The following is a 72089-nucleotide window of genomic DNA, read 5'->3' as shown; positions in this document are numbered from 1 at the left end:
ATCAAACGAGCACGTCTACAATGCCGATACTCATGTGTAATCGATGTGGCATAGATCATTTGATTGCCCAATGTCCAAATAATCCAAATGCACTGAAGATCACACCATTAAACTTGATTGAGGTTACTGAGGAGCCATCACAAAGTACACTTGTGGTACCAATAACGTAATCACACGATCGATGCTCCAAAAACAAAATTATATTCTTGAGGAAAGAGACATGGCATCAATTTCCCAATCTCAAGAAAAGAAGAAAACACAAAGGAAGAGATCACAAAAGCAACGAAGTCAGACCCTAGTTCAAAGACCAACATAGGGATTGGTGATGACCCCGTATATATGAACGATGCTGAAGAGGATTCTGATTCAGGTGAAACCATGGAGACCAAAACGACCACTAAGATAGAAACCAACAAGGAAGATCTTCATGAGCCACAATGGTTAGAATCCAAGAAGAAGATAGGAACTTATCCAAACCCTACAGAGGAGATCAAGCGAGTCAAGCAATTAAGGAGTTTGGTAGAAGATACCCAATGGGATCTAGAACCAGCACCTAGGTAGATCGAGGTTACAAACACAGTGTTCCCTACGCAACAAAAACCTCACCAAGTCCATAGAGCCTTAGCCATACCTAGTGTCATCCAAGAAGAAAGTGACTTAAAGTCATGGGAAAGTGGGCGTACTCACTTCTTGATGGAAAGAATGTTTACAGACAGACTACCTGATCCGATCGAAGAAATGGAGATCCCATCCTCCCCACATCAAGGGACTGAAGCCCAAAAGGTGCCGTTAAACATTGCCAAATTGATGGATTTCATGTCTTCAGAAGTTATAACCACCATCATGTCCAAACTATATATAGACCCTGAGGCCCATGTGAGCTCAATCCTGTTGCTCCAAAACAAATTAAAGATCGTGGAAAGGAAAAAATCACGGAATGCTACACACCTGCTCCAGAGCTAGTTTGGGTACCAAAGAAAGAACGATTTGTTCCACCTAGCTCAGAGGAAATCAAATGAAGCTTCTTGCTCTTCGTATAGTTCCTATACAAAAATAGAAGCTTTGACACAACCTCCACCTACAATAGTGGACCTCCATAAATCTTCAGAGGAATCCACACCTCCCAGTGTTCAAGAATCACCTGCTGAATCACTTCAAGTTCGATCCTGGGAGAGTACCTTACCACCCTTGCAACTCGATGAGGCACCTAAGGTAATAGAAAATTAGTGGCAAAAATCCTCACCTATTACCAACTGGAACAATTGGTTTCAAAGGGTGACTAGCATATTTCAAACGGTATGATCTACCCAAGGAAGGGGGGAGTGTTTTCTGATAGTCATCATTCACTCACTTCCCTCTCAACTTCCTCCCTGAACTCTCAATCTCGCAATCTTAGGGAATGTATATATAAAGCCTTATATTCACAAAAAACAAAAATAATAAAGAGCAAGAGCAATTAGCAAACGAGTATGCACAATAAAAGTGAAAACATTGACCTGGACCTACACATTCACATTCGGTACACTGAAACAGAAACCTGTGTCATCAAACACCTTTGATCCTCATCACCCGAGTGATGGAGGGTAGATAGGATGAGTACAATAGGAGTGTTTTTATTTTAGATTTTAGTGATTAGCAAAGTTCTTTCTTCCCACTGATGTGCCTCCTAGAGGTATTCTTTGTGTTTCCGAGTGTGTACAGGAACGTGTTGATGTTGTTAGGATTTGGACCTTCATGGAATCTTTCTCTCGTTTAGACTTCAAATCAAGCGCGACCATCAACACAAACATGTGTTTCTTGTCCATTAACATTGCCCCTTATCTTTTTGCATCCATGTTTGTAAGATTTAATTGTGATTGGTAGCATAATATCCAGCACATTTGGTTAGTATCAAACATTAAATTCAATTTAATTTATTGTCATAATCACTTGTCTAGGTTTAAAAATCAAGCAGTCCGACTAAGCTAGTTTGACCAAGCTAGGCGTTTGAGATTTTCTCTTAATACCATGGGGAATGCCTTCCTAATAATCAATGGTTACTTAGGTTCTTAATCCGATTTAGGAAGCATTGTGTGAAATGTACTAAGGCTTTCTAGTGGGCTTAGTCCCTATTGACCTTTAGCTTAAGTATTATAAAGGGAGTTTACTAGTGTGATGAGCCTAGGGAGGGTAACAATGTTATATGACTACCCAAATTTACAAAATTAAAATGCTGAAAACAAACAAACAAAAAAATCAAAGTGCCACAATGTAAAATCTTAAGCTGGAAGAGAAATCTCAGCTTAATTTGGTATTTCACTCACATGTATCACCTATGGTACTAGAGTCCTAGAGGTTCCCAGTGTGGGTGCTTTTCCTTGAAAAGCAAAAAACCCAAGGCATACAAAATAAGCACACACATCAAAATTGAATCACTGTGAAAAGACTTTGGGGGTTCAAAGAAAAGGTAATCAGTTAGGCGATGATTTCATGGAAAATTCCTTTTATCGTAGCTTAACTACAATGTCTTCGGGGTATAGCCTCTAGTCAGTCCTCGGACATGAAATACTTGGATCTCACGATTAAACAACTTAATTGACTAGAGAAAATTGAGAAGCTTGTTGTTAACCCTCACGGCTCACGGACACCCTATCACCTACGACGGACATTGTAACCTACGGCGGACGTTGTATTATTTACTTGTAGAGTCAGGTACCAGGCTTGTCGGTCCAATAGGAAAAGGGTAAGAGTGATCGCCGATGAGAGGCGCACTCTAACTGGAACATTTAAGGGATTAGTTGGCTAAGCATGGGCACCCAAGTGTGAATGGGGTGAGCTCATATAAAAGTCAACTAAACCTAAAATTCACTCATTCTCTCATTTGTGCAATAGAAGAGTGCTCTTGCTCCATCTCCATCTCCATCTTCTTCTTCTTCACCTCCTTGTGTGTGTGTGTATGTGTGTGTGTGTGTGTGTGTGTGTGTGTGTGTATGTGTGAGAGAGAGAGAGAGAGAGAGAGAGAGAGAGAGAGAGAGTGTGTGGGCAATCGAGCATTACGAAGGCAGGACGGCGGTGAAGCGGTTGAGCGCAGCGTAGCGGCGTCTCCTTCTTCTTCGCGACGAGGAATCCTCCACAGCAGGAGCATAGAGCGGTGAGTGACACACCATTGCCCTCTTTTGAGATTACTAGTTAAGCTAGTTGTGTGCTTGGAGCCGTCTGTGGCTTGCACACAGTGTTAGGCAAGTCCCTTGCTTCGACAGTGTGGCAAGGAGCGCACATTTTTGGCGCCGCTGCCCGGGAATTGCCCTGCACTAAGCCCAAGAGGCACTTTGTGCTTCTTCTATGAGTTGTTTGTAGTAGGAAAGAAGAGGAAGAGGAAGAGGAAGAGGAAGAGGAATGAGTTATTTTTCTGCAAGTTGTTAATTTCTGTATTGTCTGCAAGTTCTGTGATTTCTGCATAATCTTGTGTTTTCTGTTTGCACACAATCTTTGCACAATTAGTAGTCGTTAGCTTGTTCACAGTGAATGAGTAAGTAGGTAGACAGTTAGCAATTTCTGTTTGCACACAGTCTGTACACAGTTTTCTGTTAAGGTTTGCCTGCACACAGTCTTTGCACAGTAAGGTAGTGAGAGAGGAAGTAGGTGGACAATTAGCTCACTGTCAGTAAGCAGTTAGCAGAGTGGTTAACAGATTAGTGAGTGGTTAGCAGCACTGTTAGTAAGTAGATAAGGTAGTGAGCTGTGAGCTGTTGATAGAGAGGTTAGGTAGGTGTTGACAGTGTGTGTGGCCAAGAAAGGGTCACCTAAACCGCGCGCGGTCGTCGCCTTTAAAAAAAATAAAAAAAAATAATAAAATAAATAAAATAAAATAAATATTTAAGCGTGAGTGACTGGGGGGCTACACTAAAATTTTGATCAGGATCGGGATCATTTGCCCAAGCCCAAGCCCAAGCCCAAGCCCAGGCCCAGGCCCAGGCCTCAGTCCTATGATATATACTAGACTCACTCTTATATATATACCCTACCCCCTCAAGAGGGAATGAGAGCATGTGGGGCAAGTCCTCCACTCTCCTCCCTTCTCTTCCCACTTGCACCCTTATTTTCTAATTTGAGCCTAGTTCCCTACTAGAAATTGACGGTTTTAGGGATTCCGAGGGCATAAAGTGACCAAATGGAGGGCTGTAAAGCACGGCACGTCCCTCTGATCAAGACGCTCGTTTTGAGCTATCATACGTTCTATTCTATAGTTGGGTCAAAAAAAAAGGACCAAAATTTTTTTTAAAAAAATTAAGAAAAGACTTGGGTTGCAAAACACCCAAAAATACTAGGTGAGCAGCCTTCACGGGCACTCACTGACACTTCTAGGGGATCAAAGTCATATGAACCTATGCTCTGGACGAGTGTTAGAGCACGAGCATATTGGTAGTGCCTCCATTTACGCGGGCACCCATTATTCCTCCACCGTAGGTTCTGGACCTTCGGCCGGGACTCAAGGTAGCGCGACCCAAGATCCTCATATCGCGTCTAGTGATTCTTCCTCTGACTACGAAGTCATGGAGGGGTATCCTGCACCAAACCCTGATAGTTCAAGTCAAGACATGCATGCCATGGGCCCACGGCCTGGGTCCAGCGTGTTTAGCCGCTTAAAAGAGACCCTTAGTAGAGCTACTCGCTCCGAACATGTGGTTAATGAAATAAATGAAGGGAGTGGGGAAGTAAATTCGTCATTCATGCCTAAAATAGACCCTATGCTTCTTGAGAGTGTGCATGTGAATGTTCCATCCACTGCACCTCCTGATCCTTTAGGACTATCTCCCTCTGAGGTTCTACTACCCGATGGTAGGAGTCTTGCCGAAGTACAAGAGATCGAACGCTATATGCAAGCAACAAGGGAGAGGGAAATTGAGAACCTACGAAGGCTAGAACAAAGTTGATCCCTGAAAGCAAAGGCTCCTATGACAACAATCATGCCAGCCGAGCAATCGAGTGCTCCCAAGGTAGCAGTCACGGAGGGGCAAGCGATGGGGAGCAATAATGCTTCCACTTCGAGGGAAACCTCTAGCACACAAGACCTAGATGGGATATTCCTAAACAAAAATTGGGAGTATGACCTACAAGCAGAAGCTTTAACTGATCGGTACACAGAACACACCTATCATGTGGGTTGGTTAGATGTTCTACAATCCACATTGGGTGCTACTAGCATAGATGAGCAACAAAAGAAAGTCTGTGATGTCCTCCATAGGATTGTCGAGTTCTACACCTCCGATTATTCCAAGAGCTTACAATCCACAATGGCATTATCCAAGCTCTTATACAAGTGGAGCCATGCCATTTAATAATAACATGCCATATCAGACACCCCCTATGCCTAGGGCCACGCCTGTAAACTTTGGACCACCGTCTGGTACACTACCATACGAAATATGGGACCCAAGAGCCGCGCGTATGCCAAGGCCAAGGCCAACTCCCATCTCACATGTGGTTCCAGGAGCACATACACCCATTATACCTGCTCAAATAGGAGATTTGGCAGCATTTGCTCAAACTATCGGTCCCTCTATTGCGGAAAACATGCGTAGTGCACCTGATAGAGAGCCTAGGAGCAAGGCAGTTCAAGTAGCTAAGCTCACACAGAAATTTAGTGGAGACGGAGATGCTAGAAAGCATATGGAAGTCTTTGAACATGTGTGCGATTCCTTGGAAGAGCACAATGAGCTACATAAGTGTAAGGCTTTGAGTTTGACCCTAAGCGGAAAGGCTGGAGATTGGTATAGAACCTTAAGAGTAGAGGAGAAAATGATCTACTCTACTCTTAGGAGATTGTTCTTGAAAGAGCACATACGAGAGGGAGTACTTTGGGGTGTAGCCTCTTAGCTCCAGAAAGACCAACGAGAAGAAGGTGAATCCGTGAGAGAATTCATTAGTCGCCTAAAGAATTTGAATTCTCGATGCAATCTAAACGAGCGAATTAACAACAACCAATTGCTCGATAGATTCATTAGGGGACTACGACATGAAAGTATCTATAATGGCCTAGTCATTAGAGGTATCACTACTTGGAAAGCAGTCACCATGAATGCAATCCAATTGGAGGATAATTTAATGATTGCAGGAGAAAGAGTGTCTGCCGAGCCGAAGTCTAGTAGCTCGCAAGCGTCAGGGCATGAGCCAATGAAAATAAAGCCAATCGTGAAAGAGCAAACGATATCTGAGATGACTTTGGAAGATCTCACCAAGGCCATCCAAGAAAGCCTTAGGGGTAATCGTGCTCCACAAAACACTCATATGTATCCAAGAAGGGAGCAACAATGGTGCTCAATTTGCTTGGGCCCACATACTACGAGTGAATGCCCTACTTTCAGAGTAAAGTTTAACGGGACTTGTAACGCGTGTGGTAGGTATGGCCATCAAGCGAAGGATTGCCTAATGCTTAAACGCATCATGGAAAATAGACCGCCTATACCTTGGGCAGACTCACCTCGAGTTCCTGCATTGATGCCTACCCCACCCATGGAGCAACAGTTGCCATTACAGCACATGGTCCCTAGAACCCAAAATGTGGTCCAAACCACACCGTTTCCACCTCCAGTGCTAGGACCGCAACCCCCTCATCCAAGAGTTACACCTATGAACCAAATAGGTTGCGAGTCATCTAGTATTTATGTAGATTGCGAAGAGGACATAGACTCTAGTATCACCTATGGAGTCGACATGCTTGAGGAGTGTCCCATGTACTATATGGAAGACCATTGGGGACAAATCAAACCGGTATATCAAGCTACTGTGCTAGCAGCAAGAGGCCAAAACATTAATAGTTTTGCCAGGAGACCACCTCTTCAGTGCTACGAATGTGGTGGACCACATCGAGTAGCTGAGTGCCCCATTAGAATGCAAAAGAATGTTGCACTAATGTAAACAAGTCAAGGGAGTGCATTGGCAATGCCAATACTCACTTGTAATCGTTGTGGCATAGATCATTTGATCGCACAGTGTCCTAACAATCCAAACGCACCGAAAATCACACCATTGAACTTAATAGAGATTGTTGATGGGACACCACCAACTATAAACATAGTACCAGTAAACGCACTCACACGATCGATGCTCCAAAAACAAAATTATATTCTTGAGGAAAGAGACACGGCATCAATTGCCCAATCTCAGAAAAAGAAGAAAACACAAAGAAAGAGATCGCAAAAAGCAGCGAAGTCAGACCCCAGTTCAAAGACCAACATAGGGACTTGTGATGACCCCGTATATATGAACGATGCTGAAGAAGATTCTGATTCAGGTGAAACCATGGAGACCAAAACGACCACTAACATAGAAACCAACAAGGAAGATCTTCATGAGCCACAATGGACAAGATCCAAAAAGAAGATAGGAACTTACCCAAACCCTACAGAGGAGATTGAGCGAGTCAAGAAATTAAGGAGTTTGGTAGAAGATACCCAAAGGGATCTAGAACAAGCACCTAGGAAGATCCAGATTATAGACACCGTGTTCCCTACGCAACAAAAACCTCACCAAGTCCATAGACCCTTGGACATACCTAGTGTCATCCAAGAAGAAAGTGATTTAAAGTCATGGGAAAGTAGGCGTACTCACTTCTTGATGGAAAGAATGTTTACAGAGGGACTACCTGATCCTATCGAAGAAATGGAGATCCCATCTTCCCCACGTCAATGGACTCAAGACCAAAAGGTGCCGTTAAACATTTCCAAATTGATGGATTTCATGTCTTCAGAAGTTAGAACCACCATCATGTCCAAACTATATAAAGACCCCGAGCTAGTCTCAGCTCTTCGAGCCTTCCTCAATGGAGAACTGATGTTTGGGCTACCACAATTTGGACAGATGGATGGAGCTAGGGAGATGCCAATAGAGGAGGAATACATAGATCCACAACAGAACCTAGATGAGAACCTTGTTATAGAAATACCTGTTAACAAGTTGGGACAATACTTTGAGGGTGATGAATCCAATGCGACTATTGTTAAGTATGGAGCCTGATTTACCCTTGTAATTTTATGTGGTAAAAGCACACATTTGTAAGGCCCCCATTATGAGGAGAAGCCATCGTGTGTGAAGGAAAATCACTCACCGGAAACCAAAATTTTCACGGACAAGAATCAGGGGCAACTTTAAAGGCCTCGGGGACGAAGGCCCCCGAGACTTTTTTTCGCCGGAATATTATGGCTGGACGGCGGCCGGAAAGTGGTCGGAAAACAACCGATCGGTTGGCCGGTGGCCGATAGTCAATGGCCGATGGTCGGAAGTCAATGGCCGGTGGCCGGTGGCCGAATTCAAAAGCGGACTTGTCTTCTCACGGACGGCCACACATGGGCGGATTGGAGGGTCCGATTTGGACTGATTCACACAAGGGCGGCTACACATGGCTGTCTCTCATAAGAGAGGGCAGCCCTTTTGGCCTATAAAACGAGGCCATTTCTACACACATTTCATAGTGTGAAGTTGATGCAACAAGGTGAGTGTGAGGTGGTGAGAGTGAAGCAAGGCGGGAGCTCCATTAAGGGTATAATCCCTTTGTAAACTACTTCTTGTTTTGAAGTACTAAATCCATTGAGTGGCTGCTTTCCCGTGGACGTAGCCCACATTGGGTGAACCATGTATATCATGTGTACTCTCTCTCTCTCTCTCTCTCTCTCTCTCTCTCTCTCTCTACTCTATAATCTCGTGTATATAAATCTATCTCGCTCCATTAAGTAATCTACTCAATTATCTATTTAGCTACGTCTTATTTCCTAATAGCTCACACATATCGGCACCACACATCCTGGAGACAAGCAAAGAAGAAAGGGGGAAGGGAATATTCTTTTTTGCCGGAATATTATGGCCGGACGGCGGCCGGAAAGTGGTCGGAAAACAACCGGTGGGTTGGCCGGTGGCCGGTAGTCAATGGCCGATGGCCGGTGATCGGAAGTCAATGGCCGGTGGCCGGTGCCCGGTGGCCGAATTCAAAAACGGACTTGTCTTCTCAAGGGCGGCCACACATGGGCGGATTGGAGGGTCCGATTTGGACTGATTCGCACAAGGGCCGCTACACATGGCTGTCTCTCATAAGAGAGGGCAGCCCTTTTGGCCTATAAAAGGAGGCCATTTCTACACACATTTCATAGTGTGAAGTTGATGCAACAAGGTGAGTGTGAGGTGGTGAGAGTGAAGCAAGGCGGGAGCTCCATTAAGGGTATAATCCCTTTGTAAACTACTTCTTGTTTTGAAGTACTAAAGCCATTGAGTGGCTGCTTTCCTGTGGATGTAGCCCACATTGGGTGAACCACGTATATCGTGTGTACTCTCTCTCTCTCTCTCTACTCTATAATCTCATATATATAAATCTGTCTCTCTCCATTAAGTAATCTACTCAATTATCTATTTAGCTACGTCTTATTTCCTAACAACTGGTATCAGAGCAAGGTTTGCTCGTAGCTAAATTATCTCAAGGAAAGGAGTTCAACGGCAAAAACTACCAACATTGGAAGATGCAGGTTGAAGACTATCTCTACCAGAAGGACCTCTATTTGCCACTAGGCGGTCTTGCGAAGAAGCCCGCAACAATGGCAGATGAAGCATGGATTGTCCTTGATCGAAAGGCACTGGGAACAATCCGGTTAAGCTTGGCGTCAACAGTGGCCTTCAATGTTTCGGAGATGAAGACCACGGAGGACTTGATGAAGTCACTTGACGACTTCTACGAGAAACCATCGGCATCCAATAAGGTATTTCTTATGAAGCGCTTGTTCAATCTAAAGATGGCAGAGAATGGTTCAGTTGCAGAACACCTAAATGACTTTAACACAAATATAAGTCAACTTCGATCAGTGCAAATCAATTTCGATGACGAAGTGCGAGCTCTCTTTATACTATCATCTCTACCGGATAGTTGGGACAGCCTTGTGATGGCTGTAAGTAATTCTATCTCTGGCACAAATACTCTTAAGTTTGATGATGTTGTGGGTGTTCTCCTAAGCAAGGAAATGCGAAGGAGAAGCACAGGAGAATCATCAAGTGCTGCACTATCAGTGGAAACAAGAGGAAGGCTTAAGGAGAGGTTCAAAAACCAAAAGGGTCGTGATCGCTCAAGGCGGAGCAAGTCACGCACAAAGTCAGTTCTTGAATGTTGGAACTGCGGCAAGAAGGGCCACGTCAAGAAGGATTGCTGATCCAAGAAGAAGAAGGAGACAGAGTCTCAAGACAACAAGCCAACATCGGAGGCCAATGTGGCAGGTAAAGTAGATCAAGATGCTCTAATTCTCTCATTAGACAATGTGTCTAATTCCTGGATAGTAGATTCTGGGGCTTCATTCCATGCGACACCACACAAGCAACATTTCCAAGACTACACCAAAGGTAATTTTGGGTATGTATACTTGGGAGATGATGAATCTTGGGAGATTGTCGGCAAAGGTACAGTTTCTGTCAAAACTGCTAACGAAAATGAATGGAAGCTTAAAGATGTTAGGCATGTTCCTTCTCTTCGCAAAAATTTGATCTCTACAGGACAATTGGACGATGAAGGTCACAACATTGCATTCGGAAACAAACGGTGGAAGATCTCAAAGGGATCTTTGGTGGTTGCCAAGGGTGAAAAAGTCGGTACACTTTATTTGTGTACTGTTAGCACGTAACCTTCAGCTTGTGCAGCAACTACAGAAGTTGACAGTGCGGTGTGGCACTACCGACTTGGGCATATGAGTGCCAAAGGAATGCAAATCCTTCAAACAAAGAAGCTTCTACCAGGTTTGAAAGAAGTGGACTTAGAGTTCTGTGAAGATTGTGTTTATGGTAAACAAAAGAGGGTAAAAGTTCAAAAATCAGGAAATGAAAGAAAAAATAAAAAACTTGAGTTGGTTCATTCTGATGTTTGGGGTCCTGCAAGTACACCATCACTTGGTGGCTCATTGTACTATGTAACATTCATAGACGATGCGACTAGAAAAACATGGGTTTATGTCATGAAGAATAAATCCGATGTATTTTCCATATTTCAAAGGTGGAAAGCCTTTGTGGAGAATGAAACAGGTACCAAGGTTAAATGCCTCAGATCCGACAATGGAGGCGAATATTGCAGCCAAGCTTTTGAAAGCTTTTGTGCTAGCAATGGCATTCGGAGGCAAAGGACAACCCCAAGGACACCTCAACAAAATGGTATTTCGGAAAGGATAAACAGGACAATCATGGAACGAGCACGAAGCATGCGGCTACATGCAGGCCTACCGCTTGAGCTTTGAGCGGAAGCTGTAAGTACGTCTGTGTACTTAATCAATCGTTCACCCTCAACGACATTGGATGGGGGAGTTGCAGAAGAGGCATGGACAGGTAAACCGGTGAATTATGCATTTCTCAAAGTGTTTGGGTGTGAGGCTTTCATGCACATAGATAGAAGCCTAAGATCAAAGTTAGATGCAAAGTCCAAAAAGTGTTTCTTCATTGGCTATGGAGAAGGAGACTTTGGGTATCGCCTATGGAATCCTGAAGATGGTAAAATCTTAAGGAGTAGGGATGTAATTTTTAACGAACAAAATATGTACAAAGATTACTTGGAAAGAAAACAAACAAAAGAAACAGGTGATGAGTACATGGAGCTTGAGGACGGTGAAGACTCAAGGAGTGCAAACGGTGACAATGTGCAACAACGTCAACCAAATGAGGAGCCTCAACCTATTCCTCGAAGATCTACAAGAGCAAGTAGACCTCCACAAAGGTTTGTTCCTTCCTTCAACCATCTCTTGATCTCAGATTCTGGAGAGCCGGAATCATATGAAGAAGCTATGCAACATGAATCCAAAGAAGAATGGACGAAGAGCATGCAAGTGGAGATGGACTCACTACATCGCAACCAAACATGGGAGTTGGTTGAGTTGCCTAAAGGTAGGCGGGCACTTCAAAACAAGTGGGTGTACAAGCTAAAGGAAGAAGAAGGTGGGAAGAAAAGGTACAAGTCTAGGCTTGTGGTAAAAGGTTTTTCTCAAAAGAAAGGTATTGACTTCAATAAAATATTTTCTCCTGTTGTAAAAATGAACTCAATTAGGCTTTTCTTAAGCCTTGTGGCTGCTCATGATCTAAATCTCGAGCAAATGGATGTAAATACGGCATTCCCTCACGGTGACTTAGAGGAGGAAATCTACATGCTTCAACCAAAGGGGTATGAAGTAAAAGGTAAGGAGAAAATGGTTTGCAGATTAAAGAAGAGCTTGTATGGTTTAAAGAAAGCATCAAGACAATGGTACTTGAAGTTTGATCAATGGATGTTGGATCATGGATTCACAAGATGCAACTCGGATCACTGCGTCTACACAGAGAATTTGGGAGATGGGAAATTCATCATCCTAATGTTGTATGTTGATGACATGTTGATTGCAAGTGCTAACATGCAGGACATCAAAGACCTAAAAGAGGAGCTGTCCAAATCTTTTTCAATGAAATATTTAGGTGCTGCAAAGAGGATACTTGGTATGAAAATATCAAGGGAAAGGACGAAGAAGACAATAAAGCTATCTCAAGAAGATTACATCAAGAAGGTACTAGAAAGGTTTGCAATGCAAAATGCAAAACCAGTTTCTACACCTTTGGCTGGTCGTTTTAAACTAACGAAGGATATGTGTCCAAAGACACAAGAGGAGATAGCCTATATGTCTAAAGTTCCATATGCTGCGGTTCTCTAATGTATGCTATGGTCTGGACAAGGCCATACATTGCACATGCAGTGGGAGTTGTGAGTAGGTTCATGGACAACCTAGGTAAAGAGCATTGGCAAGCTGTGAAGTGGATACTTAGGTATCTAAAAGGGACAACAACAAATGCTTTGTATTTTGGAGGAACTGATATTTTTCTAGAAGGGTATGCTGATGCAGATATGGCAGGTGACAAAGATACTTGAAGGAGCACTACTGGCTATGCGTTCACGGTTGGAGGCACAGCAGTAAGCTGGGCTTCAAAGCTGCAGAAAGTGGTTTCACTTTCTACCACGGAAGCAGAGTATGTAGCAATGACGGAGGCAAGCAAAGAAATTATGTGGCTTCACAGATTCTTAGAAGAGCTTGGATTCAAACAAGACAATTGTGTCTTGTACAGTGATAGCCAAAGCGCTATCCATCTTGCGAAGAACTCAGCCTTTCATTCAAGGACAAAGCACATTGAGGTGAGATATCACTTCATACGCACTCTTTTGGAAGAGGGACAACTAAAGCTAGGAAAGGTGCATACAAGTGAAAATCCTGCAGACATGTTTACAAAGGTAGTCAACAAGGAGAAGTTGAGCTTTTGCTCATCTTCAATCGGCATTCAAGGATAAGAAGCCAGAATGGAAAGCAGTCACATGCTTGGTTTGGAGATCAGTCTCCAAGTGGGAGATTGTTAAGTATGGAGCCTGATTTACCCTTGTAATTTTATGTGGTAAAAGCGCACATTTGTAAGGCCCCCATTATGAGGAGAAGCCATCGTGCGTGAAGGAAAATCACTCACCGGAAACCAAAATTTTCACGGACAAGAATCAGGGGCAACTTTAAAGGAATATTATGGCCGGACAGCGGCCGGAAAGTGGTCGGAAAAAAACAGGTGGGTTGGCCGGTGGCCGGTAGTCAATGGCCGATGGCCGGTGATCGGAAGTCAATGGCCGGTGGCCGGTGGTCGAATTCAAAAGCGGACTTGTCTTCTCAAGGGCGGCCACACATGGGCGGATTGGAGGGTCCGATTTGGACTTATTCGCACAAGGACGGCTATGTTGAGATGTCGAGCTCTACACCTTGAGCTGGCATCCACTACGGGTCTTGGCCGCTTACGGCATTTACTCACTGGCGCGTTAGGTGACCGACACGGAGGATCTCTGCCAGTGATTCTACAGCTGGACTACACTTATAGTGCCAGCCTAGTACGCTTCTAGCGAGTTCACACTTAGTGACCGCATGTACATATGTGCTACTTTTCAGCTTTAGCACTTAGTCATTTTTGTACTCTCTTTTCTGTGAAGAAGAAGAAGAAGCTTTCCATCTCTGTGTGCTTTGTGCTTGTCTTGTGTAGCTCTCTTGCATCCTCATTCTTTACATGGTATCAGATCTTGGTGCAGGCAAGAGAGGCTAAGAGAGCAAGAGCATCACAATCCCTTCGTTCGTTCGCACAAGTTTCTGAATAGGTCTCCAAAGTGCAGTATACAGAGATTTACTGTACAAGTATAGTGGTTGTATGTACGCTTGATTGTGGACACTCGTTGAGTGTAGAAAGCGTTACAAGAACCACGATAGCAGGTTCAGCAGATTTGCAGGTTTTTGTAGATTGCAGCTATTTTGTCTTGGTGCTTCAAGATGTCTGACGGTTTAAGTCAGATTGTTACTGAGAAGCTTGAGAAAAATAACTACCCTGCATGGAAGTTCAGAATAACAAATTTCCTAAAAGGAAAAGGTTATTGGGACTATGTAGAAGGAGACAATGAAAAGGAACCAGAGATTCCCGAGGCAAATGCTACAGTAGAACAAAGGAAAGCTTTGAGGGACTGGCAACAAGGCCAGAGCAAAGTGATGTATTGGCTTTCTATGAGCATCACAGATGGCATGATGGGCTATCTACAGGATGCTGAAACCCCCGCCATTGCATGGAAAAACTTAGGCAGAGTGTTCGAGGTGAACACCAAGGCCAGGAAGCTTCAACTAAAGTCGGAGCTAAATCAGGTTAAGAGGAACAACCTCTCAATCAATGATTATGCCTTGAAGATCAAGAGTATCATTGAGGCTCTTGGATCTATTAAAGTGTCAGTGGAAGACGATGACATTGTCCGTGCATGCTTGGATGGTCTAGGAGATGAGTATGTACATTTTAGGTCTTCCATGAATACAAGAGACGACATCCCCGTGTTCCAAGATTTGATTTCTATGCTTATTCTTGAGGAGAAGAACCTTGACACATCTTCTTCTCATGGCAGAAATAATTCTGAACAGGCCTTCTATTCTAACTCCAACAGAGGTAGAGGTAGAGGTCGTGGTCGAGGCCCAAGGGGTTGCAGGGGCCAATTTCTGGAAGGTCAATCAAATCAAAACAATACAGGTGGCAGGGGAAACCAGTCTCAAGGCAGGGGGAGTCAAAGAGGTCGTGGTGCAGGATCAAGCAGGCAGCAACATACTCCAGATAGTAGAGAATGTTGGACTTGTGGTGAAAGAGGTCACATGTCACGTGACTGTCCAAAGGGAAAAGCAAGTAGAAAGAGAGAACAGGGCAACTATGCATCTACTAGCAGAGATGCAGATGACAGCAAAAACGAGCGCATGTTTGTTATGCAGCATGTAATGAATACAATGACTGCAGAGAATTCCACCCAAGATGATGTTTGGTATGTGGATTCAGGTGCCTCTAATCACATGACGTCTCGTGGAGAGTGGTTTAGAGATATGCGCAAACCAGATGTGTCAGGCTATGTGCAGACAGGAGATGATACAGCTCACCCCATTGCTCATGTAGGGGACATACCTCTAAATACGAAGAGTGGGAAATCAAAGTACTTAGCAGATGTACTTCATGTCCCAAACATTACAAAGAATCTTGTTTCTGTTGGACAAATGGTTGAGCAGGGTTTGCAGGTTCGCTTCAATCCAAATGGCTGTTATGTAGAAGATTTCCAGAATGGCTGTAAGCTGATCACAGAGGGCAAATGTGTGGGCAGAATGTTTACGCTGAATGTAGACATGCCTGAGGTAAAAGCTGCATTATTTGCACAGGGCACAGGTGTTGTGGCTGATGTTGACATTTGGCACAAACGCATTGGCCATGTCAATGAGCAGAGATTGCGCAGCATGCAATCAAAACAGATTGTAAAAGGTTTGCCCAAATTCAAGGTGGATGGTATGCATAAAGTGTGTGCAGCATGCCAGTTTGGAAAACAGTCAAAGGGCTCATTTCCACATGAGCGCAATGTATGTAAAAGGCCACTTGAGGTGGTGCACACAGATGTTTGGGGTCCAACCGATACTGCAAGTATACATGGTTGCAGGTATTATGTCTCTTTCATTGATGACCATACAAGGAAAGTATGGGTCTACTTCATGCGTAACAAAAGTGAAGTGTTTGGTCACTTTCAAGACTTCAAAGTCATGATTGAGAAGGAGACAAATATGCAAATCAAGACATTGAGGTCAGATGGAGGGGGAGAGTACTTCTCCAATGATTTTTTAGATTTTCTGCGAATGCATGGTATACACAGGCAGTTTACATGCAGATATACTCCACAACAGAATGGGGTCGCAGAAAGGAAAAGCAGGCACATTGCAGAGGTTGCACGTGCATTGATGAATGAGAAGAACATGCCTCATCATTTCTGGGCTGAAGCTGTAAATACACCTGTGTACATTATGAACAGGACACCTACAGCTGCGGTGCATGATGTAACACCTGAGGAAAAGTTTATAGGTACAAAGCCTGATTTGGCACACTTGAAAGTGTTTGGCTGCATAGCTTACGTGCATGTACCAGATGAGTTGCGTAGGAAATTGGATCCTAAAGCAGAGAAATGTATTCTTGTGGGATATTCCCTTGAACAAAAGGGGTACAGGTGCTACAATCCTACTACACGAGAATTATGAGTGAGCAGAGATGTAGTCTTTGATGAGATGAGAAGCTGGTACAGTAATGCACATGGCACTATTGGGGCTGATGTAAAAGATGATGTGGTTGTACAAAATGTGAGGCCACAGTCACAGGTTTTGAGTGGACCACAAGAGTCCTCTTCTCGTGGCTCTGTTGAGAAACCATGGAATGGTAGACTACGTACGCAGGTTACTCCACCAACAGGTACAGGGAATGTATCACGAAAAGGAAAGGAAAAGGTTGATGAACCTCCCTTTATGGTTGATGCATCATCAGGTTTTTCACATGTAGACATGGATTCAGATGGTTCTGAACAAAGTCTTGATGAGGAATTTGGAATTCCGGCTGTCAGGACACCTGGTGTAAGGAAAGTACAAGAAGATGCTAGAGGGCAAAGGAGTGACCAAGGACCGCGCAGATCTAATAGAGTCAGAAATCTAGTTCAGAAATTGACTTATGATGGGTATCTAGCGCATCACCAAGCCTACATGGCTAAGGTGATACAGGATGTGGAGCCCACATGTTTTGAGGATGCAGTTGCAAATGTGCATTGGGATGATGCAATGAATGAAGAGATGGCTGCATTGGAAGCAAATGACACATGGGAGTTGGTGCCATTGCCAAGTGGCAAGAAAGCTATTGGCTGTAAATGGGTGTATAAAACCAAGCATAAGGCTGATGGTAACATTGAGCGTCACAAGGCAAGGCTGGTCGCAAAGGGTTATGCACAGACGTATGGCATAGACTATGAGGAGACCTTTGCTCCAGTGGCAAAGATGACGACAGTGAGAGCTGTCATAGCAGTGGCTGCATCTAGAGGATGGATTATGCATCAAATGGATGTAAAGAATGCCTTCTTGAATGGTGAGTTGCAAGAGGAAGTGTATATGGATCAGCCACCTGGTTATGTCGATCCAGGTTACCCAGATTATGTATGCAGACTTCTCAAAGCTTTGTATGGTTTGAAGCAAGGCTCTAGAGCATGGTATGACAGGATTGCCAAGTATCTTGTCAGTATTGGTTTTAGGAGAGCTCATGCTGATCATTCACTCTATGTACGTGAGAGTGATGTGGGGATTGTGGTCATTACCATATATGTAGATGACCTTATTATTGTTGGTGACAATGCTATGGAGATTGACCATGTGAAGGGTCTTCTCAAACAGGAGTTTGAAATGAAAGATTTAGGCGAGTTGCGCTACTTTCTTGGCATTGAGGTGATCAGGACTCCAGAGGGTGTATGGCTATCACAGAGACAGTATGCTTTGGACATGTTTTCAAAGTATGGTATGGCTGATTGTAAGCCAATTTCTATTCCCTTGGATGTGAATGCAAAGCTGAGTGCAGAGAAGGGTGATGTTGTTGAGGATGTCAACATGTACAGGAAGATTGTGGGTAGTCTAATCTACTTGACTATCACGAGGCCAGACTTGAGCTACACATTAGGCTTGGAGAGTCAGTTCATGCAACTTCCGAGGAAGCCACATTTGGATGGAGTACGACGCACACTTAGGTATGTGCAAGGTACTCTTGACTACGCATTGTTCTATGCAGCAGATGCACCATTAGCATTGTATGGGTATACAGATGCAGATTGGGCAGGTAGCATTGTTGATAGGAGATCTACGAGTGGCTTCATGTTCTCTTTTGGGAGTGCTGCTGTTACTTGGAGCAGCAAAAAGCAGCCTACGGTTGCTTTATCGAGCACAGAGGCCGAGTACAGAGGTGCAGCAGTTGCGGCGTGCGAGGTAGCTTGGCTACGCACATTACTTGAGGACTTGGGAGTGCAGGTGGACCAGCAGATTTTCATCCATTGTGACAACCTCAGCAGCATGCAATTGGCTAGGAACCCAGTGTTCCATGCCAGGACCAAACACATAGAGGTCCATTACCACTACGTTCGAGAGCGAGTGTTGGTGGGCGACATCGACTTGGTCTACGTCAGCACAGAGGAGCAGATAGCGGATATCTTTACCAAGGCCCTCGGAGCTGAGAAGCTTTGACGTTTCCGGACTATGCTTGGACTCTGCGACATGCAGAGCTCGAGGGGGAGTGTTGAGATGTCGAGCTCTACACCTTGAGCTGGCATCCACTACGGGTCTTGGCCGCTTACGGCATTTACTCACTGGCGCGTTAGGTGACCGACACGGAGGATCTCTGCCAGTGATTCTACAGCTGGACTACACTTATAGTGCCAGCCTAGTACGCTTCTAGCGAGTTCACACTTAGTGACCGCATGTACATATGTGCTACTTTTCAGCTTTAGCACTTAGTCATTTTTGTACTCTCTTTTCTGTGAAGAAGAAGAAGAAGCTTTCCATCTCTGTGTGCTTTGTGCTTGTCTTGTGTAGCTCTCTTGCATCCTCATTCTTTACAGGCTACACATGGCTGTCTCTCATAAGAGAGGGCAGCCCTTTTGGCCTATAAAAGGAGGCCATTTCTACACACATTTCATAATGTGAAGTTGATGCAACAAGGTGAGTGTGAGGTGGTGAGAGTGAAGCAAGGCGGGAGCTCCATTAAGGGTATAATCCCTTTGTACACTACTTTTTGTTTTGAAGTACTAAAGCCATTGAGTGGCTGCTTTCCCGTGGACATAGCCCACATTGGGTGAACCACGTATATCGTGTGTACTCTCTCTCTCTCTCTCTCTCTCTCTCTCTCTCTCTCTACTCTATAATCTCGTGTATATAAATCTGTCTCTCTCCATTAAGTAATCTACTCAATTATCTATTTAGCTACGTCTTATTTCCTAACAACTATACCAATTATTACTAAGGGATTAACTGTGAAGGGAATCCTTGATGGTGGCGCTGGGGTTAGCATTGTGACTAAAAATTGCTGGGAAACTATGGGAAGACCTCACCTTGCGACCACAACCATAGTAGTGAAGATGGCCAATGGGTCTATTGTTAAACCTATTGGGATGCTAGAAGATCTCAAGATCAAGGTCTTTGGACATAAAATAAGAGTTACCTTTATTGTTATGGATTTCTCCAAGCACACTATGGCATCGGAGATGATCTTAGGACGTCCTTTCATGAGGGAAGCAAAAATGGTGCATGACTGGTCTAAAAACCATGTCTACTTGCAGTTCCAAGATTCTATCATTCGAGTGGATCTTGTTACGGGTTGAGCACATCCTCTAGGAAATAGGTTTATAATTGATCATAGATCTGACACCACAGTTCACTCGAGCCCATTGCAGTATTGTTACACGTGTAAAGCGGACACTGATGTTGGGGAAGATTCTCCTTATACGGATGTACTACCTAGGATGACTGAGTCAGACAATGTGGATTGGGTCCACCTAGTAGCAACCATAGAGAGTTGGGGAAATAGGAGGACAACCTGGGTAACACCTGAGGGGGATTAAATGCCCGTACCCTTAAATATGCTACAAGCAATGCATATAGCTTCTGACAAGACTCATCCTAATATAACGAAGAAAACATACAAGTGGGTCCCTAAAGCTTCTTTAGCGACCATGGCTAGTACTAAAAAATGAAAGCCTTATAAGAAACGTACCACTCGCCCCAAGAAAGTAAGAAAACATGGCGTTGGATACCTAAACGATTATTGGAAGCCCAAGGCTACTATCGAGGAAATGATCAAATTTGGGTGCCAAAACCTAAATTGTGTTCTTACCTGTCACCTGATCCATATGAACCCACTCCTATAGCTCCAAAACAAATTGACAATCGCGGAAAGAAAGAAATCACAGAATGCTACACACCCGCTCCAGAGCTAGTTTGGGTACCGAAGAAAGAACGATTTGTTCCACCTAGCTCAGGAAGGGGGGAGTCCCATGAAGCTTCTAGCTGCTCATGTAATGCATCCATAGAGGTAAAAGCTTCTCCACAGCCTCCACCTACAATAGTGGACCTCCATAAAGCTACAAAGAAATCCACACTTCCCAGTGTTCAAGAATCACCTGATGAACCACTTCAAGTTCTTCGATCTTGGGAGAGTACCTTACCACCTTTGCAACTTGACGAGGCACCTAAGGTAAGAGAAAACTACTGGCAAAAATCCTCACCTATTATCAACTGGAATGATTGGTTTCAAAGGGTGACGAGCTCATTTCAAACGGTATGATCTACCCAAGGAAGGGGGGAGTATTTGCTGACATCCATCATTCACTTGCTTCCCTCTGAACCTTGTTTCCCTGACCTCTCAATCACCAATCTTAGGGAATGTATATATATAAAGCCTTATACTCACAAAAAAATAAATAAATAAATAAAGAGCAAGAGCAATTAGCAAACAAGTATGCACAATAAAAGTCAAAACATTGACTAGACCTACACATTCACATTCGGTACACTGAAATAGAAACCTATGTCATCAAACACCTTTGATCCTCGTCACTCGAGTGATGGAGGGTAGGTAGGATTAATACGATAGGAGTGTTTCTGTTTTAGAGTTGAGTGATTACCAAAGTTCCTTTTTCCCACTGATGTGCCTCCTAAAGGTATTCTTTGTATTTCCTAGTGTGTACAAGAACGTGTTGTTGTGGTTAGGATTTGGACCTTCATGGAATCTTTCTCTCATTCACACTTCAAATCAAGCGCGATCATCAACACAAACAGGTGTTTCTTGTCCATTAGCATTGCCCCTTATCTTTTTTTGCATCTATGATTGTCTGCTTTGATTGTGATTGGTAGCATAATATTCAGCGCATTTGCTTAGTACCAAACATTAAATTCAATGAATTTTTTGTCATAATCACTTGTCTAGATTTAAAAATCAAGCAGTCCGACTAAGCTAGTTTGACCAAGTTAGGTGTTAGAGATCTTCTCTTAATACCATGGGGAATGCCTTCCTAATAATCAATGGTTACTTAGGTTCTTAATCCGATTTAGGTAGCATTGTGTGAAATGTACTAGGGCTTTCTAGTGGGCTTGACCCTATTGACCTTTAACTTAAGTATTATAAAGGGAGTTTACTTGTGTGATGAGCCTGGGAGGTGTATCAGTGTTATATGACCCCCCAAAGTTACAAAATTAAAATGCTGAAAATGAACAAACAAAAAATCAAAGTGCTACATTGTAAAATCTTAAGCTGGAAGAGAAATCTCACCTTGATTGGGTACTTCACTCACATGTATCGCCTATGGTACTAGAGCCCTAGAGGTTCCCAGTGTGGGCGCTTTTCTTTGAAAAGCAAAAAACCCAAGGCATACAAAATAAGCACACACATCAAAATTGAATCACTGTGAAAAGACTTTGGGGGGTCAAAGAAAAGGTGATCAGTCAGGCGATGATTTCATGAGAAATTCCTTTTATCGTAGCTTAACTACAGGTCTTCTAGGTATAGCCTCTAGTCAGCCCTCGGACATGAAATACTTGGCTCTCGCGATTAAACAACTTAATTGACCAGAGAAAATTAAGAAGCTTACCCATGGTATTAATAGTCGATCTCTAGTGCCTTTCGACCGTTAAATTAGCGACCCCAGACTTGTTTAATTTTTTACCTTTACATCTGTTTATGCATTTGATTATATTGCAATTTAATGTTTATTGCTGACAAATTGTTTAAAATTCTGTTACCAATCAATTTGTCTGCCTAAAACTTCATATGCTTTTTAATCGCTTATGAGAATGCAATTACTGTGCCAATGTTGTTTGATTTTGCAGTGACTCAAGAAGGCTAAGGACATTCATCTCAAATGCTCTTCCACCTCGACCAACGAGCTTCAACTCAATAGCTTCCGAGGACGAAATCTACATCAGGAAGGGGGGCATGTTAACCCTCACGGCTCACGGACACCCTATCACCTACGACGGACGTTGTAACCTACGGCGGACGTTGTATTATTTACTTGTAGAGTCAGGTACCGGGCTTGTCGGTCCAATAGGAAAAGGGTAAGAGTGATCGCCGATGAGAGGCGCACTCTAATTGGAACATTCAAGGGATTAGTTGGCTAAGCATGGGCGCCCAAGTGTGAATGGGGTGAGCTCATATAAAAGTCAACTAAACCTAAAATTCACTCATTCTCTCATTTGTGCAATAGAAGAGTGCTCTTGCTCCATCTCCATCTCCATCTTCTTCTTCTTCACCTCCTTGTGTGTGTGTGTATGTGTGAGAGAGAGAGAGAGAGAGAGAGAGAGAGAGAGAGAGAGAGAGAGAGAGAGAGAGAGAGAGAGAGAGAGTGTGGGCAATCGAGCATTACGAAGGCACGACGGCGGTGAAGCGGTTGAGCGCGGCATAGCAGCGTCTCCTTCTTCTTCGCGGCGAGGAATCCTCCACGGCAGGAGCATAGAGCGGTGAGTGACACACCATTGCCCTCTTTTGAGCTTACTAGTTAAGCTAGTTGTGTGCTTGGAGCCATCTGTGGCTCGTACACAGTGTTAGGCAAGTCCCTTGCTTCGACAGTGCGGCAAGGAGCGCACACTTGCCCATGGTATTAATAGTCGATTTTTAGTGCCTTTCGACTATTAAATTAGCGACCCCAAACTTGTTTAATTTTTTACCTTTACAACTGTTTATGCGTTTGATTATATTGCAATTTAATGTTTATTGCTGACAAATGGTTTAGAATTCTATTACCAATCAAATTGTCTGCCTACAATTGCATATGCTTTTTAATTGTTTATGAGAATTACTGTGTCAATGTTGTTTGATTTTGCAGTGAGATTGAAGAAGGCTAAGGACATCCATCTCAAATGCTCTTTCACCTCAACGAACGAGCTTCAACTCAATAGCTTCCGAGGAGGGAATCTACATCAGGAAGGGGGGCATGCTAACCCTCACGCACATTCCTATCACCTACAACGAGCGCTGTATTATTTATTTGGTAGAGTCAGGTACCGGGCATGTCGGTCCAATAGGAAAAGGGTAAGAGTGATCGTCGAATGAAAGGTGCACTCTAACTGGAACATTCAAGGGATTAGTTGGCTAAGCATGGGCGCCCAAGTGTGAATGGGGCGAGCTCATATAAAAGTCACTAAACCTAAAATTCACTCATTCTTTCATTTGTGCAATTGAAGAGTGCTCTTGCTCCATCTCCATCTTCTTCTTCTTCACCTCTTTGTGTATGTGTGTGTGTATGCGTGAGAGAGAGAGAGTGCGATCGAGCATTGCGACGACGGCACGACAGCGGTGAAGCGGTTGAGTGCGGCGCAGCGACGGCTTCTTCTTCTTCGCGGCAAGGAATCCTCCATGACAGCAAGCGTAGAGCAGTGAGTGACACACCATCGCCATCTTGGAGCTCACTAGTTTAGGCTAGTTGCATGCTTGGAGCCATTTGTGGCTTGCACACAGTGTATTGGCAAGTTCCTTACATTGACACGTGCGCCAAACGTTCAGAACAAGCTACAAATATCATAAGCTATCGGCACACCAAAAATTCAGGTCCAAAAGTGGTGGAACATGGATCGCGATCCATGTACCCCTGAGAAATTTTTGGACAGAAACTTTTCCAACCTATAGCTGAGACCATCGTAAACAAAAGTCCCCAAAAAAATTTTGTCAAAAAAGTCCAAAAAAGTCATCAAAAGTATCATAAATTGTTCAAGGTGAAAACCCTAAAATAGACTTGTGAATTGACTTTTGCCTGACGTAAACAAGTCCAAATCACACAAAAACCATATAGCAGGGATCAGGAGACCAAGGGCAAGTTGTGTGCCAAGTTTTAGTACAATCTGACATATAGGTACATAGATCGCGATGCATGTTCCTTTCATAGACTGATACCAAACTTGCACCCTAGCTAGAGGACATCACAAGGAGTCTAGTGGTCTTTTCAAAACTGAATTTGGATATCAAAAACCAAACCAAAAGCCCAAAACTGCCAAGTACTTTGAGCAGGTTCCATAATTGACCTAACTTTCAATTCAGAGATCCATTTTCAAAAAATTTGATACCATAGGACCTGCTAATCATGTTGATCTGATGGTGCCAAGAGAAGTCAATTTGGGCTCCAAACATGGATCGCGATCCATGTACCCATAGTGATAGCTTGATCTAAAACTTTTGAGATCACTAGTGCATACACAAGGAAACATATTCCCAAGTCCAATTTTGGAAAAAAATAAGCAAATTTGGGTCAAAGGGGAGCAAAACAGGTGACATACCAAAAACCGTTGTGCAGACCTAGTGTTGACCATTTGACCCATCAAAACAAGTCCAAATCCAAAAAGATTTGAGATTTAGCTTGTGGACACAGTCAGGAACAAACTCCTAAGAGATCAAGTCTAGATGTGGTTGAACATGGATTATGATCCATGTACCTCAACCTCAGAATTTGCTGAAAATTGGTACATAGTCTACATATGACTTTATCTACACACTGTCAAAATTTGGAGAAAAAAATTTGACAGAGGAACATGGATTACGATCCATGTACCTCAACATAGTGGGCGTATCTGAGTTGATGATCTTGTAGATATACTTGAGAACATCCCAAATCTCAAGTTTGAGCTAAAAATACCTTCGGGAGGCCAAGATACAAGCCAAAGTTTTTGTGTTCTGGTCCTCGAACCGTTTTGAGTCCTATTTCAAGTGCAGTTCACTAAAAGTGCTCTAACTTTTGATAGACAACTCCAAATTGAGTCAGGATAGCCAGGAAGAAAGCTTGCAGGCAATAGCACACACCTAGACTTTTTAGAGCTGAATTTTTCTAGGTTGCCTAAATCCAAACTTTTAGCGTACCCCAAGGCTAGTTTCCAAAGACCAAAAAGTCACAAATTCATGACTTTTGAGAGACCTTACCACGGGCAAAAAGGGACAAGTAACACTAAGCCAAAGTGGACTTGTCAAGGACTATCTTGAGAGTTTTGAGTGAGCATCAAGCATGACAACTCATCCACCATCAGGGTTTTCTACTCCACTCAGAGACATGAAAAACGTTGCAATGTCAACAATAGTGAGATTGAGAGAATACATAGAGGAGTGGCATCCTCTAATCAACAAACTGAATGTGAAATTCATCAAAACCAATGAATCCATGCGAGTTCTTACGGATTACACTTATGAGGACATATATAGATTCACAAACTGATATCTACATATCTTTACAAGTGTGTAGAACCCTATGCTGGAGAGTTCGCCACCTGTAAGAATTTGTATGCATTCACGTATGTAGATGCCCATAAAGTGCAAGTTTTGATGGTAGATAAGTATGGAAGAGAGTACAAAATGGTCAATCCAATTGAACTGGAGGGATATATGTATAAGGGTACTCCAATCTCTACTTACTTTCAATAAAAAATGATGCTAGAAAACGCAACAGAAAGGATTTCACGAGGATTCTTTCCGAGACGACAGGAGAGCACGAGATAAGTCTTTTCACGAGACCACAAACTGGCTAGATTGGTGAGTGAACCACAACAATTAAGACCATATCAAGTGGCTTGTCAAGACAAAGTACAGTGGGTCAGGGGATCCATATGCACATGTCTCACTCTTCAAACAAGTTATGAGAGCTAAACAAATTGCACATTTCCATACTCAGTATATGAGGGATTTGGGCTCACATTGGAAGGAACAACCTTGACTTGGTTCCAACCACTTTATAGAGATGATTTTCCCAACATAGCACAATTCTTGCAAGAATTTATGGAGGAGTTCTCAAAAAGATGAATCAAACACAACACAGTGTCCCAAATCTACGATTTCAAGCAGAAAAAGGATGAAAAAGTGAAGGAAGCTCTGTTTTGCTTCAAACAATACATAGAGAGATGTCCTGTGAGAGAGCTACCGCAAGATGAGAGATTATCAGCTCTCTTCATAGAGGGCTTGAGGAATGAAACCCTCAAAAAGGAACTACATTTAAAAGGATGCGCAACATTTGAGCAAGTCACTAGAGAAGCTCTATATCTAGTTGACAATTGTAAGGCCTATGGAGAGGTGACTGAAGTTACAGACAACGCGACTAGTAGTGCCTCATATCCAAAGAGAAAATCAACAAAAAATAAGGATGTTCAAACTCCTTGGGAACCGATCATTGATTAATTGGTTGAGGGGGTAATTAGAAGAATAAACCAAGGCTACATCCAGAACCCGATTGTACAACAACCTCAATTGAGGAGATGCAACACTTGTGGAGGGGATCATCCCATTCCATGGTGTAACACTTAACCAAAGCTGCAACAAATTCTAGGAAAACAACAACATCCTTTGAACAATGGTAGAGTGATAGTGAATTACACTCATCCAACACACGTGCCACAACCCATAGTACTACTATCTTCCCTACTGTCATAGACACACAAATACTCGTGTATATGAATCTCTAGATGAGAAAGACAAATACTTGTAAGAGAAGCCTAACATCAACAACATTGTCTCCGTTTGTAATTATTTTTATGAGGCTGGATTCCTCTATAAATGCAATATAAATATTTCTTTTTGTTAAATGGTGTCGCACTGAGTGAGAGTATTTAATTTAGATTACTGGAGTTTCATATAGATTTGAGTAATATTGTTGATTTTTATGGATATTCTAATTTGCCTGTAAGATGTTTGAAGTCTCAAGTCTTAATCATTCCACCATGAAGAAATTCATGCAATATTTTGATTTCAGTTTAATCACTAATGGTTATTCTTATTAAAGTGGATCATAACCTTTGTCAAGATGTCCTCATTTGGGGATGTTGAATATATATCAATAGCAATATTTCAAAAGTTGAGAAAGCTAAATTCTTGCTTTCCAAAATGTTATTGTTTCCATACTATGCCTATGCCAAGCTTGACTTAGAGAAATGACAACTTGAGATGGAGGTGTAGATATATAGGGGTGACTTATTATTGATTCTTGTTTCATCATATATATTATAAAGCCTTTGAGTTTCCACCTTTTTGAGTAGTGTTGACAAGTTTTTGGTATCAAATCTTTGTAAATATCCCTATTCATTCGCTTTGGTAGCTATTTATTTGGTATTGCTAAAGATCATACCAATACCTTTCACCTTGTGAACTTAATTGTTGAATTGCGGATTTGATTTTTACTATGTAGCTCATTTGGATAGAGAAAGTGTAAACATAAATTATAGATACATGCATTGTTAGCATAGAAGATATGTATCACTCGAACCTGTATAACTGCTAATCAAGAAACCTTTGGTTGGATACTATAACAATTCATTCGCTTTGGTAGCTATTTATTTGGTATTGCTAAAGATCATACCAATAGCTTTCACCTTGTGAACTTAATTGTTGAATTGCGGATTTGATTTTTACTATGTAGCTCATTTGGATAGAGAAAGTGTAAACATAAATTATAGATACATGCATTGTTAGCATAGAAGATATGTATCACTCGAACCTATATAACTGCTAATCAAGAAACCTTTGGTTGGATACTATAACAATAGGGGTCACATGTGGTTTCAAATACCAAAGAAATGGCTTAACCAAAATATTCCCAAGAACACGAGGTGAACACAAGGAAGTAAAAATTGGCTCCTTCTTTGGTTGATTTCTAGTGCTAAATGTTCTAAGTGCACAAAATTTGTGAGGCCTTTTTTGACCTTGGGAGTTCACTAAAGTATATGTAACATAGCACATGTGTTCAACAGAAGGGAATTTATATTCTTGTAAAGTTACAGAAACATGTGTAGGTAAGGCCTATAAGGGCTACTTTCAATCCATTGTGGTGAACGCACATGACATAGGAAACTTTTACATAGTGAATACTCCGGACATCAAACACTACACCTCTATCTCATGGCCATACATTAAAACAAAGCCCCTATTTGTCATTTTGAAGCCCAGGGACCCTCAACAAGAGGGACCACAAGGGCGCGCAGAATGGCCATCCAGGGACAAATAGGGACCAAGATATTTTCAAGAACAGGGGATGGACACAAGGAAGTAAATAATGGTTGATAAGCATGATACAAGGTTTAGGTATCTGCCATTCGGGGGGGGGGGGGGAGTTTGCTATGAACACATTAAACTGCCCAGTTTTATCTCATGGCCATGCATTAAAAAAATCTTGTACTTGTCATTTTAGGGCCCCAGGGACCCTCAACAAGAGGGGCCACAAGGGTGCGCAAATTGGCCATCCAAAATTTGGATGGATGGCCAATTTGCGCGCCCTTGTGGCCCCTCTTGTTGAGGGTCCCTGGGGCCCTAAAATGACAAGTACAAGCTTTTTGTTAATGCATGGCATGGTACAATGTTTAGCTATTTGCCATTGGGGGGGGGGGGGGGGGGGGGGGGGGGGGGGGGGGGGGGGGGGTTGTTTGCTATGAATACATTAAACTGCCCAGTTCTATCTCATGGCCATGCATGAAAAAAGACTATACTTGTCATTTTAGGGCCCCAGGGACCCTCAACATGAGAGGCCACAAGGGAGCGCAAATTGGCCATTCAGAAATTTTGGATGGCCAATTTGCGCGCCCTTGTGGCCCCTCATGTTGAGGGTCCCTGGGGCCCTAAAATGACAAGTACAAGATTTTTTTTAATGCATGGCCATAATTCAAGTGGTCAGTTTTTTTTTTTTTTTGAAGTGTTGAACTTTTAGGCTGTTTTCAAGAGCTTCTACTGTTCAATTGGCTCTGAATCTGTCTGGGCTTGTCTCACATAAATTTGTTCATCTCATCACGCTCTTCGACCATCGTGTGATGCAAAAAAATCATATCCTACTCGAATTCTCCAAAAATCAATGTGCAAGTTGGCAATTTCTTTAAAAATGATGTAAAACAGACATTTCTTACTTTTTTCTTACTCTACGGGCTCGAATGAGCATTAAAACCATGGAATCTGAAAATACTCAAAGAACCAATGTTTTTTATTGTGTTAAGGACTATATTTCCTACATACAAAACTTTCTCAAAATCTCACCCTAACACCTTCAAAAGTTGCTTCCAAGGAGTGCCCTCGATCAAAAATTGAAACTGAAGGAAAACAATCAAAATGAACTCCTAGACTGTGTACAAACTTTAAAATAACAAAAATTTTCTTTTTAAAAAAATTATTGCTGCAAATTTGAAAATAGACCACCCTTGGACTTCCCACAACGATAGAAATCAAAGGGTTCAAGGAGAGGTCTGGTGTCACAAGTGCATGGTAGGAATCTAATCGAGGTTTATTCCGTCAAGATCTCTTATACTTTATCATGTCTTCTCATGTACAATCTTACCAAACAAAAAACTTACACTTTAAATGACTATAAATCTTATTTAACTTATCAAACAATCTAAAATATGGTAGACCTAGAGTGCTCTTACACATCAACAAACAAAAAAGTCCAAATTTCTTCTCATTAACTTTGATAAACATACATCTGTGAACAACTTCCAAGGAGTAGTGCGGTCATAGTTCTTACATCCATTCCATGACATGGTATGCTCATGGGATGACCTATCACATAAAAATATCTTTGGTAGGAGTGCCCTCATGTTAGGAAAGGGTGTGTTGCTGCTGATGAAAAGGTTTTGCATTCTCCTACTAGGGATCTCTCCATGTTAGCATAATGATTTTTGGTGTAGTGGGAGCCACATTGCCGCTGAGGAGAGCTTTGTGCCACCGTAAAAGCTTCATGTTATGCCAGTTCCTTGAGTCATTCTTGCAAATAATGCCACTCAACTAGCATAGCAAGAGGTCACCTTGTAACAAAAACATGTATGAATTCAACATTTGCAAGCTGTATAATAAAGAAACTTGTTAAGTATATGTTGTACAAATTTGCAAGTATTTCTATCTAGCTGGGAATAAATAATCCTAAAATATACATTAGGATGAGATTACCACCCCTAGTAAGCATGGATTTGAAGCACCTACCTACAAGATGTAACAAAGAAGACTGTTTTAGAGGAAAAGTGGTGACACTTGGCCTCTCTAACCTGCAGCCTTTCACTATTTGCGCATAAAAGCAACCTTTGTGCCAAGCACTACAAAACAAGTAGAGACAACACCTTAGACTTCAAAGTTTATAATAAGAAGAACACAATCAAAAGTAAGAAGTATATTGCTACCTTGCATAAAGGGGTGTTTTATTCAAATATGTGATGGTATTGGCAAGATATTGAAGAACCATCAACATTCATCTCACCGATGGTACAACGTTCCTGGTATGACCTCTGCTCACCCTCACGTGCGGCCTTCGGTGCAAACGTTGTGAACAAGCAAATATGTATGCATACGATTTGTGATGTCCTTGAGCACCATGGTAGCTGTTGCGTGAGGAAGCAAAGTATGAAAAGAGAGAGGGTGGAGGGAGAGAGAGAGAGAGGAACATGGGAGGAGACAAGGGGGTAGTAGGGGAGGGAGAGAGAGAGAGAGAGAGAGAGAGAGAGAGAGAGAGAGAGTGGAGAAGGAGGAGAGAAGGGGGCAGGGAGGGAGAGGGAGGAACATGGGAGGAGAGAAGAAGATAGTGGGAGAGAGGGAGAGAGAGGGGAGGAGGAGGAGAGAAGGGGACAGGGAGGGAGAGGAAAGGGAGAAAGGAGGGAGGAGGAAGAGAGAACAAAGGTTTTTTTTTTGGGGGGAGTTTTTTTTGAAAAATTGGACTTTAGTGCTTGTAAGTTTAAAAAAAGGTCAAAAAATACTTTTCTGACATGGATATATGTTAGGGGGGAGTTTTAAGTAAAAAATAAGTTTTTTTTTTTTTTTTTTAAAGTCAAATTTTGGCTCTTAGTGATCCACTCCCACTCAAAACTAGCTTCTTGAATGCCCTTGTCCCCTTAACCCTACACACCATTAGCCTTAATCCCTAAAAATTAGGATTCCTTACAGGACCCATGCAAGGTCCATATTTCTCCTAATAAAGTAGCTAATACCATAGATGGGGTGGGTTAACAAGTAGTGATGCCTATTCCAGAGGTAGAAGAACCGTGGCCACAATCCTTGTAAGAATCGATCAGAAACCAAAAAGATGGTAGTGCTACTTTATAGTCAGCACCTTTCCTTGAAATAAACATGGATCACGAATTTTTCCCAAGGGATATAAGATCTTTATATGGGAATGTCGAGTCTATCGCATCTAAAGAGAGTAAACCACGCTCTCTAAAGACTTTTCCATCTTTCATAGGAGAACTTAAAACCAAATTGGAGGTTAAAATGGTTCCTTCTCAGTGGAAAGCCACACCAAAAATGATGGATACCAAGAGCTTGCATGAATTGATGTCTTCTCCTATACAATGCACACTTTATGTCTCAGAGCTACTAAAAATTAGACCGCATCTATGGGGCCAAAATGGACAAAACCCTGGAAATCCCTTCGCATGACCAACTTGCATATGAAAACAGGGATGATACCATGCCTAAGAAACCACAGACAAAGCGAGTACCAATAAATAAGGTGGGTGACTACTATGAAGGAGAGGAAGGAAACACCACCTTACAACTTGACTACAAAGGCGTAAAGACGGTTGCTATATTAGATAGTGGGGCAGGAATTGCCCAGTGCAAACAAAGAAATATGGAAAAAATGGGAAAAGCCCGCTCTTACAAAAACTCCAATGAAACTGCAATTAGCGGATGGATACGTGGAGAAACCAATTGGAATATTAGAACAAATCATTGTATCCTTGTGTGGCATCGAGTATGAGCACACCTTTGTTATAATGAATTTTGACAAGAGCAACAACTTTGATATCATATTGGGTAGACCATTCATGCATCAAGTCAAAATGGTACAAGATTGGGGCTATGACTATATCTACTTAAGACACAAGGAAATTACTACAAAAATCAATGTCAAAGATCATAGTTATAGAGATGTAAGCGAACCCCAAGGGAAGAATTAAACTCCACAACTAATTTTGAAAGCAAAGCGCATATTTGGATGTACGGAGCTCCTGAGAGTGTAAGTATGAGGAAGGAGGATTGCATTCTCGTTTGACCTGTGGAGGACACATACTATATTTTGGAGCCATTCCCATAGGAGTTATTTGAACCCTTTGGATGGGGGTCAAATACTGGCAACTCTTGATGTATGTGTGAATGAGGTGACCCTGACTAAATTTTGCGATGAAGATGGGTATGATATAACTCCCTTGTTTACGATAAAGTTGTTGAAGGAAGCTAATGAAGTTTGTGAGTGTTAAAGAAAACATGGTGCGACAAATAGCTACATCATGGAGCATGAGGAAAAAGTGAAAATGAAGGAAGCAGAGCAACCACAAGAATATGTCATCATTGACATACCTGAAGAATCGATAAAAGTTGTTTCAAAGAAGTTGATTCCCGAAAAAGAACAAATGAAAGCAGAAGAAGGAAAAAAATTTCCAAGTTCAACATTATATGTTTAGCAAACACAAGATCAAAAGAAGAACAGGGATAAAGAAGGAAATCGATTGTCTCCTAAGATGATCAAATTCAGCATATGCGGAGAAACAAGACTCAAAATCACATGTTTAGCTGTGATAGATCCAGAAGCAACAAAGAATCTAATGACTTATGGAACGAGGATCATTATGGAAAAGCCACCAATCAAAGATCTAGAGGAGATAGTGTACTTAAGTTCTAAAACGCCGATTTCTAGCTTCGGAGTGGCAGAAGCTATACTCAAGTTGAGTACTAGGGAGTATAAGGATACTTTCCACATAATCAACTCCCATCACATCAAAGACAATCTGGTCCTGACAGAAAGCTGGAGGAACATCTTCTTTAGACAACAATCAAAAGCTTTAACAAACAACAACAACTGTAAGAGTTCATGAAGCTTCTCAAATCCATGCGGAGAAAGAATCATCGATGATCACCGAAAAAGGGTAAAGCTAAAGTAAATGCTGAAGGAGATCAACCTCGCAAGACAACTTTACCTTCAACGAGCCTCCATCAAACTTCCCGCGAAGCCTCTACATCAAGAGCCAAACCATCAACAATGCAATGGAAACCAAAAGAAAAAGTCTATCAGCCAAAGTTTCCATCACAAATAAGAATCAACAAGAAGACGAAGGGAATCAACCAAGTGTTAGTATCCAAAGAGCACATCAAAGTCAAAGATCCAATTTGGATACATGAAACACAAGTTCAGCATCAACAACATAAAGTGATAGGGTGGGTAGCATCAAATGAGTCAATCACTGCTCAAGGCTACTTCCAAGGAAACGCTAATGTTTGTGCCAAAAAGCCTAAAGTAATAGCCTGGATGTGCTTGCCTCAACCAAAGAGTTTTACAAAGAACAAGATGCACTCTCAACACAAGGCAAGCAACTCAAGCAGGAGAAAGAACAACAGTAAAAGGCATCAAAAGAGAAGATCAAAGAAGAAAACAATGCGACAAGTTTGGGTACCAAAGTCAATTGCTAGTCAAATTACCCAAGAAGGACAGGTGAAGTAGTGGGTGATTCCAGTCAAGCTACTCAAAGCACAAGGATTTTATAAAGGTAACACACAAATATGGTTACTAAAAATTGTAGCTCAACCTGGAACAACAAAGATCAATCAAGAAGCACAAGGTTCCACCCAAAGGCACACAATCAACAGGAAGAACCAACAACCAGTCACCACCGATAGTGCTAAGAACTCTACATGGATACCTCATTATCAACTCTAAAAACAAGGCTTCTACAAAGGAAATAATGAGTTATGGCTACCGGAGCCTAGTGTCCATCAAATTATAGAAGAAGGTAAAATGCCAAAGACGGTCTCACAAGGACCAAAGACAAGGTGGGTTCCAAAATCTCTAGTAGAAACTCAATCACAAAGAACCCACACCTCTTGACAATCACTTCTCATGGAAAATAACAGAAAGGCTACATCAGTCCCTACCAGAGCTGAAGGACTTGTTTCACAAAGCAGTGTGAACATACAACAAGCAAGTTTGGAGGAGCGAAAATATGCCAACCTAGTCAACAAAATGGTGGCATCCAAAGACCAACACAAAGGAAGATGCCTAAATTTTTAGAACTTATGGAATTGGGTTTCTGGCCTTGAACAGGTAAGTCCAAGTCGCCATTAAAAATACATGGCATAAAAGTCAGAGTTGGGCAACTAAGCCACTAAATGAGCAAGGCGTCAGTCCCAAACCTTCATGTAATATCCTCTGTGGTCTAAGCGTCTTAGCTATTCTAGATACTGCTCAAGGGAGAATATTTGAGGATAGTTATGTTGTGTCCCTCTTGCTGGTTGTTAGCAGGAAGTTAGCACAAATACCACGGATACCATTTTTCAGAGTTCTCAATGTAAAAAAACTTTTTATTTTGATAGATCCGAAATATTATAACTCCTAGTTTTTGGATAAACCTTGTAATTGATGAGCCGGGGCTACAAGATTCCAGATTGTATCAACCTGTCATTACCCATCTTTGGTAGAACTCCCAGATTATTAGTTTTGACCACCAAAAACCTTGGCTAAGTTATAAAAGCCAATTGTTGTAAGTTATTATTAAGTTTTGGATAATGAAATACACAGCGTGAGCTAACAGCACTCACTTCTCTCCTTCTCGCGTTTCCTACTCCCTCCCCGGTTATCACATTGCAGTCGTGTTTGTTGCATTGCAACCGTAGGTAAGAGCTCTACGCATTGACGTAAATACATCACAATATTTTTTAGCTTTTGGCGTTGCCGATCCGTCGCCTAATTTCATCATAAGTAGGAATTTACACTTCACAACAATCAAAAACTAAGCAAAGGTGGGGTATTGGGGCATCATTGCTAAGCATTTAGATGCATTATGGGTCGAAAATGACTAAGTCAAAAATCCACTGCTGTTAATAATTGCGATTTTGGAACTTGACCTAAAGTGGGGTTTGAGACCATAAGCATGTGTGTTTAGGTCTTATAAACATTTCCTAAAAGTTTTGTTACGTTTGGATGTCATTTGATGCTATAATGGATGTGATTTGTTTGCCGATGAGAGATTGGCTTTTGGTGATTTCAGTCACTTAAGTGTAGCTTGAGTTAGATGCGAGTTGTTAATTGTTTTTTGAGAGATTGACAACCTCTTGTAGCCTCTATATACTAGTCAAGTCAGCTCCGTCCCATGGATTGACAATTTAATCATGGTTCTCCCGCTGATACTGTAATAAGATAGGATACTGAGGTTAGACATGCATCCCACATTTGGCGCCTCTGTCGGTTATTGAAGAGACCTAAACTAGGAAAAAACACGAGCGTCTTGTAAAGTTATCCTTTAACTTCCTCTAAGATATCCTAGAGTTAAAAACTTTCTTTTAAAAACCGCATAACCTAAGATTGTCGTCTTTTGCTGTGTAGAGGTAGCTTGAAAGTAATCGTACTTGTCAAGTGCCTTTAGGATTGTAGGACCGTAGGATTAGAGTAGGATTTCGAGAATGATTGATAGACGAGACAAGTATTAAGATTAATGCTCAAGAAACCTTAAAAAACAAGAAAACAAGTGTTTGTGGACACTTTCCACAACCCCATTGCATGACAATCTAAGAGTAGGGTAAGTAGGATCCGAGGTGGATTTCAGAACATTGCTCTCTCCAAAAGAATCATTGTGAGTTGTATTTGAAGTTGCAAAATTTCATGTCTACGGCTAGAAATAGCAGGAAAAGACTCCAAACACTCAATCCGACTGGGGAGTAAGCTTAAAAGTTGTATGAACCAGTGGGTAAGCTCAAGGACACTTTGAGGTAAAAATTTCAAGAGTTGGCCAAAACTCAGATTATTTGCTTTTTTTGATATTTTAGGCCAAATTAAGTTTTGACTTGATTCATAAGCTTAAAATAACTCATGAAAGGACTGTTCTTGGAAAAAGTGCAAAAAAGTGATTCATTTCAAGCCTAAAGTTAATAATCGTGATTATTAACTTTCAGCTCATATTTGACCAAGGTTCATACCATGGACTCATTGCATGTGTACAAACAACTTTTATAAAGGCACAAAAGATTTGGATCACCAAACTGGCAAAAAATTGTGTAAAAACTAAAATTTGTATTGACTTTCTGAAACTTGAGTATAAATTTGGGAAAATTTTGTCCAAACTTGATGAAATTTTATTTATGCCTTATATTGATGTTATAAACATGTGTATATGCTCAGTTGACCGAGAAAGATGCAAAAAGTTGCCAGTAGTAAATAATTACGATTATTTATATCTACTAGATTTTTTAACTTTTTTGACCAAGTTGGCATACCAGTAGCTTTATCATGTTGTAATAAGGCCACAAACCAAATTTGGTAAGATTTGGATCATTGGATTGAAAATTGTGACCAAATTTGCAAAATCAGCTGCGGACAGAAAACTAATGACCATTTGACCAATTGACCAAAACTTGTCCAAATTTGTTAAAACTTGTGTAGGGACCATAACTTGAGGTGCTTAACAGATTTGTGTCAAGGTTGCGACAAAAATTTGCCAAAATATAGCTAGAGTAAATAATCGCGATTATTTACATCTGCTTCAAAAAGGACAATTTTACAAATGTGAGTATACCACAAGGTCAAGCATATCAAGTAGACCACACAAATCAATTTTGGTGAAATTTGGATCACAAAAGTGAGACTTACGCCAGATTCTTGAAATCAGGGTATGGGACACAAAACAATTGATAAACTTGAAAGATTTTGTCCAAACTTGTTGAAACTTGTTCAGAGACTTTAACAGAGTGTATACTTGGCAAACCTAACCAAAAATTACAAAAAACTAGCAAAAGTACATAATCGTGATTATTTACTACTGGTACACAGAGCCATCATTTTTTACTTTTGAACTTGTATAGTGATAGACCAACATAATACAAAGCCACCTGGTAATTTTGGATCCAATCGGATCCAAATTGATACATGTTTACTCGGTTTCCAAGTTGAAGATTAATCCTTTGATTTTTGCAAAAGTCAAATCTGAAAGTCAATTGCTGACTCCCATAACTTAATTTGAAGTGATACACACAGACCAACCACAATAGTTAGCAAACATTATACAGTATTTATGGAAGAATAGCTAACTTTATCAAATCTTTACAAGATCAGGTTTCAGAAAAGGAATCGGTAGCTTGATAGAAAGTGCAATCTAGTCAAGTGGAAGAATTGACAACAAGTCAATCCAAAGGTAAGTACACTATCCAGGGCTTCACAAGTCTTTATGAACCTTAGATCTGGTCGTGTACTAGGAAATCAAGGCATATTTGAAGAAAACTCCAATAGAGTATCCACCGAAGAAAGCGTAAATCAAGGCAATTCCTTGCACACTATTTCGGAAAAAGTCTCAAACACTTTTTCTGATTCAACGTTCGAAATGTCTTCTTATTTGACTCACTCAGAAACCGGAACTGAAGGAGTACGAGCGGAAGTGCGACGCGAGAGAGAGTGCGAGAAGAAGAGCACGACGATATGGTGAACTCGCTCTACTGTAATGTGTAGAGCATAGTGAGTTCTTATTAGGTTTTTACAAAAGAATATGTGTACATACCTGGCGGCCCGCCCACTTACCTAGGCGACCACATTGGGCTTTATACCCCAACAACCTCCCACTTAAAGTCCAATGTGGTACTTTAAGTGTGTGAGAAGCTACTATACAAGCTAATATACAAGAGATGTAGAGAAGTGATGTACTACCCTACACCTAAATGCTTGCGAAAATGCGCAAAGCTCTCTGAGGGAAGTCCTTTTGTAAGTAGATCAGCAGGATTTTCTGTGGTGTGAACTTTGACAAGCTAAAGTTGCTTATCCTCGAGCATTTCCCTGATGAAATGATACTTCACATCCACATGCTTTGTCTTTGAGTGATAAACTGGATTGCGAGCCAATTGTATAGCACTTTGACTATCACAATATAACACATGCATCTCTTCTTTGATTCCCAAATCTGTTACTAGTCGATTAAGCCAAATTGATTCTTTGCATGCCTCTGATGCTGCAACATATTCAGCCTCTGTAGTAGACTGAGTAACACAATCTTGTAATCTAGAACGCCATGATACTGCTCCACCAGCCAATGTAAAGACATACCCTGACGTAGACCTTCGGTTGTCTAAGTCACCTGCATAATCTGAGTCTGTAAAACCCTTTACACTTAGCTCCTGACTCCCATAGCATATACGCATACTCTTCGTAGCTTTCAGGTATCTCAATATTCCTTTCACTGCCTCCCAATGTTTCTTGCCTGGGTTTGACATGTATCGACTTACTACTCCCACTGCAAATGCAATGTCTGGGCGAGTAGCAATCATTGCATACATCAAACTACCCACTACAGACGCATATGGAATCTTATCCATTTCAGCCTGTTCTTCCTCAAACATAGGACAATCTTGTTTGCTAAGTTTCACATATGGTGGCAATGGAACACTCAGTGCCTTTCCCTTCTCCATATTGAAACATTGCAAAACCTTGTCAATATACTCTGTTTGAGATAACCAAATCAACTTCTTTGATCCGTCTCTATCAATGCGCATACCAAGTATATGACTTGCCTCACCCATGTCTTTCATGTCAAACGATTTTTCCATCTTTGAATTCAAAGCTGAAATTTCTTCCAAGTGCTTGCCAGCAATCAACATGTCATCCACATACAAAATAAGGATCAGCCAACTACCATCATTACCCTTCTTTGTATATAGACAGTGATCGAACTCACTACGTTTGTAGCCTTGAGAAAGCATAAACTTGTGGAATTTATGGTACCATCCCCTCGGTGATTGTTTTAAGCCATAAAGACTCTTTAACAACTGGCATACCCAATCTTCCTTGCCTTTCTCAACAAACCCTTCTGGCTGCTGCATGTAAATTTCCACGTCTAAATCACCATGCAAGAACGCTGTCTTGACATCCATTTGGTGGAACACCAAATCTAATATGGCAACCAATGCAAGAAAGCATCTCAATGTAGTCATCTTGACCACCGGAGAGAAGACTTCATCAAAGTCAATGCCTTGTTCTTGCTTAAAGCCCTTGGCAACAAGCCTTGCTTTGTACTTGGGCTGACTATCATGAGTGGTGATCTTATTCCTGTAAACCCATTTACAAAGTAGAGCCTTTTTGCCCTGTGGTAATTTAACTAGCTTCCATGTCTTGTTTTTATGCAGAGCTGTCATCTCTGACTGCATGGCCAATTGCCAATTCCCGGAGTCCTTCATTTGCACTGCTTCCTTGTAACATGAAGGCTCATTGCAATCAGTCAACATGACATAGTTCATAGATGGAACAAACCTATCAGGAGGTCGCGTGACGCATCCAGATCTACGCACAATAGGTGGCTCACGCTCAGCCACAACCTGTGGTTCCAATCTATCCTGTCCTTGCTCCTCTTGAGCCCTGACATTTTGTCTTGCACGTGCAGGTCCATCTTCTTGGAAGACAACTCTTCTAATCTCCTCAACCCTCTCTGGTTTAGAATGATATTTGGATTCATTAAAGTGAACATCATTGCTGCGGACAACCTTTCTGGATTCGGGATCCCAAAGTCTGTACCCCATCTCACCAGAATTACCATAGCCTAGAAAGATGCACTTTCTACTCTTTGGCTCAAGTTTGTTCCTAAATTCCTTTGGAACGTGAGTATATGCCTCACAGCCAAAGACTCTGAGATGCTTGTATGAGGGCATTTTGCCTAACCATACCATCTCTGGCACTGAATCCTTTTGCAAAACCTTGCTAGGAGATCTATTTACAAGATGAACAACTTTGATACAGCTTCAGCCCAAAACCCATTTGGCACCTGTGCATTAGACAACATACTTATGACCTTCTCTTGTATGGTCCTATTCATCCTCTCAGCAACACCATTTTGAGGAGGATTGTAAGGAGCAGTAAGTTCACGTTTTATACCTTTTGACTCACAAAAGTCCTGATAGGCCTTTGAAACATACTCTCCACCATTGTCAGTGCGTAAGCATTTAAGCTTCTTGCCACTCTGATTCTCCACAAGTGTCACAAACGTTTTGAAAACACTAAACGCTTCATCCTTGTGCTTGAGAAAGTAAACCCATACTTTCCTCGAGTAATCATCTATAAATGTCATAAAGTAAGAAGCTCCCCCTAGAGATAGGTTAGGCATAGGTCCACACAAATCACTATGAACAAGTGCCAACTGTGTATCTCTTCTACTGCTTCTATGCTTATGTGGCTGCTGTGTTTTCTTACCATACAGACAATGTTCACAGAATTCAAAATCACTAAATGAAAATCCAGGAAAATAACCAGAACGAGACAAGATTTCCATTCCCTTCTTGGACATATGTCCTAACCGGCTACGCCACAAAGAAACGTTCGGCTGCTCGGTTACATTGATTACATTTTAAGAGACATTTGATACATAAATCATGTAAAGTCCTCCAGACTTTACTCCATGTGCTAGTGTCATAGAACCCTTGGATATCTTCCACATGTTCTGTCCAAAAGTGGTGACGTAGCCAGCATCATCAAGTAAACCTGTGCTGATCAAGCTCTTTGTAATTGCGGGAACATGTCTCACATTCTTCAGCGTGAAAGAAGAGCCATTCTGAAACTTCAATTGAACATCTCCAACACCTAAGATCTCACATGTCTGCCCATTGCCTAGCTGAACATGATCTTTAGTGGTCACATAAGAAGTAAACCACTCCTTGTTTGGAGACACATGAAGTGATGCCCCTGAGTCTATTATCCAGTCACTCAGTGCATTTCCATCAGATGCTGTAAGAAGAGCTGAGTCCATTGTATTCTTCAAGAAGTAGATGTCTCCTAACACTAGACTGTCATCCTCTGCAACAGTGTTTGTCACATTTATTTCTTGAATCTTCACTGAGGACTTGTTCTTCTCACCATGGTCTTCAGCTTTCTCTTTGCCTTTTTCTGCTTTCCATTCTCTGCAGTCTCTTTTCATGTGACCCTTCTTGCCACAATGGTAGCATTCTATGTCACTCTTGCCTTTAGCACTGCGGGACTTGCTACGAGACTGATTCCTCTTTCCACCTTTGTACTTTTCTTTGGTCCTTCCCCTGACAACTAAGGTTGTTCCTTTGCCTTTGTCCATTGTATTTCTATTGGTTTCTTCAATAAGCAGACTTCCTTCTACACCTGCTATGTTCAAACCATCTGGAGGTGCAGAATTACTCAAAGCTGCGCGAAAAGTGTCCCAACTTTCCGGCAATGTGATTAACAGGAACATAGCTCTAACAGGTTCATCAAACTTGACACCTTGAGCTGACAACTGACTATAGATTGTGTTGAATTCATTCAGATGATTGGACATAGGTGTCCCTTCTTTCATCTTCAAGTCAACAAGCTTCTTAAGCCAGTATACCTGTGAAGCTGCACTCTGCTTCTCATAAAGATCACTTAGCTTTAACCATGCTTGATAAGCCGACATCTCGTCTGCTACATTGAAGTAAACGCTTTCTGCCAAAGTCAGCATAATGGTAAAAAGTGCCAATTCATCCATTTCGCTCCATTCATCTTCGTCCATATCTTCTGGTTTTATCCCCTTGAGCTTTATAGGTTTTATCTGCTTCTTTTGTACCAACACGTGCCAAATCTGCTTCTTCCACAATGGGAAATTGGTTCCATCCAGCTTCTTGATATTGTAAAGAGCAGTGTCCTGTGATCCAGCCATAGCTACGCTTCACAGTAGTTTACTTTCCTGGGAAAAATTCGGCAGAGTTTCCCCTGTAAACTGACCTCTGAACCAATATCAACCTGTCAAATGAACCAAGAAAGCTTCAGATTCTGCATAAATTTCGGCAGAGTCTCCTTTGTAAAATGGCTCTTGTGTACTCAAAAATAGACCAAAAAACAACTCAAAAAACACTGTCTCTCTGACACTGTAAGCTGCGGGTAAACCTGTCCTGCACCTGTACTGTCTCTCACTGTCCTGTCACTGTCCTATAAGCATAGACTGCGACAATGCCTCAACGGCAGTAAAGCAAAGATGCAATCCCAACTGTCTAACTCACAGTCAATACATCCTAGCTGCATATCTAAGGGTGCTCGAGGTATCGCTCCAAGACCTGTATCACCAAAAGGATCTCAACATTCGAGAATCCCCCAGCTCAATAAAACCTCACTCGACCCTCAACAAAGGCTGCAGTAAATCTGACAGTACATAGACTTCCCACAAAGTCATACATCCACAAATTTCCCACTATATGCTGTAACCGCTGCGGCGGTTGTTTGCTGCGTGACTCACAGCCAGCAAACCCTCAACAGACATACATCATCTCTGACAATGCATCCCATGTGGAAGTACCTGCAATGTCAGGATGAAATCTGGAATATCAAGCAGCAAGCACAAGCTACATGATGAACTAGTGGATGTCGCCTACATTCTGTGTGTAGATGCGCCCGTGTCGTATGTGACACGCCTCCAAGAACTGTGAGCCGTCCTTCGATGTGTAGACAGCCATAAATCAACACTCTGGGAGTGTCGATATCCTCATCACCTGCAGTCGTAGGCCGAAAACCCCAAATTTGCAGAGTCGGATCTGCACCCACCGAGACCACGTAGTCGAAAATGGCCTGCGCAGACCTTTGTCGAAGCCGAACGGTGGCCGAGATGACCTCAGAATGAAATTCTGAGAACACCAAGTCCTTCGGGTTTTCCCATAGGATTTGGGGCCGTGTCTTCGCCTGTCGAATTTCACTCCAATCTGAGCTGGTGACTCTAGCCTCCTGCAGTGCTGCCCCGAGCCTCGATCTGAGCTCTGATACTAGTTGAAGGAGTACGAGAGGAAGTGCGACGCGAGAGAGAGTGCGAGAAGAAGAGCACGACGATATGGTGAACTCGCTCTACTGTAATTTGTAGAGCATAGTAAGTTCTTATTAGGTTTTTACAAAAGAATATGTGTACATACCTGGGGGCCCGCCCACTTACCTGGGCGACCACATTGGGCTTTATACCCCAAAAGGAACAACAATGCACTATAAGCATACACTCACCTTTTATAAGACTAATCGCCATGGAGCTCAGTTTACCTGGATCCTAACAAGAGTATGCTATTTGCATTAATGACCATGGTATTGAGTTTGAAGAAGAAATCGGGGCAAACAAACAATGAAAAATGTACATGGGTAGAAACGGAACTCAGTATTTACAAGTCGAAAACCTTGACGTGATAGACAAATGGGGGTTAGAAGTAAATACCATAATCCGAGATATGTCAGCGACAGAAGAACCACCAACTTTAGAATTCGAGGGATACGATCAAGTAGATTTGAAGCCTTTGAAACGCCTAAGCACGGATAATCCTAGGATCAAAGTCTATTGTTAGGAGGATAAAAACGTAAAAGATCTTCTGTGGACTTCGCTGCCAAATCAGGACAACTGACGGCCATGAAGATCATCTATATCTTCAAAATCAAGGATAAGGAATCAGCAGATCTACCAACCTATTTGTTTAGGGATTTTTATAACAACAACTTCGCTATGATGACTCCTGATGAGGTAGAAAAAAAACCAAATACCAAGGGTATTCCATGATGGATTGGATATTGGGACAAGGACCAGAAACAATTCCAAGATATGAACACCATGAGAGATCATCTCAGAGTAACGTTAAGAAACCAAAAACCACCTCATTACACAGAAAACCGGGTGACACTAAGGCCACTCCAGGGCTACATGAGTCACTATTTCCAACAGACTAGTTTGAAGGACTTGAAATAGGGCCAACTGCTAGGAGACCAGGAGTTGAACCAAACTAACGCGCCAAACCAGCTGATTTTCAAAAATGGGTCCAAAAATACAATGGATCAGGGGATCCATATGACCACTTAGCAAGCTTTAAGCAAGTGCTAAGAGAAGAATGTATATTCGATTTGTATACTCAATTCGAGGGGTTTGGAATGACATTAGAAGGAAAAGAATTGACATGGTTCCAAAACATTCCAACCAAGTCAATCATGGACTTGAACACATTAGCTCAAGGATTTGTACCTGCTTGTTCCAAAACGGGAATCAAACACAATATGGTAGCCCAAATCTACTTCTTCAAACAGAAAAAAGGTGAGTCTGTTAGGGATTGTGCAACTCAAATGAAGCAATACATTTTTAGATGCCCAGAGCTAGAAATACCTGCAGAATAACAACTAGTATCATTGATTCTAGAGGACTGCTAAAAAAAGAACTTCAGGCTATACTCTATAGCAAGAAGTATACAACCCTAGAAGCGTGTGTGTCAAATGCAATTGATTTAGGAGACAATTGTGATATTTTCAACGAAGAAGATGTCCCTAAGGATAACCAAAGTGAGAAAACAACATCCACTAAACCAGCACAAGTGGTAACGACTGTTGCAGCACCACTTTCAGCCATAGAATACATGCTTAAAAGGATGAATGACATGATAAACAATGTGCAGAAAGCACCTATGAGGGGACCAGGACAAGGAATACCTCAACAGGTACAACCAATTATGCCACAAAAATGGTGTGCAATTGGACCAACCATGAGACCAGCGAGTGCTACTTCCGACCAAAATATGATGGGAATGTGTAGTACGTTCCCATGAGGCCACAAGGACAACCCATGTACGGATATTAGCCTAATATGGCCCAAGCTCAAAGACCACAGATAGGTATGGAAAAACATCAACCCGTGTTGGGTCAATAACCTCCATATCCAGGACATAATGCAGTGCCTGTAAAAGCACATGCATTTCAAAGGAGTCATAGATGAACAAGCAGTAGTGCCTGCTACACCCTATGCGGAGCCTAGTCCATCTAGAGTAATGGTAGAGGGATATTGGTATAATTCACATCCACCACCAATGGAGGAACCTCTGACTTATGCTTCACTAGAGCTCACACCAATGTATTATGTAGCTAATCAAGGTGTTAGACCTCCTATGGTAAGACCCATGATTAAGCCAAGAACGGGAAATTGTCACAATTGTGGTGCAGATGATCATTGGAAAAATGAATGCCCATAGCCTGACAAAAACCTCAAGCCGATTGAAGCTTATTGCATACAATTTTGCGAAAAGGGAGGACACTTCCCAGAAGATTGTTCCAAAAATCCTTTAAACAAGGAAAAAACAATAGTAAATGTAGTCCAAGTGATACCTAGTAGCTCATCTAAGAGTGAACCGATTGTTCCAATCAAGGTAACCACTAGAGCTCAGGCTAAGAAAAAGAAACATAACTCCTCTGATGATTCGGATAACATAAAGTCTGCCTCTCAAAAGACCAAAAGAAGCAGAAGCAAAAGGTATGAATTAAAAAAACAAAAACAAAAAGCTGAGATAGAGGAGAAAGCAAAACAATTATTCTAGGAAAAGGTAAAAGAGCATGGAAGCGAACTCAAAGAAACAACCGTGAAATCTGGAGGATCAATTTTGGTTGACAAAATGTTTGAGCCTATTAATGCCATACCTTGGAAGCCTACCAAGCAGGACTTAAAGCAGGCCAAAACATGGAAAACAAATGGAAAAACTATCCTTCTCTAGGCATGGAAGCGGCTAAGCTTGAAGCTTATCAAAATTTAATAAGAATCACACAAGAAATGCTGGAAAAACAAAAACCCAAGCTCGAAAGTATGGCAAAACCTGAGGAGCTTGTGGTAAGAGACACTAAAGAAAAATTTGTAGTGGTGGTAGAACCCCACCTAGAACCAAAAGAGCTAGAACTTATAGTGCCGTGGGACAGCGAAGATGCCTTAGACAGAATTCCATTCGTAGAGGAAGACTGGCCAGGACACTTATGGGAAAAATTTAGAGAGATCAATGATGGGAGCCTAACGCTGTTAACCCTCACGGCACACGGACACCCTATGATCTATAAACGTTGTATTATTTAGAGTCAGGTACCGGGCTTGTCGGACCAATAGGAAAAGGGTAAGAGTGATCGCCGATGAGAGGCGCACTCTAACACGAACATGCTAGGGTTAGTTGGCTAAGCATGGGCGCCCAAGTGTGAATGGGGTGAGCTCCTATAAAAGCCAACTAAACCTAATTTTTACTCATTCTCTCATTTGTGCAATAGAAGAGTGCTCTTGCTCCATCTCCATCTTCTTCTTCTTCACCTCCTTGTGTGTGTGTGTGTGAGAGAGAGAGAGAGAGAGAGAGAGGGAGAGTGTGTGTGCGATCGAGCATTACGAAGGCACGACGGCGGTGAAGCGGTTGAGCGCGGTACGACTGCAGCTTCTTCTTCATCGCGGCGAGGAATCCACCACGAAGGCGAGCGTAGAGCGGTGAGTGACACACCCTTTGTTCTCTTGAGCTTGCTAGTTTAGGCTTGTTGTGTGCTTGGAGCCGTTTGTGGCTCGCACACGGTGTATTGGCAAGTCCCTTGCTTCGACAGTGCGGCAAGGAGCGCACATTTTTGGCGCCGCTGCCGGGGATATGCCCTACACTAAGCTCGGTTAGCACTTTACGCTTCCTTGTGGTGCAACTTCTATCATAGGAAAGGCAGGGAAGGAGTGTGTGGAGATTTCTGTTTTTTGCGTTTTCTGCATTTTCTATCAAGTTTCAATTTCTGCTATTGTCTGTGCTTTTTCAATTTTCTGCATTTCTTGCGTTTTTTCAATTTCTGCATTTTCATTTTCGGCGTTTTCAATTTCTGCAATTTTCTGCGTTTTCTTTGTTAAATTTTCTGTCAAGTTCCAATTTTCTGCAATTTTCTGCATTTCTGCGTTTTTTCAATTTTCTGCATTTCTGCATTTTCAATTTCTGCGTTTTCAATTTCTGTATTTTCTGCATCAAAAAAAAAAAGTTTTTTTTGAAAAAGAAAATTATTTTTTTTAAAAAAAATCAAAAAATAAAAACGCGCGCGAGCGGGGGGCTAAATTTTTCAAAAATAAAAAACGTGACTCTTAAAACGGACGGCCCAAGCCCAAGCCCAGGCCCAGGCCTCAGTCCTCAGTTTTATGATATATACTAGACTCACTCTTATATATATACCCTACTCCCTCAAGAGAGAATGAGAGCATGTGGGACAAGTCCTCCACTCTCCTCCTTTCTCTTCCCACTTGCACCCTTAGACTTTCTAGTTTGGGCCTAGTTCCCTACTGGAAATTGACAGTTTTAGGGATTCTGAGGGCATAGAGTGACCAAACGGAGGGCTGTAAATCACGGCACGACCCTCTGACCGATACGCTCGTTTCGAGCTATCACACGGCCCATTCCACGACACGCTCTAAAAAATCTAGCAAAAAAACAAACAAAAAACACGCTAAAAACTAGTCACAAGGCCTCCTAGAGCAGCTTTTTGACACCTTAGGGTATCAAAAGCACATGCACTTACACTCTGGGCGAGTGCTAGAACACGACCATATTGAGGGTGCCTCTGTTCATACGGACACCCATTACCCATCCACGATAAGCTCTAGACCCTCAGCGGGGACACAAGGTAGCACCACCCAAGACCCTAAAATAGCCGCTAGTGATTCCTCCTCCGACTCAGAAATCATGGAAGCATACCCTACCCAAAACACTGAGAGAGAAGGCCATGCACCTCCCGAAGCTCCACAGCCTAGTACTAGTATGTTTAGCCGTTTCATGGAAACATTAGGTAGAGCTACTCGCTCGGAACCTGATGCAAATGAAGCACACGAAGGGGGTGGGGAAGTGGACTCTCCTTTCACATCGCACGTGGACCCCACACCCCCAAAGAGTGTCCATGTGGATATCCTACCAACTTCTTACCAAGAAGGCCCTGTTGAGCTGCCTCCTTCAGAAGTTCCCTCTAGAGTACCGTTGGTGACAAGTAAAACCACGGGGAGCAACATTGCTTCTACCTCACAAGAAACCATTAACACGTCGACTCTAGAAGGATTGTTCATTAATGATCATTGGACATACGACCTCCACACTGAGGTGTTGACGGATCTACACTCTGGCCACGCCTACCATGTAGGATGGATAGAGATTGTACAATCCACCTCTAGTGCCACGAGCATCGAAGATCAACAGAAAATGATCTGTAATGTTATCCATGGCATTATTCAATCAGAAAGGCAAAACCGAGGGGTAAATATACTCTCAACTGACCCCATGAGATTTCTGGATACGAGCAACGCTCAACAGCCTACTCTATCACAAATGGAGACTCCTCTAATGAGCCCCATGGACCCATCTTACGTCATTTCACCTGGGGTCTCTATGCAATCTGAGCCTCCGAGCGAAAACTTTAGCTTCCCTAACTTGGCTCAACCCTCTATTAAGGAAAACCCAGTGCTCACTCCAGGGATAAGCCTGACAGAGAATGTACCGATGACATCTACGGTTAGCGCAGTGCCACTACCTAGTGTCGTAGTACCTAATATGGGGCCTCAACCATATGTGCCTCTAGCCCCTTATGCACACATGGCCCCCACACCTCCAATTGTACCACTTGTTCATGCTCCTCGAGTGCCGCTCCCTAGCTCTTATCTGAGTGGACCTATGCCCGGTTATGTTCCATATCCTGCATCATCCACACATATGCCAAGACCGGCACCCGTCCCTCTCCCACATATGATTCCAAGAGTACCTCCACCGGCCCTGCCTCCTCACATAGGTGACTTGGCAGCGTTTGCTCAAACCATAGGTCGATCTATCGCGGAAAATATGCGTCACGCATCTGATAGAGAGCCTAGAAGTAAGGCAGTACAAATTGCCAAACTCACGCAAAAATTCAATGGGGATGAAGATGCTAGGAAACACATTGAAGTGTTTGAACAAGTATGTGATTCCTTAGGGGAACGCAACGAACTACATAAGTGCAATGCCTTAAGCTTGACATTAAGTGGGAAGGCTGGAGATTGGTATAGAACCCTAAGGGTGGACGAGAAAACAATCTACCCTACCCTTCGAAGGTTGTTTCTAAAGGAGTACATACGAGAAGGTGTGCTTTGGGGTGTAGCATCTCAGCTACAGAAGGCCGAACATAAGGAAGGAGAGTCAGTAAGGGACTTCATTAGTCGTCTAAAGCACTTAAACTCTCGTTGCCCTGTAAATGAGCGCTTCAACAATAACCAACTGCTTGATCGATTCATTCGAGGGTTGAGGAATGAAGGAATCTATAATGGACTAGTGATTAGAGGTATCACAACCTGGGAAGATGTCACTGCCAATGCAATCCAATTAGAGGACAACTTGATGATAGCAGGCATGAGGGTGTCTACTGACACGAGATCCACTAGCTCACAAGCCATTGAGTATGAACCCATGACTGCAAAGCCCATTGCCAATGAGCCAAAGGTATTTGAGACATTCTTGACAGACCTCACCAAGGCAATCCAAGCTTCTCTTAAGGATAATCGACCCCCTCAAAATAGTCACATGTATCCAAGAAGGGAGCAACAATGGTGTTCCATTTGCTTAGGTCCACATAGCACTAGTGAGTGCCCTACGTTTAGAGTAAAATTTAATGGAACTTGCAACGCATGTGGTAGGTATGGTCACCAAGCTAAGGATTGTTTAATGATCAAATGTATGATGGTAAATAGACCACCTGTAGCCTGGACGGATGCGCCTCGAGCTCCTGTATTGATGCCTACTCCACCTGTTGAGCAACTACCGCAACACATGGTCCCTAGATCTCAAAATGTTGTACAAGCTACACCGCTACCACCTCCTGTGCTAGGACCGCAGCCCCCGCATCCAAGAGTCACCCCTAGGAACCAAGTGGGTTGCGAGCCATCAAATGCTTATCCAGATGGCTGTGAGGAGGAAATAGACACTAGTATTGCCTACGGACTTGATACATTGGAAGAATGTCCTACATACTACATGGAAGATTGTTGGGGGCAAGTCAAGCCGGTTTATCAAGCTGCTGCTCTCGCATCCAGAGGTCAAAATATCAACACCCAAGGCTAGGAGGCCACCTCTTCAATGCTACGAGTGTGGTGGACCACATCGAGTAGCGGAGTGCCCTATTAGGCTGCAAAAGAATGCTGCACAGATGCAAATGAATCAAGGGAGCACGTCTGCAATGCCAATACTCACATGTAATCGTTGTGGCATAGATCACTTGATTGCCCAATGCCCCTATAACCCAAATGCGCCTAAAATCACACCCCTAAATTTGGTCGAAATTGCTAGTGTGACATCGCCAATACCACCCGTCGCACTCGCTTATGCGATTACACGGTCCATGCTTCAAGGGCCAGGCCATATCCTCGAAGAGAGAGATACCATTTCAGTTATCCAAGCAAAGAAAAAGAAGACACGAAGGAAGAAGTCGCAGAATACGGAAAATTCAAAGCCAAGTTCCAAAACAAACATAGGAACAGGAGATGACCCCGTGTATATGAATGACCTCGAGGATGATTCAGATTCAATCGAGACAATGGAGACTAGAACCAATACCACAAAGAGAAAGACCGACAAAGAAAACCGTAACATGGAACCAAATGAAAACCGAATAAGAGAAAATCATAAAGAGCCTTTGAAAACACCACAAGTGTTTCCAAATCCAATCCAAGACCCCCAAGATAAACCGCAGGGGGAAAAAGGGAAGAATCGTAAAAAGAAGATTGGGACGTACCCAAACCCAGTAGACGAGATTGAGCAGGTGAAACATCTAAGAGGTTTAGTGGAGGAGACTCAAAGGAAACTAGAACCAGAACCCATGCAAGTCAAAATTCATGACACAGTGTTTCCCACGCAAGTTCATCCACCCCACATGAACCATAGACCGTTAGCCATATCTAGTATCATCCAAGAAGGGAGTGAGGACAGGACATCAGAAAGTGAGCATACACCCTTCTTGTTGGAAAGGATGTTTAATGAAGGAATACCTGATCCCATTGAGGAATATGAGATTCCATCCTCACCAGTTCCTAGTCAAGGACCTACACCCTGCAAAACGCCAATGAATGTTGCCAAACTAGTGGACTTCATGTCTTCTGAGGTCCGAACCACGATCATAGCAAAGCTGTATGGAGATCCTGAGTTATTCCTTGCACTTCGAGCATTCCTTAACGGAGAGCTACGAACGGGATTACCGCAGTTTGCGCAACCAAATAGGCCTGACTCAATTATGATTGATGAGGAAAATCATGTGCAATCACTTGACTTAGATGGACACGAGTCTGTGATCGAGGTACCCATTAACGAATTAGGGCAGTATTTTTATAGAGGAAGTTTGGTTAGACAACCTACCTCCTGATATGGATATAGACATACAATCCTTGTACGGGGATTGTGGATCTGAAGCTTCAGGAATTTCGAAACCATTGACCTTGAAAACATTACCCTCTTACTTGGGAGATTACAAAGATGAATCCATAGTATGTAAGACCACTCAAGTAAAAAGAGTGGAACAGACCCTAGAAGTAGACAACATTCATTCAATCATGTCTACACCCATCAAATGCACTCTTAATTTGGGAGAACTGTTAAAACTCAGACCATACTTATGGAATGATCTACAGAAAACCCTAAAGAAGATGGGTATAACGGGACTAATCGAAAGGAATTTGGAAAGATTGAAACACGAAATGGATAACAAAGAGATTCGATATGTTTCAATGAACAAAGTTGGAGAATATTACAAAGAGGAAGAAGGAAACACCACCCTTCTAGTGAAATATAATGACATTGAAACCATGGCAATACTGGATAGCGGGGCAGGCATAGCCATAGCCACAAAAGCAGTATGGGAATATTGGGGACAACCAGCCATTAGACAAACTCGAATGAAATTGCACTTGGCTGATGGACATATTGAAAGACCCTTAAGATTGCTTGAAAAAGTGATAATTAATTCTTGTGGGATTGAATGTCAACACACTTCCTCAGTCTCAATGATGGATTCTTCATCATCTTCTTGTGCACATTTGTTAATCAAGAACCTCACTATGCGTGGATACTCATCTTGTGCAAAAGAATAGGCATGTGCCACTAGAGAAACATGCGTTACTGGTTAGGGATCACTAGTTTTTTTTTGAGCATTTATAAAAATAAAATTTTAGTTTACACTAGCTAACTTCTCATTGGTCCACCTCTGTGCCCATCCAATAGGATTCATGCAAGAATTGGGGGTTTCTTTGCATGCCTCACATGTGTCCTCTTTACTTTGTGGAAAGGGTAAGCTTAGGTGTATAGTGTGTGTGTGTGTGTGTGTGTGTGTATATCTCTGGTGAACTAGCCATCTCTAGGAACATAGATAAATTTGGTTAGGTATCTAAAACATGAGTGTTTTTTTCTTGTGCTTCTTGTTATGACATGGTGCATTTGGACTATGTGTTGGGTTGGATAGGGTGCACTATTGTTGCTCGTCGCTCTTGGTCTTTTACTTCTTTTTTTTTTTTTAAAGTATAAGGCTATATATATACATTCCCACGATTGGAGAGTTGAGAGGCAAGGGAGGAAGGTTAAAAGGGAATTGAGAAAATGATGGATGTCAGTAAACACTCCCCCCTTCCTTGGGTAGATCATACTTTTTGGAAGGTTGTTGTCACCTTTTGAAACCATTGTTCCAAGTTGTAATGGGTGAAGGCTTTGACCAATAGTTTTCCACCACCCTAGGTGCTTCATCAAGTTGCAAGAGTGGCAAGGTATTCTCCCATGATCTTACTTGTATTGTTGCTTTAGGTGGTGAACTTACAATGGGAGGTGCTAATTCTTTCTTGTTTTGCTGGATATTTACAACAGTAGGTGGAGGTTGTGTAGAAGCTTGTATTCCTATGGATGAATTACATGAAGCTTCAGTTGACCTCCCTATTCCTGAGCTAAATGATACAAATTGTTCTTGATTTGGTACCCAAACTAACTCTGGAATAGGTGTGTAGTATTCCGTGATCTTTCCCTTCCCGCGGTCTTCAATCAGTTCATAGTTAGAAGATCCAACTCACATGGATTATAGTTGATCGGAAAGAATACAATTTACGTTTACGCACCCAGATTCAATCATTCCCATCATAGTAGCTGTTAACCCTCACACATTCCTATCACCTAAGACGGACGTCGTAATATTTATTTGATAGAGTCAGGTATCGGGCTTGTCGGTTCAATAGGAAAAGGGTAAGAGTGATCGTCGATGAGAGCCGCACTCTAACTGGAACGTACAAGGGATTAGTTGGCTAAGCATGGGCACTCGAGTGTGAATGGGGCGAGCTCATACAAAAGTCAACTAAACCTAAAATTTACTCATTCTCTCATTTGTGCAATTGAAGAGTGCTCTTGCTCCATCTCCATCTTCTTCTTCTTCATTTCCTTGTGTGTGTGTGTGTGTGTGTGTGTGTGTGTGTGTGTGTGTGTGTGTGTGTGTGTGTGTGTGTGTGTGTGTATCCATAAGAGAGAGAGAGAGAGAGTGTGTGTGTGATCGAGCATTGCAACGGTGGTACAATGGCGGCTAGGAGGTTGAGCGCGGCGTAGCGGCATTTCCCTCTTCTTCGCGACGAGGAATCCTCCACGGCAGCAAGCGTAGAGTGATGAGTGACACACCATGGTCATCTTTGAGCCTACTAGCTTAGGCTAGTTGCGTGCTTGGAGCCCTTTCTGGCTCGCACATAGTGTATCGGCAAGTCCCTTGCATTGACACGTGCGACAGACGCGCATATTTTTGGCACCGTTGCCGGGGGAATGCCATACACTAAGCTTGAATGACACTTTGTGCTGCTTTGTGGTGCAGCTTCAATTGTAGGAAAGGTAGAGAAGAAAGGTGTGTGTGTTGAGAAGAAGGAGTTTGTTTTGCTGCTGTGTATTATTTTGTTAATAAGGAATTGAAAGGTATTGTGTTTTCTTTGTTAATAAGGTTTTGAAAGGTACTGTGTTTTCTCTGTGATAAGGTGTTAGTATTAAGGTTGTAGATCCATAATGTTAGTTCTATGTAAAGTACAGTACGTAGTTCTATTAGCTAGTGAGTTGCTGTAGTAATGTGTTAGTGTGTAACAGTAGTTGTATTAGTGGTAAGTAGGTAGGTTAGGTGTGTGTGTGCTCGCACGCACATCACGACTGCGACGACCTTATTCCAAAAAAAATTAAAAATTAAAAAGTTTTTTAAAAAATAAAAAATATTGAAAAAATTTAAAATTTTAAAGGTTGGATCGGGATCGGGAATATCTCCCCAAGCCTAGACCCAGGCCCAAATGGGTTTTGGACTGAAGCTGTATCAACAGTTGTTCATCTTGTAAATAGATCTCCTAGCAAGATTTTGCAAAAGGATTCAGTGCCAGAGATGGTATGGTCAGGCAAAATGCCCTCATACAGCATCTCAGAGTCTTTGGCTATGAGGCATATACTCATGTTCCAAAGGAATTTAGGAACAAACTTGAGCCAAAGAGTAGAAAGTGCATCTTTCTAGGCTATGGTAATTCTGGTGAGATGGGGTACAGACTTTGGGATCCCGAATCCAGAAAGGTTGTCCGCAGCAATGATGTTCACTTTAATGAATCCAAATATCATTCTAAACCAGAGAGGGTTGAGGAGATTAGAAGAGTTGTCTTCCAAGAAGATGGACCTGCACGTGCAAGACAAAATGTCAGGGCTCAAGAGGAGCAAGGACAGGATAGATTGGAACCACAGGTTGTGGCTGAGCCTGAGCCACCTATTGTGCGTAGATCTGGACGCGTCATGCGACCTCCTGATAGGTTTGTTCCATCTATGAACTATGTCATGTTGACTGATTGCAATGAGCCTTCATGTTACAAGGAAGCAATGCAAATGAAGGACTCCGGGAATTGGCAATTGGCCATGCAGTCAGAGATGACAGCTCCGCATAAAAACAAGACATGGAAGCTAGTTAAATTACCACAGGGCAAAATGGATAAGATTCCATATGCGTCTGCAGTGGGTAGTTTGATGTATGCAATGATTGCTACTCGCCCAGACATTGCATTTGCAGTGGGAGTAGTAAGTCGATACATGTCAAACCCAGGCAAGAAACATTGGGAGGCAGTGAAAGGAATATTGAGATACCTGAAAGCTACAAAGAGTATGCGTATATGCTATGGGAGTCAGGAGCTAAGTGTAAAGGGTTTTATAGACTCAGATTATGCAGGTGACTTAGACAACCGAAGGTCTACGTCAGGGTATGTCTTTACATTGGCTGGTGGAGCAGTATCATGGCGTTCTAGATTACAAGATTGTGTTACTCAGTCTACTACAGAGGCTGAATATGTTGCAGCATCAGAGGCATGCAAAGAATCAATTTGGCTTAATCGACTAGTAACAGACTTGGGAATCAAAGAGGAGATGCCTGTGTTATATTGTGATAGTCAAAGTGCTATACAATTGGCTCGCAATCCAGTTTATCACTCAAAGACAAAGCATGTGGATGTGAAGTATCATTTCATCAGGGAAATGCTCGAGGATAAGCAACTTCAGCTTGTCAAAGTTCACACCACAGAAAATCCTGTTGATCTACTTACAAAAGGACTTCCCTCAGAGAGCTTTGCGCATTTTCGCAAGCAGTTAGGTGTAGCGTAGTACATCACTTCTCTACATCTCTTGTATATTAGCTTGTATAGTAGCTTCTCTCACACTTAAAGTACCACATTGGACTTTAAGTGGGAGGTTGTTGGGGTATAAATCCCAATGTGGTCGCCCAGGTAAGTGGGCGGGCCGCCAGGTATGTACACATGTTCTTTTGTAAAAACCTAATAAGAACTCACTATGCTCTACACATTACAGTAGAGCGAGTTCACCATATCGTCGTGCTCTTCTTCTCGCACTCTCTCTCGAGTCTTAGAGACAATCGTGCTCCGCAAAACAATCATATGTACCCAAGAAAGGAGCAACAATGGTGCTCAGTATGCTATGGACCGCATAGTACTAGTGAATGCCCTACTTTTAGAGTACAATTCAATGGGAACTGCAATGCCTGGAGGAGGTGTGGTCATCAAGCTAAGGATTGCATAGTATTTAAGCACGCAATGGCCAATTGACCAACCTTAGCATGGACAGACACACCTCAAGTGCTTGCATTGATGCCGGCCCCACCTCTTGAACAAACAGAACAACACATGGTCCCTAGGGCCCAAAATGTTGTTCAAAAAACACCCTTACCACCTCCAATGCTAGGACCGCAATCACCACATTCGAGAATCACTTCTGTGCATCAAGTGGGTTGTGAGTCATCTATTGCTTGTTTGGAAGGCTGTGAGGAAGATATAGATCCTAATATTGCCTATGGGATGGATGTGCTTGAAGAAAGTCCACAATACTACATGGAGGACTATTGGGGACAAGTCAAACCTGTCTATCAAGTAGCTGCTTTTGCTGCAAGAGGCCAAAATATCAATTACACTGCTAAGAGACCACCTCTTCAATGCTATGAGCGTGGAGGTCCACATCGTGTGGCCGAGTGTCCTATTAGGCTACAAAAGAACACCACGTTAATGCAAACCAATCAAGCAAGCATGTCTACAATGTCGATACTCATGTGTAATCGATGTGGCATAGATCATTTGATTGCCCAATGTCCAAATAATCCAAATGCACCGAAAATCACGCCAATAAACTTGATTGAGGTTACCGAGGAGCCATCACAAGGTACGCATGAGGTACCAGTAAACGTACTCACACGATCGATGCTCCAAAAACAAAATTATATTCTTGAGGAAAGAGACACGGCATCAATTGCCCAATCTCAAAAAAAGAAGAAAACACGAAGGAAGAGATCGCAAAAAGCAGCGAAGTCAAAACCCACTTCAAAGACCAACATAGGGACTGGTGACAACCTCGTACATATGAACGACACTGAAGAGGATTTTGTATCTGGTGAAACCATGGAGATCAAAATGACCACTAAGATAGAAAACAACAAGGAAGATCTTCATGAGCCACAATGGCCAGGATCCAAGAAGATTATAGGAACTTATCCAAACCCTATAGAGGAGATCAAACGAGTCAAGAAATTAAGGAGTTTGGTAGAAGATACCCAAAGGGATCTAGAATCAACACCTAGGCAGATCCAGATTATAGACACCGTGTTCCCTACGCAACAACAACCTCACCAAGTCCATAGACCCTTAGCCATACCAAGTCCATAGACCCTTAGCCATACCTAGTCTCATCCAAGAAGAAAGTGACTTAAAGTCATGGGAAAGTGGGTGTACTCACTTCTTGATGGAAAGAATGTTTACAAAGGGACTACCTGATCTATCAAAGGAATGGAGATCCCATCTTTCCCACGTCAAGGGGCTGAAGCCCAAAAGGTTCCGTTAAACATTGCCAAATTGATGGATTTCATGTCTTCAAAAGTTAGAACCACCATCATGTCCAAACTATATAAAGACCTTGAGCTAGTCTCAGCTCTTCAAGCCTTCCTCAATGGAGAACTAAAGTTTGGGCTACCACAATTTTCACAGATGGATGGAGATGGGGAGATGCCAATAGAGAAGGAGCACTTAGATCCACAACCCAACCTAGATGAGAACCTTGTTATAGAAATACATGTTAACAAGTTGGGACAATACTTTGAGGGTGATGAATCCAATGAGACCATACCAATCACTAATAAGGGATTAACTGTGAAGGGAATCCTTGATGGTGGCATTGGGGTTAGCATTGTGACTAAAAATTGCTAGGAAACTATGGGAAGACCTCACCTTGCGACCACAACCATAGTAGTGAAAATGGCCAATGGGTCTATTGTTAAACCTGTTGGGATGTTGAAGATCCCAAGATCAAGGTCTTTGGACATAAAATAAGAGTTACCTTCATTGTTATGGATTTCTCCAAGCACACTATGGCATCGGAGATGATCTTAGGATGTCCTTTCATGAGGGAAGAAAAAATGGTGCATGACTGGTCTAAAAACCATGTCTACCTAGATTTTGTCATTCGAAAGGATCTTGTAACTGGTCAAGCACATCCCCTAGGAAACAGGTTTATAATTGATCATAGATCTGACACCACAGTTCACTCGGCCCCATTGCAATATTGTTACACGTGTAAAGTGGACACTAATGTTGGGAAAGATTCTCCTTATATGGATGTACTACCTAGGATGACTGAGTCGGACAATGTGGATTGGGTCCACCTAGCAGCAACCATAGACACTTGGGGCAACAGGGGGACGACCTGGGTAACACCTGAGGGGGATGAAATACCCGTACCCTTAAATATGCTACAGGCAATGCATATAGCCTCTGACAAGACTCATCCTAGTATAACAAAGAAAACATATAAGTGGGTCCCTAAAGTCTCTTTAGCGACCATAGCTAGTGCTAAAAAATAGAAGCCTTGTAAGAAACATCCCACTCGCTCCAAAAAATGTAAGGAAACGTGGCGATGGATTCCTAAACGACTATTGGAAGCCCAAGGCTACTATCAAGGAAATGGTAAAATCTGGGTGCCAAAACGTAGATTGTGTTCTTACATGTCACCTGACCCATGTGCACCCAATCCTGTAGCTTCAAAACAAATTGACGATCGTGGAAATAAAAAAATCACAGAATGCTACACACCCGCTCCAGAGCTAGTTTGGGTACCGAAGAAAGAACAATTTGTTCCACTTAGCTCAGGAAGGGGGGAGTCCCATGAAGCTTCTAGCTCCTAATGTAATGCATCCATAGAGACAAAAGCTTCTCCACAGCCTCCACCTACAATACCTCCATAACGCTACAAAGGAATCCACACCTCCCAGTGTTCAAGAATCACCTGATGAACCACTTCAAGTTCGATGCTGGGAGAGTACCTTACCACCCTTGCAACTTGATGAGGCACCTAAGGTAATAGAAAACTACTAGCAAAAATCCTCACCTAGTACCAACTGGAACAATTTGTTTTATAGGGTGATAGCACATTTCGAATGGTATGATCTACCCAAGGAAGGGGGGGAGTGTTTGCTAACAGTCATCATTCACTCACTCCCCTCTCAACCTTCCTCCCTGACCTCTCAATCTCCTAATCTTACGGAATGTATATATAAAGCCTTATACTCACAAAAAACAAAAATAATAAAGAGCAGAACAATGAAAAGTCAAAACATTGACCCAAACCTACACATTCACATCCGGCACACTGAAACAGAAACCTATGTCATAAAACACCTTTGATCCTCATCACTCGAGTGATGGAGAGTAGGTAGGTTAGTACAATATGAGTGTTTCTATTTTACAGTTTAGTGATTAGCAAAGTTCTTTCTTCCCACTGATGTGCCTCCTAGAGGTATTCTTTGTGTTTCCTAGTGTGTACAGGATTGTGTTGCTATTGTTAGGATTTGGAACTTCATGGGATATTTCTCTCATTCCCTCTTCAAATCAAGTGCGATCATCAACACAAACAAGTGTTTCTTGTCCATTAGCATTGTCCCTTATCTTTTTGCATCCATGTTTGTCTGCTTTAATTGTGATTGGTAGCATAATATCCAACACATTTGCTTAGTATCAAACATTAAATTCAATGTAATTTTTTGCCATAATCACTTGTCTAGGTTTAAAAATCAAGCAGTCCGACTAAGTTAGTTTGACCAAGCTAGGTGCTACAGATCTTCTCTTAATACCATGGGGAATGCCTTCCTAATAATCTGTAAGGTCTCTGACCCCGATCAAAAAGAGCACCCTTGTACCATGAATTGAATATAATGGAATAAGTTACTATTTTTAGCAGTTTTCCAAATTCTGTCAGTGCCATGATGTTTAGAATGTTTTAAAGCTTCGAAATGTGAACTAAAATAATTTTTGTAAAAAATTTCCAAAAATAGTAAGTTTTTGGTCACCCGACCCGTCCAGTTTTGACCGTCTCGAAAAACTGCACCCGTACCCCGAATTTGAAAAAAATGCATTTTCAGACCACGGGGGTTGCTAAATATGGCAGGTACTCAGGCCAGTACGTCTTGGTTAGAGCTCCGTATAGCAATTTACGGCATCAAAATCCGACTCGTATGACCCGTTTTAGCCTAAAATCAATTTTTCCAAAAATTGAGCGGGGAGGCACCGAAGCCCGGGACTGTGTGGGAACAGGTCCAGGCCACTCCAGATCAGCTTTAGCAGCTAGGGGGTGCCTTTTGTCTTTGTGGGAGTCCTGGGAAAGCTGCCAAGCCAGTAACTAAGTCTCATAGCCAGTTAACCAAGCCAACCTGACACTTGGTGGGTAGGGGAACTGGACTTGCCAATGCAGAGACTGAGTGCTCCTTCAGATGCAATTACCAAGGTTGGTCAATTTTCAGCCTGTAGGAGCCTATTTAAAGGCCTACTCACACACACACACACACACACACACACACACATATGCTCACACACACATAGTGCACACACACACACCTACACACACTGGGAAGGTGCTGCCGGTACACACACCTTTTGAAGGAGAAGCAAGGAGGGAGATGTTGTCAAATTCTCGCCTCAAGAAGCTCGATTAGATCAGAGAATCGAGAAGATTATCAGCCCTTAATCACGGTAACCACGGTTTAATTAATGCCTTCTGTAAATTCTTTTCATTACCATCTAAATTCCTCATCTATTATGCTTATTCCTAGTCGTAATTCTCTATAATTACTCTCTAATTTTTCCTTAACCATATTCTATTATATAATCATCATCCCATATCTGAATTATCAGCCATTCATCACTCTTAATTAATGATTAGTGCATGATTATTAGAATTTTCTCTCTCTAGGTAGCATAGTAATTAATCGGTAAGCAGGTAATTGTGTAGATTGATGAGAATCACTCTTTCTATCATTCATTAATATTGTAGCTAAATTAAATTCATTTCCCTTATGCATTAAGATGTAAATAAGGAAAAATTAATCCGTCGTTAAGTCTCTAAGAGTTGACTTTCCTCACACCTATGCATAAGGTGAATCTGCACCATCTATTTGCTAGGAAGAAGATTAATCATACTTAATTCATCTCTCTGGTAATTCCATTAGTGAAATCCTATTATTCTTAATCATGTAAGCGGAGTAATTATCTTTAGAGCCGGTTCCCATAGGATTATGTGTCATCCATAATGATTGCTATATAGAAAAATCTAGACCTCTCATACAGGAGGGATTAATTGATGTTGCTAATCTATCTATTGGGTTGTTATGACGCTTGCGACCCTTAGCTTTTTCTCCAAGCTAATTATTTAAGGTAGTGAGTAAAATGGATCCGATTAAGAGAACTCGCTTCGGTGGTGCCCACGACCGCGAGGCAAGAACAAGCAATGTCAATGGAAAGGGAAAAGCTCCCATGGAGGAACAAATACCGGCCATCTCACGGGCCATCGACGAAGAAATGGAAGAGGTAGGTCAGAATTTCATTCAAGTTGTTTAATTTTTTGATAAAGTGGAATTTTGAAATTTTATTAAAGTCTCGTGTCTATTTTGAAATCCAAGTAATGGTATCAAGAATTTCGTATAACCCATGTAGGCACCGCCTGTTGCTCTGTACTCGGCAACGCAAGAGAAGAAGCTCCTCCTTAAGCAAGCCCAACCTCCGATATTTAAGGGCGAGGGGGCAAATGTGGAGAGAGACGCGGAAGTGTGGATGGAAGCCATGGACGACTACTTTGAAGCTGCGGGGACCCAACCCGTAAATCAGACCATGCTTGCGATGTTCCGCTTGACTGGCGATGCCAAGATATGGTGGAAGCAACATTGCAAGGACATGGATATTAAGGGATCTTCCCAGTCCTGGGAAGACATCAAAGCTGCAATAATGGGACGTTATTTACCACTTGCCTATAGAACCTTGAGGATGAATGAATTCTTTTCACTTCGGCAGCTGAATTCATCTATCGAAGAATATTATGCAAAGTTTGTCACTCTTCGGAGATATGCTCCTAAGATGACCTTGGAACAACAGGTGGCGAGGTTCTGCCAAGGACTAATTGATCCCTTGAATACTCGGTTGGAAGCTCTCAGGCCGACGACACTACAGGATGCCTTGTTGAGGGCCAAACCTCTAGCTCTTGAAGTACAAAAGGTTAATCAGAACAGGAGGAATCATTGGGCAAAGAGGGCAAGGAAAACTGCTTGGAATAACAGACCAACCAACCAAGCATATGACCAATGCCCTATTTAGGCTACCACCACAACCATGGAGTTCCTTGATGTTCGATGCTATGGTTGCGACGAGCATGGACATTATAGATCCAATTGCCCCAGGAACATTCAGGCAACCAACGCCAATGCCATACCCTTGAATACCCGTGGGCGTGGCCAAGCTAATGGAAGAGGAGGAAGAGGAAGGATAAACAGAGGGCGAGGGCGTGGAGCTACCGCCAGAGTGAATGCCGCAGTGGTACAACCAACTGTGGGTGACGAAGCAGTGGAGAGAGAAACCCTACATGCTGCAATTGACAATCCCAATGGTTGCGAGCAATACGCAGTCATTCATACGCCAGGATCTCTCAGAGGTGAACAAGTTAACTTCCTTATAGATTGTGGTAGTACTCTTTGATTTCTTTCACCCAGATGCATGAGGAAGCTAAAGCTAGATAAGTACCCAACAAGCAAGATAGTTGTAGAGTTAGCAAACGGCAAGGAAGTAGTATCTCAACATTCTATAGGAAAAATCGACTTTGATTTAGGGGGACATCCAACTTCTGCCCAATTTCGAACCCTACCCTTAGGATTCTTTGATGGGATACTAGGGATGGACTGGCTAAAGAAAAATAGGGCCCACATACATTGTGCACAAGGGAATTTTACCTTTACAGATAACTTGGGTAATGAAGCCTTAATCCAGGGGGAAAATGGGAGACCTAGGGCTACTCTAGTTAAGGCCAGCAGACTTTTGAAGGGACTAAAGAAGGGTCAGCAAATTTATGCAGTAAAACTCAACAAGGTGGACCAATCAGATACCTCACTTCGACCAAACTGGTTGAGAGAGTATGATGATGTGTTCCCAGAAGACCTTACGAATCTTCCGCCACATAGAGAGGTAGATCATGAGATTGAGACTATCCCTGGATGTGAACCTATCTCAAAAAGACCTTATAAGATGTCACTTCCAGAGGCCATCGAACTCAAGGAACAACTTAGTCAACTCATTGAGCAAGGATTCATTCGACCCAGTACTTCTCCTTAAGGTGCTCCAGTTCTTTTTCAGAAGAACAAGGATGGAACCGTAAGGCTATGCATAGACTATCGTGGACTGAACCAGGTAACTGTCAAGAACAAGTATCCAATTCCAAGGATCGACGAACTCTTGGACAGGCTCCACGGCACCAAAATGTTTACAAAGATTAATCTAAGGTCAGGATATTACCAAATCAGGATCAAGGAATCAGATATTCCAAAGACAACTTTCAATACTAGGTATGGGCACTACGAGTTCACAGTAATGTCTTTTGGTCTAACAAATGCTCCTGCAAGCTTCAATCGACTTATGCAGGATATTTTCAAACCTTACCTGGATGATTTTGTCTTGGTTTTCTTTGATGACATTCTGATCTATTCTAAGAATGAGGCAGACCACGAAGAACATGTTCGCAAAGTACTTGATCTTCTTCGGGAACACCAACTTTACGCTAAAGAGAGCAAGTGCACTTTTTGCTCAGCAAAGGTCAACTATCTTGGATTTGTCATATCGGCTGAAGGGATTTCAGTGGACCCAGACAAAGTCAAGGATATCGTTGATTGGCCTCAACCATCCACTGTCAGCGAAGTAAGAGGATTTCTTGGAATAATGGGATGGTACATGATTTTTGTCAAGGATTATGCACGTATTGTTGCACCTTTGACGGAAATCCTGAAGAAAGGAATGAGGATCGAATGGAAGACCGAGCACAAGTCTAGCTTTGCTAAACTAAAAGAGTTCTTGGTCTCGGCCGTTATTTAAAGCTTCCAGATTTCAGCAAGGAATTTGAAGTAGCGACCGACGCTAACAAATTTGCTCTAGGCGGAGTTCTTACTCAAGAAGGAAAACCAGTGGCGTATACTTCGCGAAAGCTGAGAGATCATGAGAAGAATTATCCTACTCATGATTTGGAACTTTTAGCAGTTATTCATGCGCTGATGTTATGGAGACATTATCTTCTTGGGCGCAAGTTTCAGCTGGTTACAGACCACAAAAGCTTAAAATGGATTTTTACTCAACCTATTCTCAATATGCGACAACCTATTCTCAATTTAAAATGGTTACAGGAATATGAACTTGACATAAAGTATAGACCAGGGAACGAAAATGCAGTTACAGATGGTCTTAGCTGAAAACCCTTTCTCGGGGCTATCTCTATTCCAAATAACCCTATCTGGGATAGAATCAAAGAAGCATCTTTAGTAGATCCAGAATACCAACGTATAGTATCTCTAGTCCAACAGAATAAGATGCCTGAAGCTAAATATTACTCTCTTATGGGAGGATGTCTTTACTGCAGACATAGACTCTGTGTACCCAGAGATCTAGCCTTAAAGAAGGCCATTTTGTATGAAGCACATGATAGCCCTTCATCCGGACATCCAGGCTATGCTAAGACTCTTCATGCTGTCAGGAGGAGTTATTTTTGGACTGGAATGAAAGGAGACATACTTCGCTATATGAGGCAGTGTCTTTCTTGTCAGCGGATAAAGGCCGAAAGGATCAAGTTACCAAGGAAACTTCAACCTCTTGACATACCCCAGATGAAATGGTGAAGGAGTACGAGCGGAAGTGCGACGCGAGAGAGAGTGCGAGAAGAAGCGCATGACAATATGGTGAACTCGCTCTACTGTAATGTGTAGAGCATAGTGAGTTCTTATTAGGTTTTAACAAAAGAATATGTGTACATACCTGGTGGCCCGTCCACTTACCTGGGCGACCACATTGGGCTTTATACCCCAACAACCTCTCACTTAAAGTCCAATGTGGTACTTTAAGTGTGAGAGAAGCTACTATACAAGCTAATATACAAGAGATGTAGAGAAGTGATGTACTACGCTACACCTAACTGCTTGCGAAAATGCGCAAAGCTCTCTGAGGGAAGTCCTTTTGTAAGTAGATCGGCAGGATTTTCTGTGGTGTGAACTTTGACAAGCTGAAGTTGCTTATCCTCGAGCATTTCCCTGATGAAATGATACTTCACATCCACATGCTTTGTCTTTGAGTGATAAACTGGATTGCGAGCCAATTGTATAGCACTTTGACTATCACAATATAACACAGGCATCTCTTCTTTGATTCCCAAATCTGTTACTAGTCGATTAAGCCAAATTGATTCTTTGCATGCCTTTGATGCTGCAACATATTCAGCCTCTGTAGTAGACTGAGTAACACAATCTTGTAATCTAGAACGCCATGATACTGCTCCACCAGCCAATGTAAAGACATACCCTGACGTAGACCTTCGGTTGTCTAAGTCACCTGCATAATCTCAGTCTGTAAAACCCTTTACACTTAGCTCCTGACTCCCATAGCATATACGCATACTCTTTGTAGCTTTCAGGTATCTCAATATTCCTTTCACTGTCTCCCAATGTTTCTTGCCTGGGTTTGACATGTATCGACTTACTACTCCCACTGCAAATGCAATGTCTGGGCGAGTAGAAATCATTGCATACATCAAACTACCCACTACAGACGCATATGGAATCTTATCCATTTCAGCCTGTTCTTTCTCAGACACAGGACAATCTTGTTTGCTAAGTTTCACATATGGTGGCAATGGAACACTCAATGCCTTTCCCTTCTCCATATTGAAACGTTGCAAAACCTTGTCAATATACTTTGTTTGAGATAACCAAATCAACTTCTTTGATCTGTCTCTCTCAATGCGCATACCAAGTATATGACTTACCTCACCCATGTCTTTCATGTCAAACGATTTTGCCATCTTTGACTTCAAAGCTGAAATTTCTTCCAAGTGCTTGCCAGCAATCAACATGTCATCCACATACAAAATAAGGATCAGCCAATTGCCATCCTTAGCCTTCTTTGTATATAGACAGTGATCGAACTCACTACGTTTGTAGCCTTGAGAAATCATAAACTTGTGGAATTTATGGTACCATGCCCTTGGTGATTGTTTTAAGCCATAAAGACTCTTTAACAACTGGCATACCCAATCTTCCTTGCCTTTCTCAACAAACCCTTCTGGCTGCTATATGTAAATTTCCACATCTAAATCACCATGCAAGAACGTTGTCTTGACATCCATTTGGTGCAACACCAAATCTAATATGGCAAACAATGCAAGAAAGCATCTCAATGTAGTCATCTTGACCAACGGAGAGAAGACTTCATCAAAGTCAATGCCTTGTTCTTGCTTAAAGCCCTTGGCAACAAGCCTTGCTTTGTACTTTGACTGACTATCATGAGCCGTGATCTTATACCTGTAAACCCATTTACAGGGTAGAGCCTTTTTGCCCCGTGCAGCTGTCATCTCTGACTGCATGGCCAATTGCCAATTCCCGGAGTCCTTCATTTTCACTGCTTCCTTGTAACATGAAGGCTCATTGCAATCAGTCAACATGACATAGTTCATAGATGGAACAAACCTATCAGGAGGTCGCGTGGCACGTCCAGATCTACGCACAATGGGTGGCTCAGGCACAGCCACAACCTGTGGTTCCACTCTATCCTGTCCTTGCTCCTCTTGAGCCCTGACATTTTGTCTTGCACGTGCAGGTCCATCTTCTTGGAAGACAACTCTTCTAATCTCCTCAACCCTCTATGGTTTAGAATGATATTTGGATTCATTAAAGTGAACATCATTGCTGCGGACAACCTTTCTAGATTCGGGATCCCAAAGTCTGTATCCCATCGCACCAGAATTACCATAGCCTAGAAAGATGCACTTTCTACTCTTTGGCTCAGGTTTGTTCCTAAATTCCTTTGGAACGTGAGTATATGCCTCACAGCCAAAGACTCTGAGATGTTTGTATGAGGGCATTTTGCCTAACCATACCATCTCTGGCACTGAATCCTTCTGCAAAACCTTGCTAGGAGATCTATTTACAAGATGAACAGCTGTTGCTAAACCTTCAGCCCAAAACCCATTTGGCAGTTGTGCATTAGACAACATACTTCTGACCTTCTCTTGTATGGTCCTATTCATCCTCTCAGCAACACCATTTTGAGGAGGATTGTAAGGAGCAGTAAGTTCACGTTTTATACCTTTTGACTCACAAAAGTCCTGAAAGGCCTTTGAAACATACTCTCCACCATTGTCAGTGCGTAAGCATTTAAGCTTCTTGCCACTCTGGTTCTCCACAAGTGTCACAAACGTTTTGAAAACACTAAACGCTTCATCCTTGTGCTTGAGAAAGTAAACCCATAATTTCCTCGAGTAATCATCTATAAATGTCATAAAGTAAGAAGCTCCCCCTAGAGATAGGTTAGTCATAGGTCCACACAAATCACTATGAACAAGTGCCAACTGTGTATCTCTTCTACTCCTTCTATGCTTATGTGGCTGCTGTGTTTGCTTACCATACAGACAATGTTTACAGAATTCAAAATCATTAAATGAAAAGCCAGACAAATAACCAGAACGAGACAAGATTTCCATTCCCTTCTTGGACATATGTCCTAACCGGCTATGCCACAAAGAAACGTTCGGCCACTCGGTTACATTGATTACATTTTTAGAGACATTTGATACATAAATCATGTAAAGTCCTCCAGACTTTACTCAATGTGCTACTGTCATAGAACCCTTGGATATCTTCCACATGTTCTGTCCAAAAATGGTGACGTAGCCAGCATCATCAAGTAAACCTGTGCTGATCAAACTCTTTGTAATTGCGGGAACATGTCTCACATTCTTGAGCGTGAAAGAAGAGCCATTCTGAAACTTCAATTGAACATCTCCAACACCTAAGATCTCACATGTCTGCCCATTGCCTAGCCGAACATGATCTTTAGTGGTCACATAACAAGTAAACCACTCCTTGTTTGGAGACACATGAAGTGATGCCCCTGAGTCTATTATCCAGTCACTCAGTCCATTTCCATCAGATGCTGTAAGAAGAGCTGAGTCCATTGTATTCTTCAAGAAGTAGATGTCTCCTGACACTAGACTGTCATCCTCTGCAACAGTGTTTGTCCCATTTATTTCTTGAATCTTCACTGAGGACTTGTTCTTCTCACCATGGTCTTCAACTTTCTCTTTGCCTTTTTCTGCTTTCCATTCTCTGCAGTCTCTTTTCATGTGACCCTTCTTGCCACAATGGTAGCATTCTATGTCACTCTTGCCTTTAGCACTACGGGACTTGCTACGAGACTGATTCCTCTTTCCACCTTTGTACTTTTCTTTGGTCCTTCCCCTGACAACTAAGGCTGTTCCTTTGCCTTTGTTCATTGTCTTTCTATTGGTTTCTTCAGTAAGCAGACTTCCTTCTACACCTGCTATGTTCAAACCATCTGGAGGTGCAGAATTACTCAAAGTTGTGCGAAAAGTGTCCCAACTTTCCGGCAATGTGATCAACAGGAACATAGCTCTAACAGGTTCATCAAACTTGACACCTTGAGCTGACAACTGACTATAGATAGGCAGTAAAGCAAAGATGCAATCCCAACTGTCTAACTCACAGTCAATACATCCTAGCTGCCTATCTAAGGGTGCTCGAGGGATCGGTCCAAGACCTGTATCACCGAAAGCATCTCAACATTCGAGAATCCCCCAGCTCAATAAAACCTCACTCGACCCTCAACAAAGGCTGCAGTAAATCTGACAGTACCTAGACTTCCCACAAAGTCATACATCCACAAATTTCCCACTATATGTTGTAACCGCTGCGGCGGTTGTTTGCTGCGTGACTCACAGCCAGCAAACCCTCAACAGACATACATCATTTTTTCTCTAACAATACATCCCATGTGGAAGTACCTGCAATGTCAGGATGAAATCTGGAATATCAAGCAGCAAACACAAGCTACCTGATCAACTAGTGGATGTCGCCTACAGTCTGTGTGTAGATGCGCCCGTGTCGTATGTGACACGCCTCCAAGAACTGTGAGCCGTCCTTCGATGTGTAGACAGCCACAAATCAACACTCTGGGAGTGTCGATATCCTCAGCACCTGCAATCGTAGGCCGAAAACCCCAAATTTGCAGAGTCGGATCTGCACCCGCTGTGACCACGTAGTCGAAAATGTCCTGCGCAGACCTTTGTCGAAGCCGAACGGTGCCTGTCGAATTTCACTCCAATCTGAGCTGGTGACTCTAGCCTCCTATAGTGCTGCCCCGAGCCTCGATCTGAGCTCTGATACCAGATTAAGGAGTACGAGCGGAAGTGCGACGCGAGAGAGAGTGCGAGAAGAAGAGCACAAAGATATGGTGAACTCGCTCTACTGTAATGTGTAGAGCATAGTGAGTTCTTATTAGGTTTTAACAAAAGAATATGTGTACATACCTGGCGGCCCACCCACTTACCTGGGCGACCACATTGGGCTTTATACCCCAACAAATGGGAATGCATTAGTATGGATTTTGTTACAGGATTACCTTCTACAGGAGGGTATGATTCTGTTTTCATGGTTGTTGATATGCTCACAAAAGTGGCTCATCTAATACCCGTAAAGACAACCTTTACTGCTTCAGATATTAGTCGGGTATTCATCAAGGAGATTTTTAGGCTACATGGTCTACCCAAGCGTATCGTCAGTGATAGAGATGCCAAGTTTACATCAAAATTCTGGACTTCTCTTTTCCAATCTATTGGGTCACATTTAGCTTTCAGTACAGCGTATCATCCCCAGACAGATGGGCAAACTGAAAGAGTTAATCAAGTCATCGAGGACATTCTCAGAGCCTATTGTTCGCAAGAGCCAAAGAAGTGGTTACAGTATCTACCTTTGGTGGAGTATGCTTACAACTCTTCCGAACACAGAAGCATTAGAATGTCACCTTTCAAAACTCTTTATGGATAGGACTGTTTAGCACCACTGAACTTCTCAGATCCAACCATCAGGGTAGAAGCATCTAGGAAGATGTTAGAAGATATGGAAGCACAGACTAGAGCTATTCGCCAGCACATTCAGGCCGCTGAGGATAGACAGAAGCATTATGCAGATAAGAACCGTTCAGAAAGAACCTTCAAAGAAGGGGATAAGGTTTTTCCGAGAGTCCGACCAAAGAAAAGCAACTTATCACTAGGCAGATATAAGAAGATTATCCCAAGGTATTGTGGACCATTCGAGATCGTTAAGGTTGTGAGTGACCAAGCCTACAAGCTAAAGTTACCTTCAAACTTGAAGGTTCATGATGTGTTCCACGTCAGCTTACTCAAACCCTATATTCCTAACCCTGATCAATTCTTGGACTCAGATCAGATAGTCATGCCAGCACAATGAGTTCTCGAGCTCCAACCTGACTACGTACTGGAAACAAGGGAAAGGAAGTTACGCAACAGAACTATCACAGAACATCTGGTAAAGTGGAAGGATTACCCTGAAGAAGATGCAACTTGGGAGGACGAACCAACGCTCATAAAAGATTACCCAAACACATTCTTGAGATGAGGACATCTCAAATTTTTCACGTTGGGGAGGTTGTAAGGTCTCTGACCCTGATAAAAAAGAGCACCCTTGTACCATGAATTGAATATAATGGAATAAGTTACTATTTTTAGCAGTTTTCCAAATTCTGTCAGTGCCATGATGTTTAGAATGTTTTAAAGCTTCGAAATGTGAACTGAAATAATTTTTGTAAAAAATTTCCAAAAATAGTAAGTTTTTGGTCACCCGACCCGTCCAGTTTTGATCGTCTCGAAAAACTGCACCCGTACCCCGAATTTGAAAAAATGCATTTTCGGACTGCAGGGGCTGCTAAATATGCGAGGTACTCGGGCCAGTACGTCTTATTTAGAGCTCCGTATAGCAATTTACGGCATCAAAATCCGACTCGTATGACCCGTTTTAGCCTAAAATCAAATTTTCCAAAAATTGAGCAGGGAGGCACCGGAGCCCGGGACTGTGTGGGAATAGGTCCCGGGCCACTCCAGATCAGCTTTAACAGCTAGGGGGCGCCTTTTGTCTTTGTGGGAGTCCTGGGAAAGCTACCAAGCCAGTAACTAAGTCTCAGAGCCAGTTAACCAAGCCAACCTGACACTTGGTGGGTAGGGGAACTGGACTTGCCAATGCACAGACTGAGTGCTCCTGCAGATGCATTTAGCAAGGCTGGTCGATTTTCAGCCTGTAGGAGCCTATTTAAAGGCCTACTCACACACACACACACACACACACACATATGCTCACACACACACCTTGGGAAGGTGTTGCCGGTACACACACCTTTTGAAGGAGAAGCAAGGAGGGAGGTGCTGTCAAATTCTCGCCTCAAGAAGATCGATTAGATCAGAGAATTGAAAAGATTATCAGCCCTTAATCATGGTAACCACGGTTTAATTAATGCCTTCTGTAAATTCTTTTCATTACCATCTAAATTCCTCGTCTATTATGCTTATTCCTAGTCGCAATTCTCTATAATTACTCCCTAATTTCTCCTTAATCATATTCTATTATATAATCATCATCCCATAGCTGAATTATCAGCCATTCATCACTCTTAATTAATGATCAGTGCATGATTATTAGAATTTTCTCTCTAGGTAGCGTAGTAATTAATCGGTAAGCTGGTAATTGTGTAGATTGATGAGAATCACTCTTTCTATCGTTCATTAATATTGTAGCTAAATTAAATTCATTTCCCTTATGCATTAAGATGTAAATAAGGAAAAATTAATCCGTCGTTAAGTCTCTGAGAGTTGACTTTCCTCACACCTATGCATAAGGTGAATCTGCACCATCTATTTGCTAGGAAAGAGATTAATCGTGCTTAATTCATCTCTCTGGTAATTCCATTAGTGAAATCCTATTATTCCTAATCATGTAAGCCGAGTAATTATCTTTAGAGCCGATTCCCATAGGATTATGTGTCATCCATAATGATTGCTGTATGAAAAATCTAGACCTCTCCTATAGGAGGAATTAATTGATGTTGCTAATCTATCTATTGGGT

The sequence above is a fragment of the Adiantum capillus-veneris genome, chromosome 12, assembly GCF_014529385.1.
Source record: "Adiantum capillus-veneris isolate H3 chromosome 12, ASM1452938v2, whole genome shotgun sequence".
Lineage (NCBI taxonomy): Eukaryota > Viridiplantae > Streptophyta > Polypodiopsida > Polypodiales > Pteridaceae > Adiantum > Adiantum capillus-veneris.
This window is presented reverse-complemented; position numbering follows the sequence as displayed.